The sequence below is a fragment of the Budorcas taxicolor genome, chromosome 2 (assembly GCF_023091745.1).
Source record: "Budorcas taxicolor isolate Tak-1 chromosome 2, Takin1.1, whole genome shotgun sequence".
Taxonomy (NCBI): Eukaryota; Metazoa; Chordata; class Mammalia; order Artiodactyla; family Bovidae; genus Budorcas; species Budorcas taxicolor.
Genome location: NC_068911.1, coordinates 139,648,542 through 139,720,630, shown reverse-complemented (window position 1 = coordinate 139,720,630; position 72,089 = coordinate 139,648,542). Strand labels below are relative to the sequence as shown.

At 41.0% G+C, this 72,089-nt stretch overlaps 1 protein-coding gene across 1 annotated transcript; it reads right to left on the bottom strand.

The window, feature by feature from the left end:
* Positions 1 to 11,538: 11,538 nt before the first annotated feature.
* Positions 11,539 to 44,065, bottom strand: CPO (carboxypeptidase O). Its single transcript, XM_052653324.1, has 9 exons — positions 43,998 to 44,065; positions 30,809 to 30,908; positions 28,744 to 28,845; positions 25,086 to 25,190; positions 23,866 to 23,976; positions 22,360 to 22,450; positions 18,865 to 19,067; positions 12,624 to 12,708; positions 11,539 to 11,801 (listed from the first exon to the last, which is right to left on the bottom strand). The coding sequence occupies exons 1-9, from the start codon at positions 44,063 to 44,065 to the stop codon at positions 11,539 to 11,541; spliced, it is 1,128 nt and encodes a 375-aa protein (XP_052509284.1).
* Positions 44,066 to 72,089: the final 28,024 nt, after the last annotated feature.

Sequence of the window (72,089 nt, the reverse complement as noted above, 5' to 3'; positions counted from 1 at the left end):
GTCGTGTCCGACTCTTAGTGACCCCATGGACTGCAGCCCACCAGGCTCCTCTGTCCATGGGATTTTCCAGGCAAGAGGACTGGAGTGGGGTGCCATCGCCTTCTCTGGTATATATACACTACCACGTGTAAAATAGACAGCCAGTGGGAAGCTCTACACCACAGGGAGTTCAGCTTGGTGTTTTGTGATGACCTAGACCGGAGGAGAAGGGGATGACAGAGGAGGAGATGGCTGGATAGCATCACTGACTCAATGGACATGAGTTTGAGTAAACTCTGGGAGCTGGTGATGGACAGGGAGGTTTGGTGTACTGCAGTCCACAGGGTCACAAAGAGTCGGACCCGACTGACTGACTGAACTGAACTGAGAGGGGTGGGATGAGAGGCGTGGGAGGGAGGCTCCTGAGGGGAGGGGATATATGCATACATGTAGCTGATTCCCTTTATTGTACAGTAGACACTAATGCAACATTGTAAAGCTATTATATTCCAATAAAGAAAGAAAAAGGTGAAGAACTGGAAACAAAACTAGCTAAGGGACAGGGTTGGAATTTGAACCAAGGCAGCCTGGCTTTAAAATCAAAGTTCATAACTATTGTGTTATATTAGAAAGGCCACTATTGCTTTCTTAAAAACACAGCTTATCCCTCACAGACTAGTGGGATTAATGTAGACAAATGAGAATAAGAGTGGAAAGCTATTAATGAGAAAAAATGGAAGAATGAGAAATAGGACAGAGAGGGAGTTTGTTAACTATGGTGTTAAATCACAATTACCAATATTTACCAGGTACTGAATACTTGCTTACATTTTATATCATCATTTCAGAGTAAACAGACCCCTGGGCATCTATACTGACATGTGTCAAATGTTTTGAGACTCAGAGTCCCTTTTCAGTAATTTGGGAGATGTTTCCCATCGTGGTAGCAGCACTCGTTTGGACAGGTCAGGGACACCGTACTCTTTTGGAAAGGGTGCTGGATCAGAAATATGAGGATCCAAGCTCACAAGGAGCAGCAAGAGAGTAATACCAACTTCAGAAAATCAGATGAAGACAAATCGGAGGGACAATGCCTTAGAATGACCTTTGAGAACCAGCAGGATCAGACACGACTGAAGCAACTTAGCAGCAGCAGCAGCAAGATTGGGATAAAATACAGGTGATGAATACAGGGTAGATGACTGAGCACAGATGAAACCTTTGCCTATCAGGGAAAGACAATCTAGTTTCTCTAAATTTGTACCTCAACTCAGAGCTAGATTTCTGGTTGTTGCTGTTGTGGTTGAGTCTCTCAGTTGTGTCCAACTCTTCGACCTCATAGCTGGCAGCACACCAAGCTTGCTTCCCTGTCTTTCAGAATCTCCCAGAGTTTGCTCAAACTCATATCCATTGAGTCGATGATGCTATCCAACCATCTCATTCTCATTATTCACAGATTGCTGGTGGCCACTGCAAATAATCTGACAAGGGAGAGAAATCTATGTCAAGGCCAGGTATCCAAATTCCTGGTCATCTTCAAGGGGGCTCATTCAGTCCATATTTGGGAATTTGATTGAAACTTTTGGAAAATAAAAGCACTTTTCCTCCAGTGTTGCAGAGAGGGTGAAATGTAGACCTGGAGCTGTGGGTGGTCACTGGCATCTATGTGGAAAGAACCTGCTTCAGTCAAACCAACAAATGCTGATACAAAAGTAATAAATGAAAAATTACTAATTCTGATAACACTTGGAATTGCCAGATCCTTTTCTTCCTGAACTCCCTCTGTACATTTCTATGATCCAAACCAGTAAATCCCCTTTTATTGGTTTAAAGCCAGACCGTTTGGGGTTCAGTCCCTTGTAGCTGAAAAAAATCTCCCTAAGACACCTGTGGTTCCTTAGAAGAAGGCATGCCCCTCAGTCCTAGGGTTTAAGAACTCCATTCCTGCAAAGGCCGGATCCTGAGGATTTCCTCCTGTGACCGGGGGAGAGCAGCCAACATCAGATGCTTGGCTTTTTATTTTAAGAAGCAAACATCCAGAGACAACCAGGTGTTTCTTCACTCTTCTTCCTGACTCTGAGAGAGGGTTTGTGCAGGCTTGTCCCAGCCCCCACCACTCTCCTCCTAGCCCCTGACTTCCAACCATACTCCCCCTCCCCATCCCACCCTGCCTCATTCTGCTTCATAAAAGACTGAGAATACTTTCATTACAAAAGCATAACTGAATGGAAAATCCATGGCTATTCACAAGCTCTCAAATGAAAGAATGTGTCTTGCATAGAGCACATATCATTTAAGCAATCAGACCCTTTCCAAGTATTGCTCCAGCTTTAAGGCAAGTAGGGGACACCTCCCCTACTTTAGATACTGTCATGGAGCCTGAGGTAATGGCTCGTCTACTCTTAGCTCTGTGCACGTGGCCCAGGTGAGATGTTTGCTTGTTTTTCTGTATTTTGAACTGGACTCTAAAATCCTTGAGGGAAGAAATTTCTTCTTTTCACGCTTTATCCCCTTTTACTTAAGAAAATAAATCAAGGTACCCTCGATTACCCAGTGGCATCTATATCCCAATGATGAGCCAAGTGCTCTTGATTAGAGTTCTGCAAAGTGTGTTTTCTAGAGCAGTAGCAGCAGCATCACCTGGGAACTTGTTAGAAATGCAAGGTCTCAGGCCCCACTTGCTGAATCAGAAACTTAGCTGAGCCTAGCAAGCCATGATTAACAACCCTTCCAGATGATTCCACTGCCCTAATCTCTTGCTATTCAGTGTGTCATAGTCCAAGGACCAATAGTAGCAGCCTCATCTGGGAGCTTGTTAAACATGCAAAATTTCATGCTCTACCACAGACATGTTGCTATGCCTGGGAATCTGTGTTTGAACATGCTTCCCAGGAAATCTGTAGCTTCAGTCATGTCCAACTCTTTGTGACCCAATAGACTGTAGCCCACCAGGCTCCTCTGTCCATGGGATTCTCCAGGTGAGAATACTGAGTGGCTTGCCATACCCTCCTCCAGGAGATCTGACCAACACGGGGACTGAACCCACATCTCTTATGTCTTCAGCATTGGCAGGCGACTTCTTTACAACTAGCACTACCTGGGAAGCCCCATACTCTAAAGCAGCATTTCCTATATATTTAAGAACATCACTTTACTTAAGGAAAACTCAAGTTCTGATGCCTGAGAACTGGAATTTTTAACAAGCTGCCAGATGAGACTGATGCTGCTGGTCCATGGACCACACTTCGAGTAGTAAGTGCCTAGAGAGAAAACAGCAAGTTCTTCAAGACTCAGGGAAACTGGGGGCAGGGAGAGCAGGGAAATATCTCCAGACCTACTCACTAACCATCCTCCTCCCAAGATCAGGCAGAGCAAATGTTTTTATCTGATTTTAATATCACACTTCCAGAAAATTTTTTATTTCAAATAATAATTCTGCTGCAAAACAAATCTTCTAGGCAACTGCATTACAGAAAATAGTCAGCCTTTAAAGTGATAGACTTGCAAACCTAATTTTAAATTAAATGTCATAGGGCAAATTAGTGTATGTGCACGAAGAAACTGGTGGATTGAAATGAAGTTTGCTTGTTCCTGGAGACTTGGTTTAAAGTTGCAAAGCAAACCTTAAGTTTTAACTGATACTTCAGTGAGACAATTTTGCATTTCCTATTTCCTGTCTGAAAAGAAATGGCTCATCATTTTTTCATACTGCTTCCCTTGGGCTCCATGGATCTGTAAATCTGTATTAAGCATTGGTCTGTTACACCTTTCTTGGTAGTGGTGAGGTAAAGATGAATTAAGACAAAGTCTCATGATCTCCTAATACCACTGTTTTTCTGTTTGGCCATGCCGAACAATTCTTTTTTTTTTTTTGCTGAACAATTCTAACCCTCCTTTTTCCACACCCCCATAATCAAAAAGACCCCACACTGAATCTTTCTGAACAACATCTCTGATGTCTGTTTGATTCCATTTTTATGGCCACCAACTCAACTGAAGTCTTATTCAATTATGTATGTGCACCATACACTATTTTCTTAACTGTTTGCCTAATATGTCTCTTCTCCAACTGTCTCATTCTAATCTATCCTTTGAGACTGATCTTCATGTTAGGAAAAACACACTGACTGAAACCGCCCACCCTGGCCAGGCACCATGGTAACCATTTGCATGAGTTATTTTACGAAAGGAGGTCCTAGTAAGGAACACGAAACTAACAAGCCACCCACAAGCCTAAGAATTTGGGAAAGGTCAAAAGGAGACGCCATGTGTCCTACCATCTCCCAAAATCCTTCTCTCTGGCAACCATTTTGGCTGAGCAGTGTGTAGGCCGCACCAGTAAGGACCCTGAGTTAGAGTGATTGGCCAAAGACAACCCAGAAACTAATCCCATCACCATAAAACCTGAGACTGTGAGCCACTCAGCAGAGCAGTTCTCCTGTGTTCCTTTCCCTTACTGCTCTCCACCTGGGCTGCGGCTGCGGCTAAGTCACTTCAGTCATGTCCCGACTTTGTGCGACCCCATAGACGGCAGCCCACCAGGCTCCCCCGTCCCTGGGATTCTCCAGGCAAGAACACTGGAGTGGGCTGCCATTTCCTTCTCCAATGCGTGAAAGTGAAAAGTGAAAGTGAAGTCGCTCAGTCGTGTCCAACTCTTAGCGACCCCATGGACGGCAGCCTACCAGGCTCCTCCGTCCATGGGACTTGCCAGGCAAGAGGACTGGAGTGGGGTGCCATCGCCTTCTCCGTGCCACCTGGGCACCTTCCCCAAAAAGTCTCTTGCTTTGTTGGCTCGTGTATCTCATTGGACAATTCATTTCTGAGTGTTAGACAAGAGCCCACTCTCAGGTCCTGGAAGGGGTTCCGCTTTCTGTAACATTTACACATGTGTTTAATTACTCTCTTTGTGCAAAAATATGGGGACTACCTGCAGTCTATAGGGATAATGGCTAAACTCCTATCCAGTGCTCAGGGCCTTCAACAAATTGATTCCAACTTGACTTTCCACCTCACTTTCTCAGGATCTTCCACCTAATCAACCAGATTTTGCTGGTGGCAGTGGGTGGGGTGCGGAGGGGGTGGGATTCAACCTCATGAATACACATTCTTCTTTGCCTCCTCTGTGTTTCTGTGGTTGCTTTTGTACCATTTATGTAAAGAGGGAGGGAGACTTTTTTTTTTTTTAATTGGCACCATTTTTAGAGCTGACTTGCACAAATGTATTTTTTTTTAAAGAACAAATTCTCAGAAAAAAACATAAGAGCTCCAGAGGAAAGGAACATGCAGGTAGGAAAGGAGTTAATACATTCAGCATTTAAGCTCTTCAGAGCTTTATTTTTTATTAGTATTATTTTAAATGAATGACTCCTTGGAAAGAAATAAAATTCTTTTTTCAGGGGAGCTAAGAAAAGACTATGCAGTCTTGATTATGGCAGAGTGGAAAACTGTTATGAGTGGCTATTATTTTCACATGAAGTCTTATCATAATACCAGATATTTCAAAATTTACAAGTCCATAAAGGCTAATCTTTTTTTACTGTGCCTTCAATAGAGACCAGACTGGAAATGCATATGTTTTCCTGAAGTGAAAGTCTTTTCTGGAACAAGATTCCTCATGATCCAGAATGGTTACATCTTCAAAATAGGAAATATTTCTGTCCATATGATATTGTAATCCCCAGGCATATTCTGAATATTAAATATAGTAATAAAAAATTATCTCTAGGTTTTTTAAATTGAAGTATAGTTGATTAACATTTGTTTTCATTTCAGGTATATAACACAGTGATTCAGTTATATATTTTCAATATATTATATATATAACACATATGTAATATACATGGGGTTTCCCAGGTGGTGCTAGAGGTAAAGAACCCATATGGTGCAAGAGACCTGGGTTTAATCCCTGGGTCGAGAAGATCCCCTGGAGGAGGACATGGTAATCCACTCCAGTGTTCTTGCCTGAAGAATCCCATGGACAAAGAAGTGTGGAAGGCTGCAGTCCATAGGGTCACACAGAGTCGGACACGACTGAAGTGACTTAGCACATCAGTTCAGTTCAGTTCAGTTCAGTCATTCAGTTGTGTCCGACTCTTCGCGACCCCATGAATCGTAGCACGCCAGGCCTCCCTGTCCATCACCATCTCCCGGAGTTCACTCAGACTCACGTCCATCGAGTCCGTGATGCCATCCAACCATCTCATCCTCTGTCGTCCCCTTCTTCTCCTGCCCCCAATCCCTCCCAGCATCAGAGTCTTTTCCAATGTGTCAAATCTTCGCATGAGGTGGCCAAAGTACTGGAGCTTCAGCTTTAGCATCATTCCTTCCAAAGAAATCCCAGGGCTGATCTCCTTCAGAATGGACTGGTTGGATCTCCTTGCAGTCTAAGGGATTCTCAAGAGTCTTCTCCAACACCACAGTTCAAAAGCATCAATTCTTTGGCACTCAGCCTTCTTCACAGTCCAACTCTCACATCCATACATGACCACAGGAAAAACCATAGCCTTGACTAGACGGACCTTAGTCGGCAAAGTAATGTCTCTGCTTTTGAATATGCTATCTAGGTTGGTCATAACTTTTCTTCCAAGGAGTAAGCGTCATAGGCACACATATAATATACATAATGAGTGAAGTCGCTCAGTCGTGTCCGACTCTTTGCAACCCCGTGGACTATAGCCTACCAGGCTCCTCTGTCCATGGCATTTTCTAGGCAAGAGTACTGGAATGGGTTGCCATTTCCTTCTCCTGGGGATCTTCCCAACACAGGGATCAAACCTGAGTCTCCTGTATTGTAGGCAGACGCTTTACCATCTGAGCCACCAGGGAAGTCTTCTTATATACATAATACGTATATGTATATATTATATATATATATGCTTTTATGAAAAGCCATTTTAGGAAATTAATAAAGTATTATGTTTTGGTAATAATTCCCAAGGAGACTGTCTTATGTTGGGTTCCCTAGAGGTAGATCCAGAAGTGAGGATTCATGTACAAATGGCTTGTTTAGGAGTTACCACCAAGAGGAAGTGACACAGGACAAGGAGAGGTGGAAGCCAAGCAGGGCTGTAACCTCAGAGAAAGGCTTTGGAGGGTCACGTCACCTGTATCCCACAGGCACGCTGGGACGCAAGTGATACTTTGACATTTTTCCCAACCCACTACAAGGGGCTGGGTTTCATATTATTGGACCCATGTGTTTCTATCCAGGCAGAAGCTGGGAGTTTCTGGTGGTGGGTAGAACTCACAAATGCATCTAAGTTCTCTGTAGCTGCAGGCAAATCACATGCGGTAGCCCAAGGGCAGACATTGGATAAAGAGTCACAGAGACACATCAAGGACAGAGACAGATGCAGAAGAAGGGACCTGACAGGATCTGGAGGAAGCACTGGCCGGGGCCACTAGACAGTACTTTTAACATGGTAGAACCTGGAAGTTTCTATCCCCAGAAATTATTTGATCAATCAAGAATGATTAAGAACAGTGTGACCACATGAAGGATGCAGATATGTTTTCTTGGACCTGTGTGGCCTTGTAAAAATAAAGACATTTGGGCACTTCCCTGGTGGTCCAGTGGCTAAGACTTTGCACTCCCAATGCAGGGGTCTGGGGTTCAATTCTTGATCAGGGAACTAGGTCCCACATATTGCAACAAAGAGTTCACACGCCCAACCAAAAGACTGCTGCATGCTGTAATGAAGATCAAAGATTCTGCATGCCTCAATTAAGATCTGGAACAGCCACATAAATAAATAAATGTAAAAAATTTTTTAAATAAAAGCAAGGACATTTGATAGGAAAAAAAAAGAACAATGTGACCATAGGTATGCTACTTACATTCTCTTCATCTCAGGCTCTTCGTGAAATTAATGAAAGTGCCCAACTCAGGATTCTTGTGAGTATTATGCAAAGGAATACACACAAAGGATTCTAATCACTACCTATAGTATCAAATTAATAATTATTAATTTAATTTTTAAAAACTCCTTCATATTTAATATTGTAATTTTATATTCTTGGGCAGTGGGCCTCTCAGTGACATAATAGTATTATACCAGATTCAAATTATATGCAGAAGATAAGAATGTTACTAGGCAATATGAAGAATGTATTTTCAGTAACATATCAGAAGATTGCTGAACTGCATAAGAAAAGGAAGGGAAACAGAGCTTGGCTTTACCTAATGTAAGCAAAAATATAACTCATTTTGACACTGAGGTAGAAAAAAGAGCTAGAAGCTTGAATACCATCTGAGTTTATCATTTTGCATCATTTTAAACTCTAAATTCACCTATGAGTCAAGAAGATCTCAATCCTTTCTAGGAATTGCTATGAGAAAAAAAGCATCAACCAAGTGTAATGGAAAGAAAGAAACAGTAAACAAAAAAGCAAAATATTTACACTTAAGAGTTAGATGTGTGTGCACACTCAGTCCTGTCTCTTTGTGACCCCATGGACTGTAACCTGCCAGTTTCTCTGGTCCATGGAATTTTCTAGGCAATAATACTGGAGTAGACTATCATTTCCTTCTCCAGGGGATCTTTCCAACCCAGGGATCAAACCCATGTCTCCTGCATCTTCTGCACTGGCAGGCAGATTCTTTACCACTCTGCCACCCAGGAAGCCCTGGAAACAAAGGAAACAAACGTAAATATGCTGATGTTCATGCTGTTTCTTATGCTGCATGTGATAACTTCCTGTCTCTGATCAGGGGGTTCATGTTTTCTCACAATCATGAAGCTGAAACCAGCTAACTTCCAAGCTTTAGAATGCGTCTTGTGCACTCAGTTCCATCAGTCGTGTCCGACTCCTTGTGACTCTGTTGCAGGAAGGCTTGCAGTTGTGGGTTTTATGGTGATGGGATTAGTTTCTGCGTTGTCTTTAGCCAATCATTCTGACTCAGAGTCCTTCCTGGTGGTGCACGCCTTGTTCAGCCAAGATGGATGCCAGAGAGAAGGATTCTGGGAGGTGGTCGGACATGTGGTATCTCCTTTTGACCTTTCCAGAACTCTTCCGGTTGGTGGTGGCTTATTAGTTCCGTGTTCCTTAGCAGGATCTCCTGTCATAAAACAACTCATGCAAATGGTTACTATGGTGCTTGGCCAGGGTGGGCAGTTTCAGTCAGTGTGCTTCCCCTAACAACCCTAAGGACTGTAGTCCACCAAGCTCTTCTGTCTGTGGGATTCTCCAGGTAAGAATACTGGAGTGAGTTGCCTTGCCTTCCTCCAGGAGATCTTCCTGATCCAGGTATTGAACCAGTGACTTTCCTGCATCTCCTGCATTGAAGGTGGATTCTTTACCCACTGAGCCACCTGGGAAGCCCTAGCTTTTAAAGTAGGTTAAAATAAAATTTCAGACCCAACAAAACCTCAGTACAGGCTGCTGCTGCTGCTGCTAAGTCACTTCAGTCGTGTCTGACTCTGTGTGACCCCATAGACGGCAGCCCTCCAGGCTCCTCTGTTCCTAGGATTCTCCAGGCAAGAATACTAGAGTGGGTTGCCATCTCCTTCTCCAATGCATGCATGCATGCATGCTAATTCGCTTCAGTCGTGTCCAACTCTGTGCGACCCTATGGACAGCAGCCCACCAAGCTCCTCCGTCCACAGGATTCTCTAGGCAAGAATACTGGAGTGGGTTGCCATTTCCTTCTCCAGTACAGGATACTTTCAAAATTGCGTTAGTTGCATCAGTTGTGAAGTTTTCCCAAACTACTACCATTTAAGGCCAGAAAGTTGAAAACATCCTTGAGAAAGATGAGTGTAGCCATTCATCACTGTTCTAGTCTTGCTTTTAGTATCCTTTCATACAGAGTAAAATGCTTTCAGAAGACGTGAAAAACATGTCCTGGCCCTCGGTCTCCCATACCCTCAGAGAGACGTGAATCCCCTGAGAAAGCTACAATTGCATCTGAAACTTTTGGAAAGATCCCTGTGGGAGGTTTCAGGCAACCTGATGGCTTGCATTTTCATCCATTCCCTACCAGCTTTATTTGGCCATGGACTCAATCTTTAGACATGAATTGAGCTTTGTAGCTCCTAAAGTACTCAGAGGTCCAACTTGTTAACAGACAGCCTTAGAAACTAAAACACAGGCTGTATGAAAGCTAATAAACTGAGTCTCAGGCCTCAGGTCTTTTCTAGGATATGGCATTGGTGACCATACTAGTTTTCTTCCTTCACATGCTGACCATTGACGAAACCCAACCATTTGCTCCCCGACAATGCCACAATTGTGAAGCGGGCATTTTTATGTAAATAGCTGTTCTCTGATTCATTAAGCCCCACTGCCCCTGACATTTTCCTTTCTGACCCTTATAAGCCACACACTGGCAAAACACAAAAAAATAGGAAGGACAAAGAAAGGCAATAAAAGGGTTACAACCAAGAAGTGTATTGTGACTGTGATCAACAAGGAAATTCAGAAATGGGTGACTGAACACCCAAGGATGCCTTGTCAGTTGGTCAGAGCGACAACATTTGTTCAAAGCCTGACAAGTGCTTAGCATCATTTCAAGGGGTCACATAGAGATACATAGGAAATGACAGTCATAGGTGCTACCTGAAGAGCATGTAAAGTGTCATGGACAAGATGGCACCATTAAATGGCTGTGTACCTGGAAACATACAATCTGGCCCTTACTTACCTCTCTACTTACTCTATTTCTTTCCTAGCCCCTGCTACAAGCTGCTATGGTTAGTTTATATATTTGTGTTCTTGATTATAATGGCTCTCCAGAAAGGAGATTTGCCTGGTAAGCAATGCTGTCCATTCCACTCAATCTCACCCACTGGAACAGAAATTCTGCAAGAACAGGGACCATATCCACTTTATTCACCATTGTAAACCCAGAGCCTAGCAAAATGTACCTTGTAGATTCTCAAAAAAATTTTTTTAAATAAGTAAAATATTAAATAAATAAGTAAAACGAGCAACAGCTATAGAGAAATTATATAACTTTATCTTCTGACTGCTGCTACTAACACAGTTACATAAAATTAAGAGTAAACTTGGGTCAAAGACACAAGCAAAATTTTCAAAGAATTTAGATGGGAAAAAGCTTTCCAGACCTTGAGGCAGCTGCCTTGAAACTGACCAGAGATCAGTTTCTGTGAGCACAGGCAAGATCAGAGCTTCCTAGATGACCTAGAGATGTGTGAACCACTGAATTGTAGAGTGGTACCTGGTAAAGAATCTGCCTGCAATACAGGAGACCTGGGTTTGATCCCTGGGTTGGGAAGATCCCCTGGAGAAGGGAAAGGCTGCCCACTCCAGTATTCTGGCCTGGAGAATTCCACAGACTATATAGTCCATGGGGTTGCAAAGGGTTTTACCCGACTGAGTGACTTTCAGTTGTAGCATTACTGTACCAATAACTAAAATTATACTCTTTTAGAGTAATAAAAATTAATTACAGCAGAACAAACATGAAAATACAAAGATGATTCATCTTTATTGAAAGTATTTCTAGTTGAATTATTTGATTTCTCCATAGTTGCAAAAGCACCTTTTGGGCAGCCATTTCCATGTCACTGGGGCTGAGCAGGCCTGGGTAGGATACACTTAGCGAAGAGACATGACGGACATCAGCAAGCTCAGCACCAGAGCAGTAGATTTTGCCTTTATGGCACTGTTTGTGTACCAGTATTTCTCATATACATCATCCAGGACTGAAAGCACAGCCTCCATGGTTTCCTCACAAGTGGCCTGAATCTGAGTTTCTGGCAGGACAAATCCATAGGTACCATTGTCCCTCAGTTCAAATGTGTATGAAAAGGGGATCCCAATGTCCCGAGCCCAGTCTCTCGAGGATCCTGATGTAGCATCTACAAATAAAACATGGAGGCAGAGTTAGAAGTTACCCTGGGAAAAGATAGATTTCTATAGCCATTTAAGGGACTAAAGGTTTAGCCTAGCAAAATCAACTCTTTCATATTAGGATCTATGGACAGCTGCCTTCTTCCTCTCTGTGGTATTTTCGGCTTCTGTCTCCACTTACCATCCCCACAATACCTGGCATTATGCCTAGCACCTAACAGAGGTTTGGTTAAAATTTCTCAGCTGAATCAAAGACAAGACAATCTCATATTAGACAGTAAGAGTCAACTGACATATCAAGGACAGAAACAAAATGACCTATAGGACAAATATTAGGAGAATATCATCTTGTTGGTTCTTCAGTGCTTGGAGGAGGTGGTAGCTGGGGATTGGGAAAACAATGCACGGTTCTTTCAACTAAATTGTTTTTTTTTTTTTTTTTTAATCTCCAGGCCCCACCTCTTTTGCTTTCTTAGCCTGATGGTCCTCTGGGAACTAAATCAACTGATAAGGGTCATTGGAAATGGTCTTTCCTGTTAACTCCTATACCTTCTCATGGCTAGCTTTTTATAACTGAAGCCAGAGGGAGTACTGATCTGAGCCAGTGTATTAATTTTTACTCTTAGTTAGCTTGCACCTTATCCCTAGAGAGCACAATTCTGGATTTGTACAGACTGCCTTTTATCCTTGATCATTTTGATTAGTACAACTTCCTGTTGATCCATGGAACGCTTTTATCCTGTCCACTCCACCCCACTCCAAAGTCCACTGATTTCTTTTGTGCCTTAGAGACTATTGAAGAAGCAAAAAAAAAAAAAAAAAAAACTTACATAAAATATCTGCACTCGATCCAACTCTATAATTGGTTCCATGCTTTGCTTTCAATGCATTTGCTGCCTTCTGTCCAACTTGGATCTGTAGGTGGGAAATGCAGACAGATATCTGGTGTTAAAAATAAATCTAACAATCCAGAGGGTTTGCTATTTTGTCCAAATCCATCCTCTGAGTTCCAGACCATCTTTCTAACTTCCCACTGAACACCTATACCTGGGTCATCTGCTGATACTTCAGACTCAATATACTCAAATCCAGTTTCATCATCTCCTCCACTAATAAGGCTGTTTTGATTTTCATCATTCTGTCTTATCACGAGCCCCATATGTAAATTCCAACAAGCATCTTTGACTCTTCTCTCAAATAATGACCAAGTTGCACTTCTAACATCATCACTCTATTTCAGTTTTATTAACTCTGAAATGGACTATTGTCATCTTCTAATGAATTTTCCTTCCTCTCACTAATCCTTAATCCCAGCTGATCTCCCTGACTTCAGGGTGAAATTTTGTAAAGCAGGACCATGATCATGATCCTGCTGAAAACCGTCACTGACTCTTGGTTGCCCACTGCATTAGGGTACACTGCTCAGTGTAGTTTTCAGATTCTCTACAATAAGGACCTAACCCCACCTTTCCAGCATCATATTTTCTTGATCCCACCCTAGATTATAGTCAAACTCCAGTTCTCCCACAGTTCCCCAGATGTGCCCCATGTCCCTCAGCCTCTCTGCATTTTCTCAAGATACGCCCTGTACCTGGGATGTCTCATTTCTTATCGCTGTTGAAATTCTGCACCACCTCAAAACCTCAAGTGCCAAGTTCTCTGTAGGTCTTTCTTGAGCATCATGACTAGATTATCTCTCCCCCCCTTTTTTTTTCTTACATAGCCCTTTCTTCATACTCCTCTTATTGCTTCCCTCTTATTTATCTTTAAATGTATTTATCTTTCACAAGCTCATAGATTTTCAGAACAGGAAAAGACACCCTTCTCCGTACCTATCACCATGTCCCCTGACTGCATTGGAAACCCTTCAGAACTAGATGATGTCTAAGGTCTCAGCCTTGCTCTCTGAAGATCCTTCCCTGAGATCAGAAACACTAACTGAAGTCTAACTGTATTGGCTGTGTTTATTGACCATGTAATAAATCTCCTTTCATACCCTACTGACAGTCTAAGTATTCCCCACCCTAGATTCCCTAGTGCTATATTCTAGCCACCTGATGACTTACCCCACTACTTCCCCTTGGGTTCTACACGAGACATCGTGAAAATCCCCTTAGCCACCACCTACCTGGATCCACCATTCCTTCATCCCTTAGGGCAGCCAGACTACATTTTCAGGAGCATCAGTTCCCGTACTTCTTCCCTTGACCAGTGACAGATCTTGTTTTAGATTCTGCTTTTGTTTTTTTCCTGCTCCTGTACTGTCCCACTGAATCCTAATGTGTGACCGTGTGGTGTTCGGGTAAAGTGGATTTAGGCACAGTGACATTCAAAATGAAAAGCACAAGAGGTAATAAGTGGTGGTAGGGTTCCATGCAGCAATGGTAGGACTTAGAACTTAAAATTGAACATATTTGCAAGCTTTTTGCCTCCTCTCCTCTCACTACTGAGTTTTACATTCTCTCTCTCTTCCTGAAAGATTCTACATATGCCCTAGTTCCTGGTTCCTAGTTCCTGTTTCTGTCTCCAGAACAGATTTGATGGGTAGGAAGGGTTAAATAATTGCAAGGAATAAATCTGGTTTTAATCACTTACCCTGGAAAGAAGTTGTTGTTTTTGTTGTTCAATCACTAAATCATGTGTGACTCTTTGTGACCCACCAGGCTCCTCTGTCCATGGGATTTCCCAGGCAAGAATAACTGGAGTGGATTGCCATTTCCTTCTCCAGGGGATCTTCCTGACCCAGGAATTGGACACTTGTCTCCTTCATTGGGCAGGCAGGTTCTTTACCCCTGAGCCACCAGAGAAGCCTCTGGAAAGGGGTACAAGAGCTGTCTGCAGAAAGAAGAGGAAAATATAAGAAGGAGAAGAGAGTCAGGGAGGCAATTTTTGGGGAGAAAAATTCCATTAAGGAAATCAGAAAGAAGAGTAGAGAGAAAGGAAGAACTCAGGGTAGTTGCCGTGAGTGAGTGAAATAAAAACACGCACCCTGGAGAAAGAGTTGCTAAAATTTAGCAGCTCACTCCTTTTTGTAGTTCTTTGGGAGTCTTTGGTAGAGATATGAATTGCTTTTAATTATTCTTAATTCCCATGTGTATCTGTGTTTCTCTGAAAGAAACTCTGCTAACTTGTCCATGTGGGGTCTTAACCGTTATTTGGTTTGCATGAAGGAGCTCCAGGCTACATTTTCTATTCAGATGGGTTCTTGCACTCATTTTTTATTTCTTGAAACTCACTCCAGACCAAGATTCTTTCTCCTCATGGCCAAACTTAATTTTATATAGTTCTGTCTCCTTAAATCCTGCCTATTGGGTGGGAAAGAGTCTTTTCCAGTTTCCTTTTCTTCATTGACAAAAGAACTTGTGATTTTTTAAATGATTACACCAGGAATTACAATGGATAAATAGATAGGAATAGGAAATATAACATTTATGAGAAGCACACAGCTGTGATACTTAGCTTATGAGTTTGGTCCTTTCTGAAAAGATGAAATGATTTCCCTAAATGTCCCTATCTCTAGCGGTCGACCTCCTGATTATTCTTCTGCCTCCTTTCAACACTATACTGCAAGGCCATAGAGAGCCAATTCCTCTGCTGTCCTTCTTCTCAGCCTAAAGTTTCCTTCTAGTCAAAATACTAAAAAATCTCTTTGCTAGTAGTGTGTAATTTACATTGTTAAAGACCTCATGCATGCTTAATAACTTCTTTCCTGGGCCCAGAAAGTTTCCTATAGGCATATATTCACAGGCAAGCACTCAACAAGATTGATTAAGGCCCTGGCATCTGTGTGGGAGGATAGAGCTTGGAATGGGATACAGGGGTTGATATGGAAAGAGTTCAAATGGAAAGAATGTCAGCATTTGAAACATTAGACTTCTTATAGCTATTCTAATTTCCAGAGAAGTTTCAAATGAGGCTATATATAGTTCTATTTCCCCTACTTAGTGATTGCCAAGTTGTCTATCATGCAGTATAATATTTATCGTGATTTATACAAATTTTTCATTTTGTAAATACATAGAGATTAATTACTAGTCTCTGGTGGTTGTAAATATACCAGAAATGGAACACTCCTGGAACAGTTGGTGTGATTCTGTCTTTGTGTGCTCTCTCAAAGCTTACCACTGAGAACCTAAAAACACTGCTAACTAGCTTCAATGAGCTTGACACATGGTGGCAACATTTTCAGTCTTTTTATGGAGAAGTCTTAGTGATGAATGTTATGCTAACTTTTCAACACCTGATACTGTAAGAGACACACAAGTGAAGCAATCTTTGTCAATTCAATTTTCCAGTCTCTACATAGAGTATTAAGGATTGCCAGTAATTCTCATCTTAGAGTTCCACCTTCCATTAGTGGTGAAGTCAGTACCCACACTGTGGTCAGAGGGTTCTAAGGAGACAGCCCTCAGTAGCCCAAGACCCTGTGAACTTTGAATGCAAACCTTGCAACATGGAGATGTAGTATCTGTTTTCCTGGACCAAAAAAGGGAATGAAATTACCTAGAAAAATACTGGGATATATGACCCTCTTTTTTTTTAATTTGCTCGTAGAAGACCTGTCCCATCAAAGATCTATAATGGCCTATCTGTGGTGGTTCATTCGTATTTGTCATAGAATCCTTTAAGAAGAAATCAAATACCCACGGCGAGATGGTTGGATCGAATCATTGACTCAATGGACATGAGTTTGAGCAAACTCTGGGAGACAGTGAAGGACAGGGAAGCCTGGCGTCTCCATGTTTCTGACAAAGAGTCAGAAACCACTGAGCGACTAAACAACAACAACAGCAAATATCACAGGAACTGGGAGATAAGGAGGGGTCTGGGCTTCTTGACTGAAATCCCTGTTTCACTGCCTTACTGAAGAAATAGAATTTCTGGGGCACAGAAATAAGGAGAATATATAGAATACGGTGGCCCAGGCATCAAAGTCAATGACAGCTTCCAGAAGTTGCAAACCCTTCTTAAGTGGAGAGGCAGTGTCTGGTGGCCTGATGAATGTAACGCTTAGAATCTGAAGACATGAGCTCCGACCCAGACTCCACCATTTACCATCTACAGGGATTTTAGAAATACTACTAACTCAAGGTCTTAACTTTTGCATCTCCAAAGTGAGCTTACTATATTGTCATGAGGATCAGATAAGGGCCATAAAATCTCCTTGTTATTTTTAAAGTTCTAGGTAAATGTTATTTCTACCTCATACAAAATAATCAGGTAGTACCAATGCCCAAAAACAATTGTGGAAAGACACTGGGGTACTGTTGGATATTTCTGACTACTTGAGGAGGTATTCCCCTCAGCAAAGATCTACAGTGGGTTTTTATTAGTGCCCAGACATGTGTTTTATAAGTGATGTTACAGGGGGAGACAGACAAGAGGAATGACAGTCAGTGGGCCACCAGCCTTCTAAGATCTTAAGAACAGAGCGAGCCAGGCCCCCATCCAGCCCAGCATTTGTTGATAATGAGAAGCTTGTTTAAAAAATATTTTTTAAGGGTATACAGAAAATAACAAGTGTTGGTGAGAATGTGGTGAAATTGGAACTCTTATTCACTATTGGAGGGAATGGAAAATGCTGTACTTGCTCTGGAAATGATGGTTCCTCAAAAAGTTGAAGCTAGAATTACAACACGATTCAGCAGTTCTACTCCTGGATGTGCCATATGCTCAGTCGTGTCTGACTCTTTGCGACCCCATGGATTGTAGCTTGCCAGGCTCCTCTGTCCATGGAGTTTTCCAGGCAAGAATACGAGAGCAGGTTGCCATTTTCTCCTCCAGGGGATCTTCCTGATCCAGGGATCGAAACTGCATCTCCTGTGTCTCCTGCATTGCAGGCAGATTCTGAATTGAAAGCAGGATCTCAAGGAGATATTTGTACTCTTGTGTTCATAGCTGCATTATTTGCAATAGGTAACAGATGGAAACAATTCAATCGCCCATTGATTGATGAATGGGTAAAGAAAATGTGGTACATACATACAATGGAATATTAGTCAGCCTTGAAAAAAGAACTTCTGACACATGGTACAACATGTATGAAGCGTGAAGATATTATGCTAAGTGAAATAATCCAGTCACCAAAAGGACAGATGCTGTAAGATTCCACTTATATGAGCTACCTAGAGTAGTCAAACTCAGGAGGCAGAGAGTAGAATGCTGGTTGTCAGAGACAAGGTGGATCCAGAGTTGTTGTTTGACAGGTAGAGATATTTGATGATGCAAGGCGAAAGTTTTGAAGATTGGTTGCACCAAATGTGAATATATGTAACTACTGACCTGTCCACCTAAAAATGGTTAAGGTAGTAAATTTTACGTTGTATCGATTCTACCACAATTAAAAATTGAAAAAATAAATTTTAGGAAAAGATAACAAATAGTACAGCAATTCTAAATTGACCTTTTCTTTGACTTATGTCTATTGTTCTCAGGTTCACAAAAGGGCGAGAGAGCCCAGTACTTTCCAGCAATTCTGCGCACCAGGGCTTGGGTAAACAGAGCTTCAGAAAAGGACCTCAGATAAGACAAAGCAGAATTTCCCTGCCCCGGCTTGAATTCCACTGGCACTTCCCCTTACAAATATTCCTAGGCAAAAACTAGAGGCAGAATTCAGGAAGAAATAAAGCATTGTGTTGAGCAGAGAAGAGAGCAGATATTATTTAGCCATGTTATTTTAGATATGCCATATTCCACTAACAGCTGGCAAGTTCTTTAAAGCACGGTTCAGAAGCTATAATTGCTGAACTGAGCTTCAAGAGAATTTCCAGAAATGAAAGCACATTCCTACAGATTATTAACATAATCATCTCATTTATATTATACACGAATACCTAAGATGTCTCCCAACTTGACACTTTTCGAAACAGGTAGTTAATTAACGTGGGTAAAGCAGCATTTAACCTGAAGTCTTCCCAGCAGGCGTCTGGCAAGGTGAGAAAAGCGGGAGAAAGAAAATAAGGAAAAGCAGAGGGGACAAAAGCAGGGCTGGAGCCAAAATCCTACTAAAGGAAACGAGGGGGAAAGGAAGGCAGAGGATTCTCAGGGCTCCGGCACCGTGTATGGGCTTACCAGTTCTTCATGGTTATTTGATTTATTTGTGGTGTAGCCATAAGGCACGAGAATGAGCTGCCCATACGAGTGCATAGTCAGGAAGCAGGCAATGTTCTCCTTCTTGCTCTCGATAAAGCTGGAAACAGCTTTCGTCTCTGGTTCAGACATGGGCCCCGTTCCACAAAACGTTAAACTTTCACAGTTGTGAGATGCACCGATACCTGAAATATACAGGAAACCCCAAGGAAGGCATCATGGTCTCCGTTTAGCGCTGACCTGCGTGGAGGTTGAGATCGACGGCGGGCGACGGCGGGCGGCGGCGGGGGGAGGAGGGGCGGGGGTTGCGAGGAATCACTCTTACTCAGGGCATCTGTGGGTGGAATCAAGGCTTGCCTTTGCTTGTCTAAGTTTGTCCTGGTTAAATAAGTCATTTAAGGAGGAGCACAGAAAGGCAGGAGGGCTGATGTTCAGATTTAGAAGCAAACTCCCTGCTTATGTGGCTGGGGAAGGAAGATGCAAAAAGGAAAAGCATTTTCAGCAGTCTTTCACTTAAATTTTTGGTGAACCCTGAAACAAATGCTTGGGAACCAGTTCTTGGGTTCCAGGGTCAGCCTCTGTCATAGTCTTATTGTCCTAGGTGTCTCTCTTGCTGTTTCACTGGCATGAGTCTCTCTAGAGCTATTTTGCAAGGATAGAAAAGCAGTTATTTTCAGTCAGTTGTCCTCACCAGTAATAATAAGGACCATAAACAGAGCACCTTTTCCATGCTGGGCACTGTGCTCAGCCCCTCCTGTAAGACATCTGAGAAATGGGATCAGTTCAGTTCAGTTCAGTCGCTCAGTCGTGTCCGACTCTGCGACCCCATGAATCGCAGCACGCCAGGCCTCCCTGTCCATCACCATCTCCTGGAGTTCACTCAGACTTGCGTCCATCAAGTCCGTGATACCATCTAGCCATCTCATCCTCTGTCGTCCCCTTCTCCTCCTGCCCCCAATCCCTCCCAGCATCAGAGTCTTTTCCAATGAGTCAACTCTTTGCATGAGGTGGCCAAAGTACTGGAGTTTCAGCTTTAGCATCATTCCTTCCAAAGAAATCCCAGGGCTGATCTCCTTCAGAATGGACTGGTTGGATCTCCTTGCAGTCCAAGGGACTCTCAAGAGTCTTCTCCAACACCACACTTCAAAAGCATCAATTCTTCAGTGCTCAGCCTTCTTCACAGTCCAACTCTCACATCCATACATGACTACTGGAAAAACCATAGCGTTGACTAGACGGACCTTAGTCGGCAAAGTAATGTCTCTGCTTTACAATATGCTATGTAGGTTGGTCATAACTTTTCTTCCAAGGAGTAAGCGTCTTTTCATTTCATGGCTGCAGTCACCATCTGCAGTGATTTTGGAGCCCCCCAAAATAAAGTCTGACACTGTTTCCACTGTTTCCCCATCTATTTGCCATGAAGTGATGGGACCGGATGCCATGATCTTCGTTTTCTGAATGTCGAGCTTTAAGCCATCCTTTTCACTCTCCACTTTCACTTTCATCAAGAGGCTTTTTAGTTCCTCTTCACTTTCTGCCATAACGGTGATGTCATCTGCATATCTGAGGTTATTGATATTGAGAAATGGGATATTTCCTGCCATATCAGTAAACAAGGATATCATAGTCATCACCAATTGCAGCCCTCCAATGTGAGCTGAGCCCTAAGGGAACTCGGGAAGGAGAAGAATACTTGCCATCTAGCAGCCATCAAAATGCAGCCACTCTCTGCAGTGAGCCCCAAGGAAGTTCAGGAGGTGAAAAACAGACAATACTGGCCCCAGAGAGCTGAGGTGCATATCAAAGGAATGGTTTCAGTCCAGACTCTTGCATCTTCCCATACACAGAAAGGGTTAAATTCCTTATCTCGGTATATCTGGTTTTCTCTCATTAATAATGATATTTTGACCTTCAGACCACCTGCTCTTTATTGTGAAACTCTACATAAACCTGACTTTCTCCTCACCTGCTCAGAGTAGTTCTCTCAAGGTCACTTCATACACTGTCTCCCAAGCTTGAAGTCCTAAAAATTCTCACCGAATAAAACATAATTCTCAACTTTTAGGTTGTGAATATTTTTCAGGTTGATACATCTTATTGAATCCCCATGACAACCTCCTGATAAGATGGTATTATGTTGAGCCACATTTTTAAAAAAGAGAAAACTAAAGCTGAGAGAGCAATTTTTCCAAGATCACACACACAGCCACTGAATCTGAACCTTTGTCATCTGGTTTTTAACCAGACTGCTCTTATCCGTCTTTGTTTCTATTTGCTTCCAATCTATTGAGTCTGTTCAGATTCAGAAACATGAAAATGCCTTGATGAGAAGAAAATGTTTGTCTTGTTCTGCCCTCATGCTGTAAAAAATATCTGCAAGGACAATTCTCTGACTTTTCTTTATAACAGTTCATAAAGAGGTCCTTGATGAAAGTGAAAAAGGAAAGTGAAGAAGCTGGCTTAAAACTCAACATTCAAAAAACCAAGATCATGGCATCCGGCCCCATCACTTCATGGCAAATAGATGGGGAAACAATGGGAACAGGGACAGACTATTTTCTTGGGCTTCAAAATCACTGTGGATGCTGACTGCAGCCAAGAAATTAAAAGATACTTGCTCCTGGGAAGAAAAGGTATAACAAACCTAGACAGTGTATTAAAAAGCAGAGACATCACTTTGTCAACAAAGGTCCATATAGTCAAAGCTGTGGTTTTTCCAATAGTCATGTACAGATGTGAGAGTTGGACAATAAAGAAGGCTGAGCACCAAAGAACTGATGCATTCAAATTGTGGTGCTGGAGAAGACTCTTGAGAGTTCCTTGGACAGCAAGGAGATCAAACCAGTCAATTCTAAAGGAAACAAATCCTGAATTTTCATTGGAAGGACTGATGCTGAAGCTGAAGCTCAATACTTTGGCCACCTCATGTGAAGACCTGACTCATTGGAAAAGACTCTGATGCTAGGAAAAACTGAGGGCAGGAGGGGAAGGGTGCAACAGAGGATGAGATGGTTGGATGGCATCATTGACTCAATGGACATGTGTTTGAACAAACTCTGGGAGATAGTGAAGGTCATGGAAGCCTGGCATGCTGCAGTCCACGGGGTCACAAAGAGTCAGACATGATTTAGTGACTGAACAATATATTTTAAAACAAAGTGATGCGTTTCAAACATATTCACACTGATCAAAGTAATCATTGCCCTTTTTTAGGCAATCTCACTTGAAATGAGTCCTGCAAATGAGTGTTGCTGTTCTTACTGCATAGATAATATCATCTCTTTAGACAGAGTAACACTGATCAGGAAGTCCAGAAAGCTATACAAAATTAGATGTTTATTTCAAAAGTTGCATATATAAATAGTACTAACTCCAGTAATGCACCTTTTTCCTGGCTTCTCTGCTCCATTTTTTTGTTTTTTTCTTTTTTGTTATTCATCTACTTACTAATGATGTACTCAGTAAGCATGTACTTACTACACCAGGATGCATCAAAGTTTCTATTGAGATCTGTTCCAAAACACGTGCCATTATTATGGGATGAACGGGATTTCCTCCAAAGCCGATCCTGTAACAGGGAAACAAACAGGGATGTTGTCATTCTAAGGTCTCATAAATCATAGTGTTAGTGATGATGGGTGGTCCTTGAACACGAAAAATAGTTCCTAGGATTGTTTGGAAGAACCTGCCTCAATATTATGAAGCTAGTGAATTTAATTTTTAGTCCCCCAGATGGGATAGTAACCCCCAATAACAGGAACATCTGTACAACCCTAAGTGCACATGTGTGTAAACCATCACTTTGCAGGGGTAATTTGGCCTCTCCCTCATGGGCAGATTAATAGTGCCTGGTGGATGTGATCTGCTTAATCAGGAAAAGCTTCAGAGAGTCATTTTGTTTAAGGTCCAAGTGATAAAGAATGAAAGAGAAATGGCTTGGCAGATGGAAAAAGGCTCTTCCAGGTGCATCAGAGATGGCCTGTGCACATTTCTAGAAGCAGACAACTGATGAGTAGAGATAGGGATAAAGACATGTTTCACCAGATAAGCCAGGAGGGAAGGGCTTGATTCATACTGGGCCAGAGAGGCCGTTACAGAGAAAGGGGTCCCTTGAAAGTCTGGGGGAGCCGGAAGAAGTGGGAGGAATGAATACTCCCTAGAAACAGGGGCTCTGACTTCTGGAGCGGTATGCTTTAGAAACATTTTAAAAGAGAAAGTTGTCTATTAAATAAAAATCTTGGATTTCCCTGGTGGTGTAGTGAATATGAATCCACTTGTCGATGCAGGGTTCAATCCCTGGTCAGGAAGACCCCCACGTGCCACAGAGCAACTAAGCCTGCGTTCCACAGCTACTGAGCCTGTGCACCCTCGAGTCTGTGCTCAGCAACAGAAGAAGCCACCACAATGAGAAGTCCACACACAGCAACGAAAAGTACCCCAAGCTTACTGCAAATAGAGAAAGCCTGCACAAAGCAACGAAGACCCAACGCAGCCAAAAAAAAAAAAAAAAAAAGATAATTTTATGAGATGTTCCCTTGCCCCCAACTCCATATGCATGACCACCACGGAAAAATAAAGGTTGGGTTAGAATTTGTAGATTATTTGTGCCACTCATGTTTCAAGAACTGATTTAAGGATACATGGTAGTGTAGGAATTTTATACCAACATAATCCTTATCAGGTGACAGGCAATCCACAAATGTCAAAGAGATGGAGTTGAAGAAACATTAAGTCTGGCTGAAAAACTGGGAATATGTCAAAAAACAAACAAACAAAAATGTTCAAAAAAGGCCTTCAGCCTCCTCAATCCTAAACTTAACTTAGATTGTTGACTTAAAAATGTGGATTTTAATCCCAAATGAGGTTTCTTCCTTTAAATGACCACAAAACATTTTTACAGTTGCAGTGACTGAAGTCAGAAAATGAACCCGAATCAAGATCTAGTTCATGAACCCATCCCAGGACCAAACTCAATGTACTCACAGTCGTCCAAGTGTAGATATAACCATCTATGTTAAGAACCGGAAGTACATAGAAGTCCAGGTTTTTAAGGAGCCTTCTTATCCTTGAGTTGTCTTTATAGTTCTGTAGAATCTGGACATTTAATAGAAAAATGTTTGGAATGATCCTGGGAAGAGATCTTTTCTCTCAATTTTCTGACAATTTCAGCTTAATTGTGAGTGTGGCCTTTGACCATCGATCCGCCTCAATTGTCCTGTTCAATGCTGTGGTCTTTCTGAAACCTCTGCATGCATCAGAATCACCTGGAGTCTGGCTTGTTAACATACTGCCCACCTGGCTATACACCCCCCATCTCCACCCCTAGCCCCAATTCACTAGGTATGAGGTAGTGAGGTGGAAACCCAGAATTTGCATTTTAACAAGTTCCCAGTTATGTTGATGCTATGGGTCTAGGAACTACACTTTGAGAACTACTCCTTGTGGATGTCATCCTGTTTGGGCTTCTGAAAAGGCTTGACACAAAAGTATCTTATATTAATTATAAAGTCTTATTCCCTAAGGAGGGGTATAGGTAATATGTGAGAATTCATGGTGCAAGGTATTGATAGTTTCTATGTGTTAATCTCTTAATCCACACAACAGGCACCGAAGTAGTCATTTCATGCACTTTTTGCAGGTGGAAAACTAGGGGTCCTGGTGTTAGAAATTGTGCACCAGATTATCAGAAAGAGATGGCTCTGGGATTCAAACTCATCTCTGACTCCCAAGATGTATTTTCTTCTCCATTTAGATTTGTTTACCTTCCAAGAAAAATGATTTGGGGTGCACTATAAAGACAAGAGAACATCTAACTCAGTTTTCAGTGAACCTACTTATGAATTCCATTCACTTTGAGGTGAAGGAGCAGCTCAGTGGAGAGCTGCCTTGCCAACATGTGAAAAGAAACGTGCTCTCCAAATAGCCGAGACATGACAGGTGTTTTGTAGGGTCGTTAACCACCTGGTGTCTCAGACAGTAAAGAATTCGCCTGCCATGTGGGAGATGTGGGAGACCTGGGTTCAGTCCCTAGGTCGGGAAGATCCCCTAGAGGAGTGCATAGCAACCCACTCCAGTATTCTTGCCTGGAGAATCCCCATGGACAGAGGAGCCTTGCAGGCTATAGTCCATGGGGTTGCAAAGAGTCAGACACAACTGAGCGCCTAAGCACAGCTAGCCATTGTGAGAAAGTTAAAAACACTTACTTCTTTCACAAACCACTGGCAGAAAGCAGGGGCAATCCATTCCCTGGCATGAATTCCACAGTCCATCCAGATAATCTTCTTGGGGTTATTGGATGGTTGGCTGATCTGGAGGGGACATTTGTGTTCCATTATCAAACAATTGCTTATGATTGCAAGCCACTGTGACAAATTATTAGATTTTTTCCCCCCCTAGGGGCACCTGTCTCCCTCCATTCTGTGGTTTCAAGGATGAGGCAAGGCTGCTGGCAAAGACACCCACCAATATGACCCTCCTATGGTTACACTTGCTTTCTTATTGTTCTTAGGACAACTTACTGACTCCCCTGTGTCTCCCACACAAAGCCTGGTCTTCCCTGGTCTTACCTTTTACCTTAAATTATTCCCCAACTTTAAATAAAGGCAAAAACTTCCAAGCCACAAACAGTGATGCTAAATCTCTATAAATCTTAGAAAACCTTCCCACATAGAGTTCACTCAGAGTCAAAAAGTACACAAGTAGTAACATTCAAGAATCAAAAGAAGTAAAATTGAATCCCAGTCTACATTTAAGGGCTTCCCCAATAGCTCAGCAGTAAAAAATCCCGCACCCCTCCCCCCCCCCCCCCCCCCCCCCCCGCCACCCCGCCACCAATGCAGGAGACATAAGAAATGCCGGGTCAATCTCTGGGTTGGGAAGATACCCTGGAGAAGAAAATGGCAGCCCGCTCCAGTATTTCTGCCTAGAAAATCACATGGACAGAGGAGCCTGGCAGGCTACAGTTCACAGAGCTGTAAAGAGTCAGACACAACTAAAGTGACTTCACATGCACACAAGCACTACATTTAAACTTCTTGAAAACTGTGAAAGGATCCAAATACACAATGTCCTGCAATACTTATTAAATTCATTAATTTCCTCTTTCTTTAGAGACTCCTCCAGTCCCAGCTGACCCAGTCTTCTTTCTCCTCTTCCCACTTGTCATTCTTGTCTATCAGGTCAGCCTCACTGAAACAACAGAGATCCCCTCCTCTTTCGGGGCAATTGTGGATTAACCTAGCAATTACAGATTCTCTTTGGTGGAGAAGCTGTGAACATGTCCATGTTTGTAACAGTCACATCTGGTTCTGTTCTGTAAATGTCCTGGACTCTTGTTCATTGAAAGCTCTTGGGAGTTGGACTGATGAAGGTTCTCCCTCTGTATCTATGAGAAAGTTACAAATTTTGAAATATATGGCTTGAACTCATCATATTCAAGGAATTTTTCCTTTTAGCCTCACCCATTTTCAAAGCTCCTAATCTACCTTTTACTTTAAATTCTGTCTTATAATTCCCTCTTTTATGAATATATATATGACCATAAGTTTTTCTTTATTATCTCCTTATTACATGCCAATTCTCTTTTTTAAAAGATGTCCTGGGCAAAGGATGTTTAGATGTCTTCTTGGCTAGCTCAGCTCAGCTTGACAGCCTATAGAAAGTCACATAGGTAGGTGGCCCATGTTTAACATGGCAGTCAACTCCTGGGTAAATTCTGTTTTGAAGTCAATAGACTTTTTTGTAACTGTGAGTAACTAAAATTTGAGGATGTGCTTCGCAAAATAACATGTCTATAGTACATAGTAAGAGGACAGCAAACAAATAATGCTAGTTTTTAATGCCAAACTGCTTTGGTGGTGGTTCTTGAAGAGCAGTCCTGGGCAAGTAATATCAGCACCAGCTGAGAACTTGTTAGAAATGCACTGTGGTCCTGAAACTTGTGCGTGTGTGTGCTTAGTTGCACAATCATGGCCAACTCTTTGTGACCTCATGGACTGTAGCCTACCAGGTTCCTCTGTCCATGAGGATTCTCCAGGCAAGAATACTGGAATGGGTTGCTATGCCTTCTCCAGGGGATCTTCCCAACTCAGGGATTGAACCCAGGTCTCCAACATTGCAGGTGGATTCTTTACCATCTGAGCAGGGAAGCCCTCTGAAACTTGAGTGAGCATCAAAATGACCTGGGGGAGGGCTTTTTAAAGCAGAGATTGCTGAGCCCAACCCCAGAGTTTCTGATTCAGTAGATCGGCAGTTAGGCCCAAGCATGTGCATTTCTAACAAGTTCCCAGGTAATGTTGATGCTGCTGGTCCAGGGCCACCCTTTGAAAACCCACTGATTAGGTGCAGCAGTTGTCAACCCTGCCTGTACCTTAGGATCATCTAGGGAGCTTTCAAGGGGTGCCTGGGACCCATCCTGGAGCAATTAGCTCAGAATCTCTGTGAATGGGACCCAGGCATCAGTATTCAGCAATCAGGATTGAAAAATCACTGGTCCAAACCTGTGAGTCTATGGAAAAGTGGTTAATCAGTCTCAAACACTTTTCATTATGTCATATGCAGAAGGGGCAGAGAACTTTGGGAATGGCTTATTCCTCTGGCTATGCTATGGTCTGACTTTGTGACTTTGCACAAGTCACTTTACTTCTCTGGGTCTTTGTTCCCTTAGAAAATGAGGGAACCAAACATAAAGGTTGCCCATAATATTCAAATATTTTAATGGAAAATAATATGTTAAAGAAAGCTGAGCACTGAAGAATTGATGTTTTTGAACTGTAGTGTTGGAGAAGACTCTTGAGAGTCCCTTGGACTGCAAGGAGATCCAACCAGTCCATTCTGAAGATCAGCCCTGGGATTACTTTGGAGGGAATGATGCTGAAGCTGAAACTCCAGTACTTTGGCCACCTCATGCGAAGAGTTGACTCATTGGAAAAGACTCTGATACTGGGAGGGATTGGGGGCAGGAGGAGAAGGGGACAACCCAGGATGAGATGGCTGGATGGCATCACTGACTTGATGGACATGAATCTGAGTGAACTCCAGGAGTTGGTGATGGACAGGGAGGCCTGGCATGACAGGGAGGCATGACATCCATGACATCCATCCAGGCAAAGAGTCAGATACGACTGAGCGACTGAACTGAACTGAATGTGTTAAAAAAAACAATTTTGTAAAAATTCAAAAGCGTGAAAAGTGAACTGGGGATTTCACCCTTATGCAGACCATCCTTCCTGCCCCTACCCCACCAACTGTGGGCGCTCTGGAGGCATCCAGGCCTTCACAGAACACAGTCTGGAAACCTCTCAGCCAGAACGTCTTAAGTCCTTTTCAACCACCATCCGCAATTCTAATTTCCTCAGTTTTAGCAGGGACAAGTGAGGCCCAGCAGGAAGAAAACTAAGGAGTAAGTTCTTACTTCTGGGCCTTAGGTAGGACAGTGGTAAAGAATCCTAGTGCCAATGAAGGAGTCTGAAGAAACGCAGGTTCGATTGCTAGGTCAGGAGCATTCCCTAGAAAAGGAAATGGCAACCCACTCCAGTATTCTTGCCTGAAATCCCATGGACGGAGGACCCCAATGGGCTACAGTCTATGAGGCTGCAAAGAGTTGGACATGACTGAGCGACTGAGCAGGCAGGCCTGAGGCGTCACCCAACCATTCCAAGTTCCCTTTACTTCCGAATATGATTCCACCCAGATGATTAATATGTAAGCATTTACAAGTTGTTAAGTTTAAAAGTCCAGTTTAGGGTGGAAAAGTCAGCATCTCTGGGTCCTGTCTCTTTAACCTTGTCCATGCTTCTGACTAGCCCCTGAATAGTAAGCAAATATCCTTGGATAAGGCTGTAACTCAGCCTTCTCACTCACCTTCAAATAATACATGGGCCGGCTCTCATAAGTCATTCCTAGGAAATGCTGCGTCACCACTTCCGTGTACTTCTCCCTTATCTCACTCATCCACTGGTAGATCTGAAACAGCCAGGGAGGACTGAGGTTATCAATTAGAAGATCCTTTGCTTGCCTCTAATTAAGATAATTGTTTCTTTCATCAAGATACTGAACTCTCAACTCTTGGCTGTTTATTAGCACACAAATGAAAGACTAAACCAATGGATTATAACTGTCCCTTCTCCCATATTCTTTAAAGATCTACTCTACCACCCAGGCTAGGACACCCTGTTGAACTTCACAAATAAATGATTAAGAATGATCAAGTTCAACAATGCAGAATAACACTTCCGAAACATTGTCCAATCACACAATTTTCAAATAGCCACCAGACTTCTGGACTTTGCTGTGGCACTCAATCATGCCAGAAATTTCAGGATAAGCTTATTTTGTGGGATCTTCTTTGAATCCCCAAAATATCCTTTGTTAATGTCCATGGATCCAAAATTGGAGAAGAGTCTGGTTATGCCCCTTCACAGAACAGTGAAATTTCTAAATCAAGACCAAGTTAATAACTTTAAGGAGAGAATGAAATAAAGTCCTTTAAGGGTCCTTTAAGGGAGAATGAAATAAGCAATGAACCTAATAAGACATATTAGGACAGTCCTCAGCATATGATACCCTCCACATTCAATTTCTGTATAGCAGAATTATCTGAATGATAAGAATTATGGTAAATGATAATAATTAATTTGGCATAACAAATTCTATTTAAGTTTCTGTGTCTTAACTGATTTTGTCTCAATTTTGTCTCAATTCTGAGACAAATTTCTGTGTCTCAATTGACTTTCATCTTAGCATGGAATATCTATGGATAAAATGCATTATTATAACAGTAATAATAAGTGAGGGAAGAGATGAACAACTCATCACATGGGTACTATGTGCTTTTCTGTGATGAGACTGGATCAGATGCAGTGCCCTGAGTCCTGGGAGAGATATAAATAGCATATAACAGTTGCAGCTATCATTTTATTTATTGCTTCATCAGTAAAAGTGTAGCCTATTTCATTTACTCTCACAGCCAAACAACTGCAGGAGAAGTACTGCTATTCCTTTTTCATGTATAAGGAAACTGAGGAAAAAAGAGATTAAATGTGTTGGACAAGGTCACAGAGTAAGCAGCCAAGCCATGCATATCTCATCTCTGATACTAGCACATACACTTCTCATGGATCTTACTGGATCTTGTTTTTAAAAAAAAAAATCTAAGGGACTTTAGTATTTTGGGGTGAATGTTACAGAAGAAAGTGTAAATTCTTTCTTGTACTCTTTGAAAACAACCTGGAAAATATTAATATATTCCCCAAGACTGAGGAAATAAGTGGCAAAGCCTGGCTGGAGGGAAATTTGGGCATTTATATAAAATATGTAAATGATTGTTTAGCCCAGTAATTCTATTTTAGAAATTTATACTTCAAAAGAAGTGTTACATAATATCACATACACACACCACATATATGCATATATACTTTTTACTGTATCCAGTTTCAGAAACCACTAAACATATCTTCATATCAATACAAATATTTCTTTTGAGAGCTGTTGCCTGTGTTTCTTGTATCCTACCAGAAATACCACCCTTTCAGCTAAACAGGATTCAATCAGAAGGCTTCTCTACCGTGTTTTGCATCCATATACACACTGATCCTGCCCTACTTAAAGCAGTTAAAAGACTTGATGAACAAGAGTAACATTTAATTTTGATCCATGTTTACACTAGAAAAACTGATTGGGCATTCTTTTCCTTTTTTTTTTCTTTTGGTTGTTGATTTGCCTTTTTATTTCTATCACTAGATTTGTATCTGTAATGGTGACGGTCACAGGATGATGTTCGTGAATCCCTTGACCTCAGTGCACAGACAAATCTCAGCTTCTCATTCTGAGGCCCTCTGGTCTGTAGATATTAACAGTGAACTATCCCTTGCCCACCGTAAAGCAGTTGTAACCACCACCAACCCCCCGCCCATGTGTCCGTGCTTACCTCCCCCATGGGGTGGTATCTGTTATAAGGATATGTCTCCAGGATCCTCCATGGACTCACTACTTTACCCACAACTTCTTGTCTCTGTTGTGTGAGGGATCTGCAAAGACAAAGAGCAGCCGTGAAGCCAGATATCATGAGGGTTGGAAGGTTGATGATAAAAGTAGGGAAAACCAACATGCACAGCACCTTGAGGACAGAAGTTAGTCCTCAAGTCTCGTCTCTGCAGCTTACAAACTGTGAGACTGTGGGTACCACTGAGCCCCTCTGAGCTGCCGTTTCTTCATCTGCAGTTGGGGACTTTGCAGGGAGGCTGGGATAATTCAGCAAGATGTTGTAGATAAGAATACTTTTTAAATTTGTAAAAGAAAGAATAAGATTTATTGAACTAAATTGAACTAAAACTTACTGTGAGACATTCATTAGATTAACCACTTTAAATCCCTCACTTTTCTGGAAAACTCTAAGATGAGGTATTCTTTTTCTTTTTTTTGCCACACCCTGAGGCATATGGAACCTTTGTTCCCAGACCAGGGATCAAACCCATGTTTCCTGAACTGGAAGGTGAAGTCTTAGCCACTGGACCACTGGTTAAGTCCTAAGATAAGGTATTCTCTTTAAAAAAAATAAGTTTATTTATTTAGTTTTGGCTGCACTGGGTCTTTATGTTGCTACAAGTGGGCTTTCTCTAGTTGCTGTGAGCAGGGGCTACATTCTAGCTGCAGTGCTGGTGTTTCTCATTGCAGCGGCTTCTCTTGTTGCAGCTCCCAGGTTCTAAAGCATAGGCTCAATAGTTGTGGCACACGGGCTTCGTTGCTCCACAGCACACAGAATCTTCCCAGACCAGGGATCAAAATGCATCTCTTGCATTTGCAGGTAGATTCTTTATCACTGAGCCACCAGGGAAGCCCCAAAGTATTCTTATTACCCTCATTTCAGAAATGAAGAAATTGAGTCACAGGGAAAGTGTTATTAGGACTTAAACTCCAAAAGCCTGAGTGAAAAGCCTGAAGTATTAACCACAATACTGTATACAGTTGTAAGAATCTTAATGTAGTGGTTTATATTTTTTAAAAACAAGCTTTGTTTTTTAGAGGAGTTTTAGGTTCACAGCAAAACTGGATGAAAAATACTGAGAGTTCCTATACACTTACTGTTTCCTGCCCCCTCCGACACACACAACCTCCCCCATTACCAACATCCCACATCAGAGCAGTCTATTTATTATAATAAACCTATATAGACACATCATTATTTCCCAAAGTCCATAGGTTACATGAGGGTTCACTCTTGCTATTGTACATTCTATGGATTTGGACAAATGTATAATGACGTGTATCCACCATTATATTAATAGTATCATACAGAAGAGCTTCACTGCCCTAGAAATCTTCTCTGATCTGCCTATGCATCTTTCCCTCCCACCTAACCCCTGGCAACCACTGATCTTTTCGGTTTTAGTTTTGCCTTTTATAGAATGTCATGTCGTTGGAATCATGCAGCATGTGGCCTTTTCAGATTGGTTTCCTTCACTTAGTAATATGTATTTAACTTTCTTCTATGTCTTTTTAGGGCTTGATAGTTCATTTCTTTTTGTGCATGCTAAGTCGCTTCAGTCGTGTCCAACTCGGAGCAACCCTATGGACTGTAGCCTCCAGGCTCCTCTGTCCATGGGGATTCTCTAGGCAAGAATACTGGAGTGGGTTGCTGTGCCCTCCTCCGTGGGATTGTCCCAACCCAGGATGGAACCCAGGTCTCCTATGTCTCCTGCCTTGGCAGGCAGGTTTTTAGTGCTGTCTGACATTCTACTGTCTATATTACCACAGTTTATTTGTCCATTCACCCACTGAAGGATATCTTGGTGGCTTCCAAGTTTTGGAAGTTATGAGTAAAGCTGCCATATACAGCTGTGTGCAGTGTTTTGTGGACGTAAGTTTTCAATTCATTTGGATCATACCATGGAGCATGTTTGCTAGATCACATGGCAAGAGTGTGTTTAATTTTGTAACAAACTACCAAATGGTCTTCCGGAGTGACTGAAGTGACTGTGCCATTTCGCGTCTCTCCAGCAATGTTTCCTATGTTTATTTGCCACCTGTGTATCTTCTTTGGTGAGGTGTGTCCATTCAGGTCCTTTGTCCATTTTTAAAATCAGGTTGTCTCTTTGTTATTGTTAACAAAGAGTTCTTTGTGTGTTTTAGATACCTGTGCTTTATCAGATATGTCTTTTGCAAATATCTTCTCTCACTTTCTGCCTTGTCTTCTCCTTCTCTTGACATTATCTTTTGAAGAAGTTTTTAATTTTAATAAAGTATCAGTTCAGTTCAGTTGCTCAGTTGCGTCCGACTCTTTGCGACCCCATGAATCGCAGCACACGAGGCCTCCCTGTCCATCACCAGCTCCTGGAGTTCACTCAGACTCACATCCATTGAGTCCGTGATGCCATCCAGCCATCTCATCCTGTTGTGCCCTTCTCCTCCTGCCCTCAATCCCTACCAGCATTAGAGTCTTTTCCAATGAGTCAACTCTTCGCATGAGGTGGCCAAAGTACTGGAGTTTCAGCTTTAGCATCATTCCTTCCAAAGAAATCCCAGGACTGATCTCCTTCAGAATGGACTGGTTGGATCTCCTTGCAGTCCAAGGGACTCTCAAGAGTCTTCTCCAACACCACAGTTCAAAAGCATCAATTCTTCGGGTTATCAATTATTTACATCATGGTTCATGTCTTTGGTGATGTATTTAAAAAATCATCACTATTCCCAAATTTATCTAGGCTTTCTCCTACATTATCTTCTAGGAGTTTTATGGTTTTATATTTTATATTTTTAGGTCTATAATCCATTTTGAGTTAATTTTTATAAAGAATGTAGGTCTGTGTCTAGATTCACTTTGTGTGTGTGTGTATGTCCAATTGTTCCAGCACCATTTATTGGATTTTTTCAAATTTTTTTCCCTGCATCTACTGACACGGTCATGTGATTTTTTAATTTTTAGCCTACTGATATAATGGATTACATTATTTGGTAATCAAATGTTAAACTAGCCTTGCATATCTGGGATAAATTCAATCAGTGGGCTGGTGTATAATTCATTTCATACATTTTTGGATTTAATTTGCTAGTGTTTTGTGGTGGATTTTTACATCTATGTTCATGAGAGATATTGATCTATAGTGTTTTTTCCCTCATGATGTCTTTGACTGGTTTTGATATTTGGTTGGCCTCAAAGAATGAACTAAAAAGTATTCCCTCTGCTTATATTTTTTAGATGAAATTGTAGAGATATAACCTTTTCCTTAAATATTTCATAGAATTCACCAGTGAACCCATCTGGGCTTGGTGCTTTCTGTTTGGTAAGGTTATTAATTATTGATTCAATTTCTATAATATATATTCTTTGTTGCTTAGTTGCTAAGTCATGTCTGACTCTTTTGTGATCCTATGGACTGTTTAGCCCACCAGGTTCCTCTGTCCTTGGGATTTCCCAGGCAAGAATAATGGAGTGGATTGGGTTGCCATTTCCTTCTCCAGTGGATCTTCCCAACTCAGGGATAGAACCCAGGTCTCCTGCATTGGCAGGTGGATTCTTTACCACTGAGCCACCTGGGAAGCCCATAATAGATATAGGCCTATGTAATAGATGCCATGTATGGCTTATATTTTAACAAACAGTCTGATAAAAGTATTCAATGCCTCTCCTTTGTGCCAGATATTGTGCCAGAACAATAATGCATACTATATGATTTATTCTCACTACAACTCTGTGAAATGTCATCATCCATGTTTTACAAATAACGAAATTTGGCCAAGTGAAATCAGGTAACTTGCAGACAGTCACAGAGTTAGTAAGTCATAGAGCTAATTCTCTGTCTCCAAACCACACAAATGTTTGAGGAATGTTTTGGTTCCCTAACTAAAAGTCTTTACCTAAGTTAAAAGTAGGGTTATATTTTCATTATGAAAGCATAGTAATTGATCATTCATTTACCCAATAACTATATTTGGAGTGATTTCTTTCTATGTTAAAAGCACTAGGAAGTGAGTTTTTGGTGATACTAGGGTATGAACTTTTGGATAGAGAGAGAGAAATGTGTCAGTGATCTAATTAGCTAATGTTTCAATGATTTTATCTATTTTCTCATGTTTTTTTTCTCTGAACATTCTGGCATTATATTTAGTCTCATTTTATAATCTGTAAAATGGGAATAATACCTTTCCAAGGGATTCCTATGAGGATTAAATTAGTTAGTCCATGTTTTAAAATAAACTAATCTCTGGAACTTAGTTAATGCTTAATGTATGTTAAAACACAGTAGCAATTCAAAACAATGCTAAGTAAAAACCCTATTTTGCTACAATAACATTGAAAATAATAATTATATGGAGAATGATTTAGCCATCTAACTGATATTATCTTTAAACAATATCAAACTACAAAATATTTTGATAGAATAATTAAAACTCAAGTTCCATTCACAGCTATATAACTCCAATGTAGAAATGACTACATTTAATTTTTTAATCTGTTCAATTAACACCATGTACCATAATAATCACCCACTGTAGTAGAAATCAATTTCTCTACACAATTTCATGCTTTTAATTGTTAATCATATTAATAATAATAATCTGAACTTAGCAGAAGCTCTTTATCTTCAAAACTGTAAATGTTTTATTGTTAAAAGAGTAGTACTTCATTTAGCTTGTCCAAGAAAAGCTCACAAGATATGATTGTCTAGATAATTAGTTAAAACAATGAAGTGAATTTTGAAAGGAGATTACAAGAAACAACTGCTATTAAAATTGTAAGTGTTGTACAGCAATACACTTTTTCACTCAAGGATGCATTTCTAATGCTTATCATTTATTCGATTTTTTAAGAAAACCAGAGTGCTTCAGAATGAACAATTTCAGTTTAAAAATACTATAAGTGTAATATGTTGAGGCTGATTATTTACAAAACGTATTAACATTTTATAGAGAAAACACATGCATCCCTTGGTGTGTTTAAAATTTAAAAAAATTCAACTTACCCATAAATTTTTAGAAGCTCATTTGATCTGCTATTATCAAATAATCATCTAGTATATATATGTTATATTAACATTTGTTAACCCTTATTGGGCACTATATTCTAGGCACCAGTCTAAACATTTACATAATTATCTTATCTAATTCATTCAACAACCCAATAGGTAGGCACCCTTGGGACTCTATGCAAAAGTGATAACATAGTAATAGTAATAGAATACAGATTTCTTCCTTATAGAGCTTAAAATCTACTTAAGGAAGTGAGATATAAATACATGAAAAGCAAAATAACTTAGCTATTAAAAAATATAAAGTGAAGTATGATAAGCTAGAGCCTAACTACCAATTAAATAGTGCACTAAGCGTATTGAGGACAGGAGAGGGAGAATTCCAAACTAAAGAGTAGCTGGTAATAATAACAACCAATATTTTACAAGCAATTATGCATGTCAGCACTGTTCTAACTCTATATATAATTCTAACAACAATCCTTAAGGTAAATACTAGTATCCTAGGTTGTTGGATTTTTTTTTTCTCCTCTGAAGATTTTGTTACAGAGGCTAAATTAGACATTTGCGTGCATGCTAAATCGCTTGTCATGTCCAACTCTTTGCTACCCCATGGGCTGCCAGCCTCCTCTGTCCATAGGATTCTCCAGGCAAGAATACTGGAGGGGGTTGCCATGCCCTCTTCCCAGGATCTTCCTGACTTTGGGATCCAACCCACAAATCTCACATCTACCTGCATTGGCAGGAGGGTTCTTCACCACTAGCGCCACCTGGGAAGTCAAATTATACATTTATTATACTCTAGAAAATATGCATAAAAATGTTTATTAGCCTATTTTTTTTAAAATTATCGATCTCTAATTTGGACTACAAAGAAAGCTAAATAAGTATTAGTACTGTAAGTGCATTGGGACCTAGTTTCAGCGCTTTTGCAGAATGGGGAGAGGAGAGGAAATGAAGCTAATAAGAGTCCTTTCAGCCCTTCATTCTCACTGCTCACAATGACTGTCCAAATGGGAAAGCGGATCACTGCAGATGCTTTCTGGGACCAGGGATGGTGGTTGTTCAAGGCAACACAGTTCTTTCCATCACACAGTTCAGCAAAGGTCTGTTTCGATCACAGTCATCTACTTGGTGACATAGGAAAGTGAATACACTAAAAAGCAGTCCTGGCAGCTGGTGAATTCCTGTTTCAACTGAGCTGGTATTCCCAGGCAATTTTACAATATGAGAGGGAATAAATGAAAGGTCACTGGACACTATCAAGCACCAACCTTCAAATATGCCCCAGTTAAATGTCTGGAAAATGTGTGAGTATGATGCCTCCAGCATTGAATGACTGGGTGCATACAATATGCAAAAAAAGTAAACCATATGAGATTTGAATGAAAACCCCTAATATTAGAAGTGCTAATCATTTTACATGAAATTAAACACAATACTTATATCTCAAAACCCCAAATGTTACTTAGTTCAAACAACATATAAACCATATACTTAGAAAAGGCAGCTTCCTGTTTCCAGGCAATTTCTTGGGTGATGCATAATACATGTAGAGAGGGAAGGAACAAGCTGGCTAATCCCCTGAATTATCACCAGTCTCATCTCACGATCAAATGAAAAGATTATTGTACGTTGTGTATTCTTTTTTAATAGGAATTCATAAAATGTTTAACAGAGAAAATGATCTCTTGGGGTACATTATTAATAAATACTGCAGATCAAAGATTGTCTGATGAAATTTTTTTTGGAATGTTGAAAGAGGCAAAAAATCCTAATGTATATTGAGGCAAATTTTGTATTTAAATACTTAGGAAACAGTTACATGAATATTTCATGACAGTAATGTATTTTCAATTTTTTTCCTTTCTTACAAAATTAACATTTGCTTATAAGTGGAAAATTTAGGAAGTAGAAAGAAAAGAAAAATAGAAAAGAGAAGGAAGGAATAATCCTCCCATCGTCTTGAGTTAACCACTGCAGATATTCTGACATATTTCCCTTCAGGCTTTTATCAGTGCATATTTTTTTATAAACACAGTGCAAATTGTATCTATATATAATTTTGTATTTGCTTCTTTCTATTATATATTCTACCAGAGACATTTTCTCAAACTAATAGAAACTCATTATAAATATTTTTACTGACTGCATAGTATTTGACAGTAATTTCTGGAGCTTCCCAGGTGGTGTTAGTGGTAAAGAACTGCCTGCCAATGCAGGACATATAAGAGATAGGGGTTCAGTCCCCAGGTTGGGAAGACCCCTTGGAGGAGGGCATGGAAACCCACTCCAGTATTCTTGCCTGGAAAATTCCATGGACAGAGGAGCCTGGTGGGCTACAGTCCAAAGGCTCACAAAGAGTTGGACATGACCGAGCATGCAGAAGCATCCATCCTTGATTCATAGTGCTAGATTCAAATGATTCTACATATTGGGAGTATGTAATATATATAATAGACCACCTCCCGAAATAATCAAGGGAAAGATTACAAAGCTTGTCATCCTTGTTAATTGTAGATTTTCTGGACTACTATTATATCAGATGTTCAAGCTGGTTTTAGAAAAGGCAGAGGAACCAGAGATCAAATTGCCAACATCCGCTGGATTGTCGAAAAAGAAAGAGAGTTCCAGAAAAACACCTATTTTTGCTTTATTGACTATGCCAAAGCCTTTGACTGTGTGGAACACAATAAACTGTGGAAAATTCTGAAAGAGATGGAAACATCAGACCACCTGACCTGCCTCTTGAGAAATCTGTATGCAGGTCAGGAAGCAACAGTTAGAACTGGACATGGAACAACATACTGGTTCCAAATAGGAAAAGGAATATGTCAAAGCTGTATATTGTCACCCTGCTTATTTAACTTCTATGCAGAGTACATCATGAGAAATGCTGGGCTAGAGGAAGCACAAGCTGGAATCAAGATTGCTGGGAGAAAAATCAATAACCTCAGATATGCAGATGACACCACCCTCATGGCAGAAAGTGAAGAACTAAAGAGCCTCTTGATGAAAGTGAAAGAGGAGAGTGAAAGAGTTGGCTTAAAGCTCAACATTCAGAAAACAAAGATCATGGCATCCAGTCCCATCACTTCAATTAGATGGGGAAACAGTGGAAACAGTGGCTGACTTTATTTTTTGGGGCTCCAAAATCACTGCAGATGGTGACTGCAGCCATGAAATTAAAAGACGCTTACTCCTTGGAAAGAACGTTATGACCAACCTAGACAGCATATTCAAAAGCAGAGACATTACTTTGCCAGCAAAGGTCCATCTAGTCAAGGCTATAGTTTTTCCAGTGGTCATGTATGGATGTGAGAGTTGGACTGTGAAGAAGGCTGAGCACCGAAGAATTGATGCTTTTGAAGTGTGGTATTGGAGAAGACTCTTGAGAGTGCCTTGGACTGCAAGGAGATCCAACCAGTCCATCCTAAAGGAGATCAGTCCTGGGTGTTCATTAGAAGGACTGATGCTGAAGCTGAAACTCCAATACTTTGGGCACCTGATGCGAAGAGCTGACTCATTTGAAAAGATCCTGATGCTGGGAGGGATAGGGGGCAGAAGGAGAAAGGGACGACAGAGGATGAGATGGCTGGATGGCATCACTGACTCGATGCACATGAGTCTGAGTGAACTCCGGGAGTTGGTGATGGACAGGGAGGCCTGGCGTGCTGTGGTTCATGGGGTCGCAAAGAGTCTGACACAACTAAGTGACTGAACTAAACTGAACTGATTACATCATACAAAGTATGTAAGGAGGATCAAAAATGGCAGCTAATCTATGTTTTGCGTTGGTCAGAGCCATATGAAAGTGGACATTATTTTATGTCAGTAAATAATAATGAAAATGAAAACCATCAGCAAGGACCAGGACTGGCAGATTTGAAATGTTTTGCTCAAGTGCTGGGATGAGGGAGAAGCTGTGCACTGGAAGCCATCTTGTCTGATTCCCCATATCTGAGCCAAATCATTTCCATAATTTAACTTGGGCTTGTCAATCATTTTTAAAATAAAAATTTTGTGTATCTCCTTTGTAGATATTTGCAAAATGAAGAATAATTGAGGGAAAAGGGAAAGAATTACCAGCCAAAGATAACAGTGTCCATTTTGGTAAAGACCAGGTTTCTTTTATTTTTTCAAGCATTTTTATTACATCTTGTATTCTGCATCTTTCTTTTAGCATAACACATGTCTTTTCCCATGCTATTAATTTTTTCATAGTTATTATTCTAATGGATAAATAATATCCTACTGTCATATGTCATGTATCAATATTTACATACCTTAATATGGGGCCCATAGGTTGTTTCCAAATGTCACAATATTTAATATCATGTTCATCTTATAAATAAAGCTATATCTCAGTGCATATGATTCTTTGCATAGCTTGTTTTCTCAATATAAATTTACAGAAGAAGGAATACCGGTTCAAAGAATACGTAAGTTTGAAGGTTTGTGATATTTTAAACAAGTTTTTTCTTCCAATCAAAGTCCTGTGACATATGTAAGTCTTTGTCTCTGATTTATGAATGAAGAATCTCAGAAGAAAAGATAAATGCAGTATCTATATGAAACCCAAGTAAAGGAATGAAAACATGAGATGGTGATGTAAACAGCTTTAGGTATCACATAGATCCTGGACTTCCTTTATGTATCTGAAATCAGACTGTCTATGAAGCTGAGGGACAGGCTGAGGTCATACAGTTAATCTAGGGCAAAAATTGGACTGGATTTCTCTGTTCAGTGAGAGTGTGTTTGCTGTAGGATTACATTAAACATGAAACTAAAGGGGAAACACTGTTTATAACCACACATGCATGATGAGATATATTAAATGTGCAGAATATAAACTATGTATAATATTCAGTTCAGTTCAGTCACTCAGTCATGTCTGACTCTTTGCAACCCCATGAACTGCAGCACGCCAGGCCTCCATGTCCATCACCATCTCCCGGAGTTCACTCAGACTCACATCCATCGAGTTCGTGATACCATCCAGCCATCTCATCCTCAGTCGTCCCCATCTCCTCCTGCCCCCAATCCTTTCCAGCATCAGAGTCTTTTCCAATGAGTCAGCTCTTCACATGAGGTGGCCAAAGTACTGGAGCTTCAGCTTTAGCATCATTCCTTCCAAAGAAATCCCAGGGCTGATCTCCTTCAGAATGGACTGGTTGGATCTCCTTGCAGTCCAAGGGACTCTCAAGAGTCTTCTCCAACACCACAGTTCAAAAGCATCAATTCTTCGGTGCTCAGCCTTCTTCACAGTCCAACTCTCACATCCATACATGACCACTGGAAAAACCGTAGCCTTGACTAAACGGACCTTAGTCGGCAAAGTAATGTCTCTGCTTTTCAATATGCTATCTAGGTTGGTCATAACTTTTCTTCCAAGGAGTAAGCGTCTTTTAATTTCATGGCTGCAGTCACCATCTGCAGTGATTTTGGAGCCCCAAAAAATAAAGTCTGACACTGTTTTTACTGTTTCCCCATCTATTTCCCATGAAGTGATGGGACCAGATGCCATGATCTTTGTTTTCTGAATGTTGAGCTTTAAGCCAACTTTTTCGCTCTCCTCTTTCACTTTCATCAAAAGGCTTTTTAGCTTCTCTTCACTTTCTGCCATAAGAGTGGTGTCATCTGCATATCTGAGGTTATTGATATTTCTCCCAGCAATCTTGATTCCAGCTTGTGTTTCTTCCAGTCCAGCGTTTCTCATGATGTACTCTGCATAGAAGTTAAATAAGCAGGGTGACAATATACAGCCTTGACGTACTCCTTTTCCTATTTGGAACCAGCATGTTGTTCCATGTCCAGTTCTAACTGTTGCTTCCTGACCTGCATACAGATTTCTCAAGAGGCAGGTTAGGTGGTCTGGTATTCCCATCTCTTTGAGAATTTTCCACAGTTTATTGTGATCCACACAGTCAAAGGCTTTGGCATAGTCAATAAAGCAGAAATAGATGTTTTTCTGGAACTCTCTTGCTTTTTCCATGATCCAGCAGATGTTGGCAATTTGATCTCTGATTCCTCTGCCTTTTTTAAAACCAGATTGAACATCAGGGAGTTCACGGTTCATGTATTGCTGAAGCCTGGCTTGGAGAATTTTGAACATTACTTTACTAGCATGTGAGATGAGTGCAATTGTGTGGTAGTTTGAGCATTCTTTTGCATTGCCTTTCTTTGGGATTGGAATGAAAACAGACCTTTTCCAGTCCTGTGGCCACTGCTGAGTTTTCCAAATTTGCTGACATGTTGAGTGCAGCACTTTCACAGCATCATCTTTCAGGATTTGAAACAGCTCCACTGGAATTCCATCTCCTCCACTAGCTTTGTTTGTAGTGATGCTTTCTAACGCCCATTTGACTTCACATTCCAAGATGTCTGGCTCTAGATTAGTGATCACATCCTCATGATTATCTGGGTTGTGAAGCTCTTTTTTGTACAGTTCTTCTGTGTATTCTTGCCACCTCTTCTTAATATCTACTGCTTCTGTTAGGTCCATACCATTTCTGTCCTTTATTGAGCCCATCTTTGCATGAAATATTCCCTTGGTATCTCTAATTTTCTTGAAGAGATCTCTAGTCTTTCCCATTCTGTTGTTTTCCTCTATTTCTTTGCATTGATCGCTGAAGAAGGCTTTCTTATCTCTTCTTGCTATTCTTCGGAACTCTGCATTCAGATGCTTATATCTTTCCTTTTCTCCTTTGCTTTTCTCCTCTCTTCTTTTCATAGCTATTTGTAAGGCCTCCCCAGACAGCCATTTTGCTTTTTTGCATTTCTTTTCCATGGGGATGGTCTTGATCCCTGTCTCCTGTACAATGTCATGAATATATTTCATGTTGAAACTACACATACACACAATGTTTAATATATATTATATATTCAAAAAAGTTATCATTATGAGTGGAGAAAGAACACAAAATGGGTAAATGACATGAATGAGCAGTTTATAAACTGATAAAATGGGTAATAAATAAGACAAAATACTTAACCTTATAAGAAATCAACAAAATGAAGTATAAGTAACTGTGGGTATTTTTCACTTGTCAAATTGGAAAATGCTTAAAAAGTGCTTTCATACACTGTAGTTGGAAGTGTAAACTGATGCAGTTTTTCTAGAGCACTTTGGCAATGTGTAGCAAGATTCTTGAGTTTTTTACAGCCTCTCATCCAGTGATTCCACTTCTTATGTTAGGGAAATTATTTTTAAAATTGCAACAATAACAACAAAAATTATCATATGGCTGGATGTGCACCACAGCATTATGTATAAAACAACAGTAGAAATCACTCTGCCTTATAGGGTAGCAATGATGGAATATTATTAGTGATTGCATTATGTTTTCAATAAGTTATGAATGCCATAAGAGATTTTGTATAAGACAACTCAACTGAAAAATGTTTGCAGTAGTACTATATGCTTAATTAACTATTCACTATCTATTCAAAAACATCAACAGTAATTATGTCTTAGTGAAATTGTTTGGTAGTTTTAAACACTTAAAACATTTTCTGAATAATTAGAATAATGTGATTTATCAATGGAGAAATTATGTAAATGAAGGATATAGAATTTTCATTACAGTTTTCTTTTTTCAATTACAAAATATGACATATCTATTGGTATTTATCATACACTGTGCTAGGAAATCTTTGTTGAAGATCTATATTTTTATTTAAAGATTATTAGAGTAATGCTCTGGAGAAGGGAGTGGCTCACTCCAGTTTTCTTGCCTGGAGAATCCCACGGACAGAGGAGCCTGGTGGGCTACGATGCATGGGGTTGTAAAGGGTTGGACACGACTGAAGTAACTTAGCAGCAGCAGCAGCAGAGTAACGCTCAGTTTGATTCCTGGGTTGGGAAGAGCCCCTGGAAAAGTATTCTTGCCTGAAGAATCCCATGGACAGAGGAGCTTGGCAAGCTACCGTCCACGGGGTTGCAAAGAGGCAGACATGACTGAGCAACTAACACACACACACAGAGTAATACTCAGTGACAAAATTTCAGTCACTATTATCCTCATTACATGGTGGTGTGTGTAATGGGTAGGAAGAGTGCAGAACCCAACTGCACTGACATTAAAAAGAAGCTTTGCATTTAGACAATCCAAATCATACCAGTCACCCCTCTTTCCACCTCATACTCACCTATCGTATCCCAACCAACCAGGAACCAGCATACCCAACAGATAAAAGGTTCCAAGCAGAGGTTTCATTGTTCTGTAAAGAAAGCTAGAAAACCCTGTGCTTCTCGTACAGTGGATCCTGTGTCTCTGAGAATGCATAAGGGCATAGGTTCCCACAATCAAGATAAGATAAGTCAGTTACTGGATGTCTCAGTAGAAGTTAATATGTGAGCAGTTGCTTCGTTAAATCCATCATGTCTTCAAACAGCTTTTTTTAAATAGTGGAAAATTATTTGACTTTTTTCTCCTTTAAAACCAACTTTATCAAAGTTCTTGGCTCCCCCAGATGCAGAAAGGAGTTTCTTCCCTGTGTAAAGTCCTCAGTTCTAGGAATTCCCATCACCCATATTCAAGAGCAGACTACTCCTGTTCTTTCTCCACACAGGTCACTAAGTATTGTTAGGCAGGGTGGTCGGCTCAATGAGGTGCATAACAGCGCCGGGGACCTGAGTCATGTTTCCTGTTTTCTTGAAGAACATTCCTTAACCAAATAAGGAAAGATTTCTATATGCGATAGCATAAGGAAGGCGTTGCATGAGCTCATTCTGCCTGTCCAATCAGGTATCGCCAAGTACCCTGTAACTGAGACAAAGAGCTGACTGTATATAAACTGCCATACTGCTTTGTTCGGGGCTCTCGTCTGATTCCGCTGCGTCGGATGAGGCTTGAGCCCTAGCGCGCTAGAAATAAAAATTCCCTTCTTGCCTTTGCATTACCACGGTGGACTTGTTCACTCTCTCGGTTGGTTTGGAGATACGGGCTCGGTGCACAACAGTATAATAGGGGGTGTGTCTTCTGCTCTTGAAGAATCTAAGCTACTCCATTTTGTTAACAGAAAAACATTTTGTAAGGTTCCAGGAAAAGAGCCTTTGGAAATCCCCTGACCTCACCCCACCACCCACGAGCCAATCGGACCCCAGACCAGAATCTCCTGACTTACGTTCAGGAACTTGTGGTCTACCTAGGTGTGGAGGAGCTGGAAAGCTTTGAGCAAATACTGAAAATGTATTTGCTCCACTCTTGACGAAGGTTGGAAGGTGGAATGAGCATAACAAAGGGTTATGAGCGTTCACTGAGTGCCTGAGGCTGGGAACGGATAACGAAGGGTTATACGCCCGGCCTTGAGGCGTTCGAAGGCTTCCTTCTGACCACCTGTTTCTGAGAGCAAGGACTGTTGTTTCATGATAAGACTCCCTTTAGAGTTTCGCCAAAGCTATGCTACGGCTTGGGCGGTGGGAACTATATTTTATGCTTAAATGCTTTGATGTTCATCTGAAATGGCTACGTGCAAGTCTGTCTTATGCTCTATTCCCTGAAAATTATAAAACTACACAATTGGATAATAAACTTTGTCAGTCCACTAGAGGCTGTCCCTGAATGTCCTTTTCAGAGTGCGGTTCTCTGAGCCTCACACTATGTAATAGGGACCAATCAAAAACCAACACACAAGCCTTTGAAAGAAAGTGACCAATCAGACGTCCCCCTACCTAGAAATTCTTGTCTTTTCATGAACACTCGCTAGATAAGCAATGTAATCCAAAACCCAGGGCTCCTCCCTATAGCCGCTGTGTCGATAACGGTGGGAGCCCCAGCTCGAGCTTGATAATAAAAACTCTTGCTTTTGCATCGGATATCGGCTCCCTGGTGATCATTGGGAGATTTCGCGACTTGGGCATAACACTTTGGTCATGGTGGGCCTGATTATTATTTGGGATCTTCACTTCACTCTGCAATCTAAGGCTTTATCTGGGGTCAAATGTCTTCTCTTGTTCTGATGGACCACATCATCAGCTTCTTAAACAAACCCAGGCCTCTCCATATCTGAGCGATGAAAATGTGTTAAATCCTTTCCCAAGTGGATTTCCTCATACATTCTTCTTACATCAAGGACTCTTGTCAGACACTGCCTCCCACCCCCATGTTTTTAGACAAACCCAGGATATGCCTCAAATCTCAAACAGCGACCAGTAAAACAAAGGTTCAAGTTGAGATTAATGATAAAAATCTAACTGAGCTAGGCAAATTTTAGTGCAGAGATGTAAAGGGTTTAAACAGAGTTCTTAGCATTTGAGCTGTGTGTGTGTTCGTTGTTCAGACGTGTCCAATGCTTTGCAGTCCCAACGGGCTCCTCTGCCAATGGAATTCTCCAGGAGATCTTCCTGACTCAGAAATTCAACCCGGGTCTCCTGCATTGCAGGCAGATTCTTTACCATCTGAGTCACCAGGGAAGCTCTGCAGTAAAGAATCTGCCTGCAATGCAGGAGACATGGGTTCAATCCCTGAAACAGGAAGATCCCCTAGAGGAGGAAGTGGCAATCTACTTCCTGAAAAACCTTGCCTGAAAAATCACATGGACAGAGGACAGTAGCTGGCTATAGTCCAAATGGTCACAAAGAGTCAGACACAACTGAGCCACTAAGCATCTCCCCTCATGGTGGGGGTTAGGGTTCTAGCATTTGGGGATCCATCTAAATCCTTTGCCTTGTATGATCATTCATCCATTCATTTATTCTACAAAAATGTAATGAGTACTTACCAGGTACCAAGCACTATTACAAAGATCAATACACACAAGATGAATGAGGTTCTTTAAATGGAATTCACAGTAGAATTGAGAAGAGAATAAGCAAGTTCACAAACAAATAATACAGTTTTGAGTAAAGGAAATGAAAGTAAGGAAAGATATGGGCCAAGAATATATTGAGATAGAGAGCCATTCCTGACTGATGTAAGACAGTTCCGAATGACGTGGTTCTTCAAAGGTCAGTAGAAAAGGTATTTTAAGTAAAGGGACCAAACGTGTAGGGAGGAAATGAGTTTGGCGTGATAGAGGAACTGGAAGAAAATCAGTGTTTAAGTGAAGTGGGAGCAAGAGAGAGTGATGGAAAATGAAGTCAGAGAGATAGGCAAGAGCCAGATCTTGTAGAAACCATGGGCCACAGTATGGACTTTGGATTTTATTCTAAGAAATCACTGAACAAGTTGCGTTTTGATATTTTTATTTTTAATTAATCTTATTGATGTAAAGTTGCTTTACAATGTTGTGTTGGGCTACCCAGGTGCCACTAGTGGTAAAGACCTGCTTGCCAATGTGGGAGACATAACAGACATGGGTTCCATCCCTGCGTCAGTAAGGTCCTCTGGAGGAGGGAATGGGAACCCACTCCAGTAATCTTGTCTGGAGAATCTCCAAGGACAGAGGAAAATGGCCAGCTAGAGTTCATAGTGTTACAGAGTTGGGCATGACTGAAGGGACCACACAGTATGCTGTGTTAGTTTCTACTGTATAGCAAAATCAATCAATCGTATTTATACATACATACCATCCCTTTTGGCTTTCCGTCCCATTCAGGTCACCACTATGGATGGAGGTTCATAACACTGTACAGGAGGTGGTGATCAAAACGATCCCCAAGAAAAAGAAATGCAAAAGGAAAATGGTTGTCTGAGGAGGCCTTACAAATAACTGAGAAAAGAAGAAAAGCAAAAGGCAAAGGAGAAAAGGGAAGATATACCCATCTGAATGCAGAGTTCCAGAGAATAGCAAGGAGAGATAAGAAAGCCTTTTTAAGTAAACAATGCAAAGAAATAGAGTAAAACAACAGAATGGTAAACACTAGTGAGCTCTTCCAGAAAATTAGAGATACCAAGGGATCATTTCATGCAAAGATGGGCACAATAAAGGACAGAAATGGTATGGAAATAACAGAAGCAGAAGATATTAAGAAAAGATGGCAAGAATACACAGAAGAACTACACAAAAAGATCTTCATGACCCAGATAACCAAGATGGTGTGACCACTCACCTAGAGCCAGACATCCTGGAATGTGAAGTTAAGTGGGCCTTAGAAAGCATCACTACGAACAAAGCTAGTGGAGGTGATGGAATTCCAGCTGAGCTATTTCAAATTCTAAAAGATGATGCTGTGAAAGTGCTGCACTCAATATGCCAACAAATTTGGAAAACTCAGCAGTGGCCACAGGACTGGAAAAGGTCAGTTTTCATTCCAATCCCAAAGAAAGGCAATGCCAAAGTATGTTGAAACTGCTACACAATTGCACTCATCTCACATGCTAGCAAAGTAATGTTCAAAATTCTCCAAGCTAGGCTTCAACAGTATGTGAACTGAGAACTTCCAAATGTTCAACCTGGATTTAGAAGAGGCAGAGGAACCAGAGATCAAATCGCCAACATTAGTTGGATCATAGAAAAAATAAGAGAATTCCAGGAAAACATCTACTTCTGCTTTATTGACTTCACCAAAGCCTTTGACTGTGTGGATCACAACAAACTGTGGAAAATTCTGAAAGAGACGGAAATACGAGACCACCTTACCTACCTCATGAGGAATCTGTATGCAGGTCAAGAAGCAACAGTTACAACTGGACATGGAATAGCAGACTGGTTTCAAATTGGGAAAGGAGGACCTCAAGGCTGTATACTGTCATCCTGCTTATTTAACTTATATGCAGAGTACATCATCAGAAATGTTGGACTGTATGAGGCACAGCTGGAATCAAGATTACTGGAAGAAATATCAATAACCTCAGGTATGCAGATGACACCACCCTTATGGCAGAAAGCAAAGAGGAACTAAAGCGCCTTCTTGATGAAACTGAAAGAGTTAAAAAGCTGACTTAAAACACAACATTTTAAAAGTGAAGATCATGGCATCCAGTCCCATCACTTCATGGCAAATAGATGGGGAAACAATGGAAACAGTGACAGACTTTATATTTTTGGTCTCCAAAAGCACTGCAGATGGTGACTGCAGCCATGAAATTAAAAGACGCTTGCTCCTTGGAAGAAAAGTTATGACCAACCTAGATAGCATATCAAAAAGCAGAGACATTACTTTGCCAACCAAGTGCCATCTAGTCAAAGCTATTGTTTTTCCAATAGTTATGTATGGATGTGAGTGTTAGGTTATAAAGAAAGCTGAGCACCAAAGAACTGATGCTTTTGAACTGCAGTGTTGGAGAAGACTCTTGGGAATCCCTTGGACTGCAAGGAGATCAAATCAGTCAATCATAAAGGAAATCAGTCCGAATATTCATTGGAAGCTGAATCTGAAACTCCAATACTTTGGCCACCTGATGTGAAGAACTGACTCATTGGGAAAGACCCTGATGCTGGGAAAGATTGATGGCAAGGGGAGAAGGGGATGACAGAGGATGAGATGGTTGGATGGCATCACCAACTTGATGGACATGAGTTTGAGCAAGCTCTGGGAGTTGGTGATGGAAAGGGCAGCCTGGGGTGCTGCAGTCCATGGGGTCACAAAGAGTTGGACATGACTGAATAACTGAACTGAACTGAACTTGCACTTTGGAAGAAAAGCAATGACAAACCTAGACAGCATGTTAAAAAGCAGAGACATTAATTTGCCGACACAGGTCAATACAGTCAAAGCAATGGTTTTTCCAGTAGCCATGTACAGATGTGAGAGTGCCAAAGAATTGATGGTTTTGAACTCTGGTGCTGGAGAAGACTCTTGAGGGTCCTTTGGATGGCAAAGAGATCAAACCAGTCAATCCTGAAAGAAATCAACCCTAAATGTTCATTTGAAGGACTGATAATGAAGCTGAAGCTCCAATACTTTGGGCCACCTGATGCAAAGAACTAATTCATTGGAAAAGACCTGGACGCTGGGAGAGATTGAAGGTAGGAGAAGGGGACAACAGATAATGAGATGGTTGGATGGCATCACCAACTCAATGGATGTGAATTTGGACAAGCTCTGGGAGATGGTGAAGGACAGGGAAGACTGGCATGCTGCAGTCCATGAGGTCTCAAAGAGTCAGACAAGACTGAGTGATTGAATAGCCTCAACAGGTCACCACAACTGAACAGCCTCAACAGGTCACAATAGACACTGAGTAGAGTTCCTTGTGCTATACAATATGTTCACATTAGTTATCTATTTTATACAAGTAGCTCAATATTTAAAAAAGCAACCAAATCAAAACGTGGGCAGAAGACCTAAACAGACATTTCTCAAAGAAGATATAGAGATGGCTAATAAACACATGAAAAGATGCTCAACATCACTCATTATTCAGTTCAGTTCATTTCAGTTCAGTTGCTCAGTCGTGTCCGACTCTTTGCGACCCCATGAAATTGCAGCACTCCAGGCCTCCCTGTCCAACACCAACTCCCGGAGTTCACTCAAACTCACGTCCAGCGAGTCGGTGATGCCATCCAGCTATCTCATCCTCGGTCGTCCCCTTCTCCTCCTGCCCCCAATCCCTCCCAGCATCAGAGGCTTTTCCAATGAGTCAACTCTTTGCAACAGGTGGCCAAAGTACTGGAGTTTCAGCTTTAGCATCATTCCTTCCAAAGAAATCCCAGGGCTGATCTCCTTCAGAACGGACTGATTTGATTTCCTTGCAGTCCAAGGGACTCTCAAGAGTCTTCTCCAACACCACAGTTCAAAAGCATCAATTCTTCGCAGCTCAGCTTTCTTCACAGTCCAACTCTCACATCCATACATGACCACAGGAAAAACCATAGCCTTAACTAGACGGACCTTTGTTGGCAAAGTAATGTCTCTGCTTTTCAATATGCTATCTAGGTTGGTCATAAATTTCCTTCCAAGGAGTAAGTGTCTTTTAATTTCATGGCTGCAGTCACTCATTATTAGAGAAATGTAAATCAAAAGTACAATGAGATATTACCTCACACCAGTCAAAATGGCCACCATCAAAAAATCCTAAATCCTGGAGAAGCTGTGCAGAGAAAGGAACCCTCTTACACTTTTGTGGGAATGTAAAATGATATGGCCACCATGGAAGTCAGTATGGAGATTCCTCAAAAAGTTAGGGATAAAACAACTATATGATGCAGAGGGGGCAGGAGGAGAAGGGGACGACCCAGGATGAGACGGCTGGATGGCATCACAGACTCAATGGACGTGAGTCTGAGTGAACTCCAGGAGATGGTGATGGACAGGGAGGCCTGGCGGGCTGCAATTCATGGGGTCGCAAAGAGTCAGACATGACTGAGCGACTGAACTGAACTGACACAGAAGAAACCAAAATTGAAAAAGACACATGTACTCCAATGTTCATTGCAGCACTATTTACAATAGCTAGGACATGGAAGCAACCTAGATATCCATCAACAGTGAATGATTAAAGAATGTGGTACATATATACAATGGAATATTACTCAGCAATGAAAAGGAATGCATTTGAGTCAGTTCTAATGAGGTAGATGAACCTAGAGCCTATTATACAGAGTGAAGTGAGTCAGAAAGAGAAAACTAATATCATATATATGCAATCTAGAAAGATAGTACTGATTAACCTATTTCCAGGGTATAATGGAGATACAGACATAGAGAACAGACTTATAGACATAGGTTGGAGGGAGGAGGGAGACCTGGGGACGAATGGAGAAACTAACATGATAGCATATACCCTACCATACGTAAAATAGATAACCAATAGGAATTTGTTGCTTGACTCAGGGAACTAGAACAGGGGCTCTGTAACAACCTAGAGGACTGGGAAGGGGTGGGAGGTAGGAGGGAGGTTCAAGAGAGAGGAGACATATGTATGCCTATGGCTGACTCATGTTGATGTATGGCAGAAACCAACATGATATTGTAAAGCAATTATCCTTCAGTGATAAATAATTAAATTTATAATAAAAAATGAAGACAGAAAGAGCAGTGGGGAAGGTTACCACAGCATTCCAGGGGAGAGATGATGGGGCTCAGGGCTGAATGTCATGGACTACATGGTAAGCCATGGTCGCACTGGGAATTTATTTTAACAGCAGACTAACACATATGCTTATGGAATAAATACAAAGTATGAGGAAATTAGGAACCTCAAGACAACTCCTAGATTGAGGGGCCACGAAATGGACTGAATAGTAGTGACTGTTTATGATATGGGGGAAATCAAAGGAAGAGGGACTCTGAGGGGATGGAAAGTCAAGATTCGATCTAGGGTTGATAATTTTGAGATGTTTCTTAGACACCCCAAGGACTTAGAAATGGGCAGCAGCTATAGCAGGCTGGATCGTGAAGGAAAGCTGGAGTGAAGTGCGTACATTTGTGGCTATCTGGGATGAAAGAGCTGGTGTTTGAAGCCACACAGAGGAGCCCTTCCAGGGGCCAAGCATAGACTGAGAAGGGAAGAACAAGGACTGAGGTGCAGGTCAGTATAACATTTAGAGATTGTGGTATGGAAGAGGAGAAATCCAGCAATGGAAATTAAGAAAAAACAGCCAGTGAGGCATACAGAAAACTGAGACTGTTGTGTCCCAGAAGTCAAGTGAGAAGAGCATTTTAAGAAAGTGAGAGTTACCCACTGCGCCAAATCCTGCAAAGAGGTTAAGTCTGATGAGGGCTGAGAGCTAGCAGGATAGAGATTCCTGGAGACCTTGAAAAGAGCAATTTCAGTCAGTATATGGCATGTGAAAAGACAAAAGTCAACTAGAGTTGGTTCAAAAAGGACCAAGAAGAGAGAGGAGGTGGGAAGTACAGAAAATTTCGCAGCGCGCCTCTGTGGCCTAATAGAGACTTCATTGTTAATAATCTTCCTTCATCCCCCTGGGGAAATTGCCAGTTTGGAAATCTTGAATTTGAATTTTGATGGTGTTCAGAACGAGAAGTAAAATGCAACCCCTGCGATATTCTTCCTCTCACCTAAATGCAGAGACAGGTCAGCCACCTGGGTGGTCCTAACTCTGAAGCAAATGTTTTCATGGAGCTGAGAGCTCCACAGAGGGAGAGAGGAACATAGGAGATAAGGGTGTTTTCTTTCTGTGCTTCTGCTAATTGGAAGGGGACCCAGATGGACTCAGGGATGCATGGGTAGTTTAAATAAAAAGCAAGATTAAATAGGCTTTTCCTCTCAATAGATATGCAATCCCACGCAATCATTCTGAAGAAAAAGAACATAAATAAAAATAAGAAGTATGTGAAATGCATGGTCAAATTATGCATACAAATTGTTATTGGAAACCTGCAAATAATTTTTAAGAATACATTGTGAGGATGTTTGGCAGTACTACACAGGGTTTTCACTGATAATTGGATTTTCTTCAATCCCCATGTCCAATTTCTCTGTAATATGTAGTCTCCTGCCAATCCAATGGTCAAAGATTATCTTTCTGCAACCTTATGGAATGCAGGCAAGTAACCTAGAGCACCCGGGGCCAATGAGCTGAAACCACGGACTCCTCACTAACAAGCGTGAATTATTATCATATCTTTTCTGGTGATTAGATTATTCCTTATCATTGTGTTTTATAGCTTTCTAGTTAGTCATCTCAACACAATTTATTCACAATAATAGTGTTTTTTATTATTGCTGTTTTATAGTTCTTTTAGCAGTAAAATTTATTCTCAACTCTATTATTACAATATTCAACTACTAATGGAATTCTTGTTTTTATTTGATTGTGTTTTAAAGCCATAACAATAAAATTTACTCCCCAAAATTATTACTGCAAGTTTTATGTTCTCTAAACTACTTGATAGAATGCCTGCAAACACATGTGTTTCTTTAAACCATGTGAGAGAAGGCCTGCCAAAATGTAAACATTGTTTTAGAAAGAAAAAGGGAATTAGTTCCTATTATGGTGAGATCCATGTCCTTTGATAGAATAAGTAATAGGGTGAAAGAAATGCAAAGGACCTTAGAGACTGCTGATATAGTGGAAGATATATTTCTAATTGGCAGGAATATCTCTTTGAAAAATCAACCTCTTTTTATTATCTGCCAAGCCCTAGACAATTCCACCATCTTTATCCTCCAAGATAATATGCTCTCAAAATCAAGTCCATGATTTCTCATGGCTGGTGGCCGTATTAGTTGGAAAGAGGATGCTATGAAATATTATAACCAAAGGCCAGGGTTATCTTGAAGGTAAACAGTTTCTGTGACTTCAGAACTGGAAGGCACACAGCCAAGCTGTCTCACTACCTCTGCTATCCTTTAGCTGTTCTTATTGACCCTGAACCCAAGGACATCACAGTGAACCTCATCACTTGCCATGCACCTTTTATGCCCACAACACTGAGTCAAAGGTCCATAACATAATTATGAGTCAAAGGTCCATAACATAATTATGAGTCAAAGGTCCATAACATAATTATGGTCTATCCAGTGGAGCAAAGTATCATTAAGACTCAAGAAAGAGGTGTCTCAGACTGGTAAAAACTGGGGTTTATTAAGGGACCTCATCTCAGAAGTGTATGTTAAATTAGGAACAGAAGTAAATTGGGTAAAGATACAGGCTAGTTGTCACTCACTGACTGTGGCTGTGGTAGCAAAGAGGCAAAATCTAGATTTGGTTTCTGAGGTAGCACCACGGATAAGATTCGTGTTTTGAGAGAACCTTCAGAGATTGCTGCTGTCATCTAAGGCGATACACGAGTGTATGGGTGGATAGTTAAGTGGGTGGGTCCATGGATTCATGGATGGATGCATGATGTCCTTGTCAAATGACACAAATCTTGGCTATGTCTACCATCTCATGTATACAGCTAGGCACTTAACTTTCTGTTTCTATCTGCTTCCCTTTTACCAGCTATAGCAGCTGTGGGAGCACCCCCATTGAGATTCACTTTCAAAAAGGAAACTTCTGCCAATCTCTGGCTATGGATGCCTTCAGAATCTTACTCAGTATTCAAGCTAAAACTCTGCGCTACCTGGACATCCCCCAATCAATGACAGAATACAGGGATGGCATAAGAGCTCTCCCTTGTATATATGCAGGGTTATTCTACGAGCAATATCCTTGGAACTGCACCATGGTCTATTCAATCCTCCTTTCCTCCCTCTCTCTTTAATGAGTGTCGGAACTGCATCAAGTTCCGAAGGTTCTCCTGCTTCCTACGCCTGTTTTCTTTCACAAGGACTACTCCCCTATACATCTTTTCCACTTCCAAGTCCATCTTGGCATCTGCTTCTCAGATGATCCAGCCAACACACCAACCAGATTCCAGGACCAATGAAAAAAAGTAAATACAATTGGTCTTTGTCTTTTTGGACTTAGTGAATAATTAAATGCAGAAACAAGACTGAGGTTTGGAAGAACAGGAGCAATCCTCCACGGCCAGATCTTATCAGGCTTCCAAAACACAGCCAGCAAACTACAGAAAATTATGCACTAGCTAAATAGCGTCACATACTAGTTGGCTCTAAAATATATATATATATTTTATCTCATTGCTTGCTTGCCCTGTCTACTTTGTTCCCAATACTGTATGGCAGGTCCTCTATCTTTTTGTGGAGATAACAAACTGTTCTTTGTTTCTTTTTTGTGCTAAAGTATCTTCTGTCTAGGTCATTAGGGGAAGAAAGAGGAACAGGAAGGAAATACAGGCTCTCAAGTGCCAGGAGTGTAGATGGGAGGGTAAGGAGGCTGAAGAGCTACCAGTGAGGAGCTTGGATTTCCTCCAGAAACCCCAGCAACCTGCCTGGAGGTGAGATGGACATAGAACCAAGGTATGGTAAGGGCAATTAGCTTAGGAATTAGCCCTTTGGATACTTTTTCATCTCTTTCACAGCTGGATAGTAGTACCTCATTCCATATCAGCTACCAATTGGTTTTCAAAAACTGATTTTGTTTCTTATGAGTTTAAACAAATCAAATTAAAAAGAAAAACATAACACTTCTGATTTGTCACCATTGGGGCTTTGTCAATGGTGATATTTAAATGGAAGGCATTCAAAAGGGAGGCAAAAGATATGGAGACAACCTAAGTGTCTATCAACAGATGAATCAATAAAGAAAATTTTATGTAGATAGAGAAATATATAATAGAGTAACATTCAGCCATGGAGAAAGAAAGAAATCCTGCCACTTGCTGTAACTTGGATGGAACTTGAGGGCATTAGACTAAGAGAAATAAGTCAGAGAAAGACAGACAAATATGCCCTTACTATCTGTGGAATCTAAAATAGCCAAACTCATAGAAACAGAGAGTAGGATGCTGGTCACCAGGGAAAGAAGGTTGGGAAAAAAGAGGAGATTTTGGTCAAAGTATTCAAAATTTCAGTTAGAAGATGAATAACTTCTACAGGATGGTCATTATAGTTAATAATATTGTGTTATATGCTTGATAGCTTCTAAGAGAGTAGATTTTAAATGTTATACCACAAAAAGAAAATGGTAATTATGTGACGTGATGGAGATGGTAGCTAACATTGTTTGCCTTAAACTTACATGGGTCAAGTATATCTCAACAAAGTTGAATATATATATATATATATATATATATATATATATAACAATATATTTAGAACAATCTTCCTCTCCTTCTCTGGATTTTGCCTCAAGGTCATTTCCCTGCATCTTTCAGTTTCTAATTACTATATTTAGCATGATCATTATAGATCATTATGGATTGCTATGTTCATTGTCAGAATCTCAGTGCAGTGGGCCAGATGCAGAGCACTGAGTTAGAAATCAGAAGCCTTGGATTCTAATTTTGATTCCAGTATTTATCAGCCGTGTAATTTGGGGCAAACTTCACCTGTCTTCCTTCATAAACAATTATCCTTATCTGGCCTGTCACTCAGGGTTGTGGAACATATTAAAAGAAATAATGTATGTAAAAGCAGTCTGAAGATTGTAAAAGCCATCAAAAATGTATAGTGTAATTATTACTGACACTAATAAAAAGGATATGTAACTAGATTATAGTTCTACACAAGATTATTCCAATATGATCACCACATTATAGAGAAGAGAAAAACTAAATTCCTCCAAAAAAATGTGCAACTATTTTCTCTTTTACCACAAAGTTTCTGAATGTAAAGCTCACTGAAGTATTTTCATGGGATGGAAGTTGGAGGGGTTTCTCAGTTTTATATATATTAGAAAACCAGATTTTTAAAATGTATCATCTGTTGAAAAAGAACTTTATCTTAGCTGCTAAAATCAACTGTATATAATTTGTATGATCCTTGCTTCCTGTTTATAAAATAAAATTCTTTCAGCATAATTACTCCTTATATAAAAATATTCCCAACTTAATGTCATTCCCATATTCCTATGTATTTCCCTATTTCTCTAAAACAGTTTCTATAAAAGGATAGAAGTGAGACTCATACCTTATTTCATAAACTGAGAGGCATTTTATACACAGAAAAATAGTTGTTAGTAAAATTGTGATGGGGTTTAATAAACCCAAATACATTCAGCAAGTTCAATTTCACGCTTGCACACTAAAACCATCAAACGCCACAAGACTCCTACTAGTTCTTTGCATACACAGAAATAATATTGTCAGTAAAGGTGGAGTGCTTTATGCTAACTTTCCTATGTCCCCCTTGCTCCTATTAGCACTTCCTTAATTCCCTAGACAGACAACATGTTACTCTGATGAGAAATATCTTAAAATTTTTTTAAATTAAAGAGTTACAAAGACATTTTATAAAGTAATTACTATGTTCCAGACATTGTGCTTTAATGCACAAACTACGTGGTAGGATCCATTACTGACCTCAATTACCGAAAAGGAAGGTAGCTCAGCTGGAAAAGAATCTGCTTGCAAGGCAGGATTCCAGTTGGATTCCTGGGTCAGGAAGATCTCCTGGAGAAGGGATAGGCTACCCACTCCAGTATTCATGCTTCCTTGGTGGCTCAGACCATAAAGAATCCACTTGTAATGTGGGAGACCTGGGTTGAATCCCTGGGTTGGGAAGATCCCCTGGAGAAGGGCATGGCAACCCACTCTAGTATTCTTGCCTAGAGAATCACCATGGACAGAGGAACACAGGTTCCATAGAATCCATAGGATCACAGTCATACATGACTGAGAAACTAAGCACCCAGAAAAGGAGACTAAGTCACAGAGATCTTTGTTGACCATTTTATCTGAAACATAAAATCAAAAAAACTGTGGGCTAGAGACCAGCAGAATTAGCACTGTCTGGCCCAAGCACTATTAGAAAGGCAGAGCCTTAGACCCTCATCCCAGATTCTCAATTTTAACAAGATCCCTAGATGAGTGCTTTATCGAGCCCATCTTTGCATGAAATGTTCCCTTGGTATCTCTAATTTTCTTGAAGAGATGTCTAGTCTTTCGCATTCTATGGTTTTCCTCTATTTCTTTGCATTGATTGCTGAGGAAGGCTTTCTTATCTCTCCATGCTTCAGAGTTCTCTGGAACTCTGCATTCAAATGGGTATATCTTTTCTTTTCTCCTTTGCTTTTCGCTTCCCTTCTTTTCATAGGTATTTGTAAGGCCTCCTCAGACAGCCAGTTTGCTTTTTTGCATTTCTTTTTCTTGGGGATGGTCTTGATTCCTGTTTCCTGTATAATGTCACAAACCGCCATCCATAGTTCATCAAGCACTCTGTCTATCAGATCTAGTCCTTTAAATCTATTGCTCACTTCCACTGTATAATCATAAGGGATTTGATTTAGGTCATACCTGAATGTTCTAGTAGTTTTCTCCACTTTCTTCAATTTCAGTCTGAATTTTGCAATAAGGAGTTCATGATCTGAGCCACAGTCAGCTCCCAGTCTTGTTTTTGCTGACTGCAAGGACAGAAATGGTAGGGACCTAACAGAAGCAGAAGATATTAAGAAGAGGTGGCAAGAATACACAGAAGAACTATACAAATAAGGTCTTTATGACCCAGATAATCATGGTGGTATGATCACTTACCTAGAGCCAGACCTCCAGGAATGTGAAGTCAAATGGGCCTTAGGAAGCATCACTACAAACAAAGCTAGTGGAGGTGATGGAATTCCAGTTGAGCTTTTTCAAATCCTGAAAGATGATGCTGTGAAAGTGCTGCACTCAACATGTCAGCAAATTTGGAAAACTCAGCAGTGGCCACAGGACTGGAAAAGGTCAGTTTTCATTCCAATCCCAAAGGAAGGCAATGCCAAAGAATGCTCAAACTACTGCACAATTGCACTCATCTCACACTCTAGTAAATTAATGCTCAAAATTCTCCAGGCCAGGCTTCAGCATACATGAACCATGAACTTCCAGATATTCAAGCTGGTTTTAGAAAAGGCAGAGGAACCAGAGATCAAATCGCCAATATCCTCTGGATCGTCAGAAAAGCAAGAGAGTTCCAGAGAAACATCTATTTCTGCTTTATTGACTATGCCAAAGCCTTTGACTGTGTGGATCACAATAAACTGTGGAAAATTCTGAAAGAGATGGGAATACCAGACCACCTGACCTGCCTCTTAAGAAACCTTTATGCAGGTTAGGAAGCAACAGTTAGAACTGGACATGGAACAACAGACTGGTTCCAAATAGGAAAAGGAGTGAGTCAAGGCTGTATATTGTCACCCTGCTTATTTAACTTATATGCAGAGTGCATCATGAGAAATGCTGGGCTGGAGGAAGCACAAGCTGGAATCAAGATTGCTGGGAGAAATATCAATAACCTCAGATATGCAGATGACATCACCCTTCTGGCAGAAAGTGAAGAAGAACTCAAGAGCCTCTTGATGAAAGTGAAAGAGGAGAGTGAAAAAGTTGGCTTAAAGCTCAACATTCAGACTAAGATCATGGCATCCAGTCCCATCACTTCATGGCAAATACACGAGGAAACAGTGAGGTTTTTTCATCCTTCATTTCTCTGAGCCTTTTATTTCTTCATCTATAAAACAAGGATGGAAAAACCTCTCTTAAGGGATCACTATGAGGCTAAATTAAACCACAGAGCACAAATAAATTGTGTAGCCCAGGGATTCAGTAGCTTGGTTTCATTTGAAAATCATCTGGGAAGTTTTCCCTTGCACCTCCTTCTCCAGACCAATTACATTAGAATTTCTGATAATGGGGCTCAGGCATCAGCTCTTTACATATCCATCAGTGATTCTAAGGGTTGCTCAGGTCTGAGAACCTCTGGCACACATTACCTTCTATGTTGTGAATGCCAAATAAAATTTAACCTTGATTATTAATTTTCCTATCCAGACCTTGTCAAGGGACAAAATCTCTCTGAACAGGCCAAGCTGACTTCCATCACTTGTTGTTAATCACAAAGTTGTGTCCAACTCTTCTGCAACCCCATGGACTGTAGCCCTGCCAGGCTCCTCTGTCCATGGGATTTCCCAGGCGAGAATAGTACAGTGAGTTCTCATGCCCTCCTCTAGGGCATCTCCTGACCCAGAGATTGAACCCATGTCTCCTGCACTGGCAGGCAGATTCTTTATCCCTGAGCCACCAGGGAAGCTCGATTTCTATCATATATTACCTCATCTGTGTCTTCCCTTCTCAAAGCAAGTTCTGGTTTCATCTCTTCTGGGCTTTCTGAGATCCTAGCTCAGAAACATACATTTTATCTGAAGCCTTTCTAGTTACTCCAAACCTGATCTCTTTCTCCTCTAAATGGCAATCTCTATTATAAAATCTACTGACTTGCCCCATTCTTTCATGTGTAGGTTGCAATTGTTCTATATGTATTAAATTGGCATACCTCCTGTGCCTCGAGCCCAGTGCTAGGGACACCTGAAAAAGGATTGATAAGATACTGAGAAAAGATAATTGATTTTCAAATGTAAAAATCAAGACTTTCATATAGTATGGACATGTGTCAAAGATTTTATTTAATAAAATTTATCTTATTTATGAGTGAGTCAATAAGATGTTACAACCAGTCCAAAGAAGAATTTAAAGAACCACAGATATGTGAGCAATAAGGGACTCTGAAACGAATTTACAGACAGATGCAAAATTAGTCACTTCCACTCCACCAAATGCTATTCATTTCTTTTTTATGGACAACAACCATTTGGATTGTTATTCATTTTCTATGATGTACAGAGTTATAAAGCAGATTAAAAACAATGAAAGTCAGAGACAACCACAACAGTGCTCTAGACAGTGTCTCATTTTTCCACTGTGGGTGCCTCATGACTTTTGTGGTTCATTTCATAGCTTTTCACAATTTTTCCTTATAACACTCAGTGTTTTTATGGTCTGTTGAATGTTGGGACAGATAGAAAGGTTAGATGGAAATGAACTAAAAAGCCTCACTTCATTAGGAATTTGATTGAGATTAATTTAGCTACAGGGATCTTCAAGTAACTACAGGCAAGGTGAAGCTCAAATCTAAGTTTTAACTGGAGTAGCCCCGACTTTTGTGATGCCTGTTCAAATTTTATTAGTAAAGAGATGAAACTTCTGATGTTGGAAAGGAGTTATCATCAAGCTGGCTATCCTGGGAAAGAAAGAGAATATGCACCAAGAAGCTCATTCAAGTCTGCAAATGAGAAGAAACATTTGGGAAGGAATTGGAATGTCTAAATTTATAGCTCAGTTGGTAAAGAATCTGTCTGCGATGCAGGAGACCCGTATTCGACTCCTCGGTCAGGAAGATCCACTGGAAAACAGATAGGCTACCCACTCCAGCACTCTTGGGTTTCCCTTGCGGCTCAACTGGTAAAGAATCTGCCTGCAGTGTGGGAGACTGGGTTCAATCTCTGGGTTGGGAAGATCCCCTGGAGAAGGGAAAGGCTACCCACTCCAGTATTCTGGCCTAGAGAATGCCTTGGACTGTATAGTCCATGGGGACATCAAGAGTTGGACAGGATTGAGCGACTTTCACTGGTTTGTGTAATACCTCATTTCAACTTCCTAACAACCCTAAAAGACAATCACTTTTATCCCTGTTTTCCCACGAAGAAATGAAAGGTCAGAAGTACAAAGGGATTTGCCCAACTAAGGGCAGGGATTTGAACCAAACTCATCTTTGCCAAGATCCACACTTTCTCCTATAGTTTAAGGTTGCAGATTAACTTTGCTCTTTTATTGTCACTTCCAGAAAGCTTCAAAACTTTATTTTTTTTAAATGAAGCTATAGTTTTACCCTGAAAAGGAAAATTTGATTATTACTCAATGTGGTCTAAATTTATTCTAGAGGATTTAGCAGCAACTTGAAATTTCGGTCACCAAATTTCACTAATATTTTACAAATTGCTTTCCAAATAACTGATTTTTTTTCCAGATCTACCTCTGACTTCCATTTTTTATTAAGCTGAAATATTTGAGGTGCAATCACTTTCCACAAGCATTTTGCAATTATAGGACAGAGATGCTATAAAGTACCAGAAACTTGGAACATACAGTTATTACCATGATGATGCTAAAGTTGAGCATTTGGATTGAGGATTTATGTATTACAGCCTTACTTCTGGGAATGTGTGACTAGCAGATCAAGTACAAAGATATGGTACAGGAAGTGCAGTCTCTCAGCCTTCTTTGGAGAGCATGTTTTTTCCCAATCCTACTGCTAAACTCAAGAGTTACTCTTAAAACTTTCAAGTACCCAGTCCAGAAGAACAATTTCAATGTCTCTTCTGAACTTTGTTCATGAGTTTTCTGTAGCAATACATGTGCTGCCAGTAATTTGGATTCAAGTTGTCTTGTACTTTACATCTTCACATCCCCTACACTTTCCTGCTGTACGTAGTAGCTGTGCAGGTTCTCTTCGTATTGAAATGGCACAGCCCAGTTAGTTCGTCTCCCTACAGTGTAACATGAGGTCAGGGGCAACCTGGCTGCAGTACACGGATTTCTAAAATTAATCATGATTAAGTAAGTATAGCTCCTTGGTTGTTGGAACTATATATGAGGTGCACCGAGAGATTTTTATGCTTAAACTAAGTCAGAAAAAGGAAGAGAAACACCATGTTGTTGTTCAGTTGCCAAGTTGTATCTCACTCCTTGCGACCCCATGGACGGCAACACATCAGGCCTCCCTGTCCTTCACCATCTCCGTCTCCCGGAGTTTGCCCAAGTTCATGTCCATTGAATCAGTGATGACATCCAACCATCTCATACTCTGTTGCCCTCCACAAATACAATAGATATCACTTAAAAGTGGAATCTAAAATAAGAAACAAAAACTGACTTAACAGACAGAGAACAGACTTGTGGTTGCCAAAGGGAAGGCGGGGTGGAAGTGGGAAGGACCAGGAGTTTGGGATTAGCAGATGCAAACTACCATACATAGGATGGATAAACAACAAGACCCTACTACAGAGCAGAAGGAACTATATTCAAAATCCTGTGATAAACCATAATGGAAAAGAATATAAAAAGAATATATGTATATAAATACAAATAAAAAATATATATGTATAACTGAGTCTCTTTGCTGTATGTAGAAATTAAACACACATATCAACTATAGTTTAATAAAAAAATTTTAAACTTTATATATGAATTTTAATACTGACTCAGCTTTCTAAAACTCATTTAATCAACTTTATTCATTCTGAAATGTATTATTATCAGTACAATGTTAGTCATTGATCACTTTTGATCAGTGTACTCTCATTTGGGGTATATGTCCTTAGGACTTGCCAAGATAGAATTAGTAAGTCTATTGTTGACCTGCCTCTTGAGAAATCTATATGCAGGTCAGGAAGCTACAGTTAGAACTGGACATGGAACAACAGACTGGTTCCAAATAGGAAAAGGAGTACATCAAGCCTGTATATTGTCACCCTGCTTATTTAACTTCTATGCAGAGTACATCATGAGAAACCCTGGGCTGGAGGAAGCACAGGCTGGAATCAAGACTGCCGGGAGAAATATCAGTAACCTCAGATATGCAGATGACACCACCCTTATGGCAGAAAGTGAAGAGGAACTCAAAAGCCTCTTGATGAAAGTGAGAGAGGAGAGTGAAAAAGTTAGCTTAAAGCTCAACATTCAGAAAACGAAGATCATGGCATCTGGTCCCATCACTTCATGGGAAATAGATGGGGAAACAGTGGAAACAGTGTCAGACTTTATTTGGGGGGGGGCTCCCAAATCACTGCAGATGGTGACTGCAGCCATGAAATTAAAAGACGCTTACTCCTTGGAAGGAAAGTTATGACCAACCTAGATAGCATATTCAAAAGCAGAGACATTACTTTTCAACAAAGATCCGTCTAGTCAAGGCTATGGTTTTTCCAGTGGTCATGTATGGATGTGAGAGTTGGACTGTGAAGAAAGCTGAGCACCGAAGAATTGATGCTTTTGAACTGTGGTGTTGGAGAAGACTCTTGAGAGTCCCTTGGACTGCAAGGAGATCCAACCAGTCTATCCTAAAAGAGATCAGTCCTGGGTGTTCATTGGAAGGACTGATGCTGAAGCTGAAACTCCAGTACTTTGGCCACCTCATGCGAAGAGTTGACTCTTTGGAAAAGACTCTGATGCTGGGAGGGATTGGGGGGCAGGAGGAGAAGGGAACGACAGAGGATGAGATGGCTGGATGGCATTACCAACTTGATGGACGTGCATTTGGGTGAACTCTGGGAGTTGGTGATGGACAGGGAGGCCTGGCATGCTGTGACTCATGGGGTTGCAAAGAGTCAGACACGACTGAGCGACTGAACTGAACTGAACAGTTACTTTATGGAGAATTGAGCTACTTTGCAGACTATAGATTGCTGCAACAGTCTCCTGCTTTATATCTGTCTGCAGCCATTCCCTCTCCATGCCAGTCTGTTCTCTACCCTAACCCCAGAGAAACCTTTTGAAATCCCAACTTTGGCCATACTTTTCCATGACTTCCCATTGCTTTAAGGGTTAAGATAACCTCCTTGTCAATTCCTGCAGGGAAAGTGTCTTTTGATACTTTCTTATAACCCTACCCTGGTCTAGACAGTGATCAGTTCAGTTCAGTTCACTTACACACAGATGTAGCAATTGCTTCTTGGCAATTGCTTTAATAAATTGTTTTATCTATTTCTTTGCTGATTGCTTTTGTTTGGGCTTTTTGTTTTACTTTGCTTTTCTGCTGCTTTAACAAGACTGCATCAGAGACATCGGAAGGAAGAAGTGTGAACTGAGCCAATGCAGAGTATTTTCACATAATCTCATTTAATCTTCATAATCTGTGAGGTAGCTGTTTTTCAGTTTTATGGAAATAAACTGAGGCTTAGAGGTACTATACAAAATTACACCATTGGACATGGCAGAATAAGGGCGAGCCCAAGTTTCCCTTTTACTGCTGGGCTTGACATCAGAGACCCTGCTTTGTCTGCAGGCTGGGAAGTCACCCATGGCACCATCTTACCAAGGCTTTGGGCCTCAGTTTCCTTCTCTACAAAATGAAGACTAAAGGCCTTTAGTTTTTACTCGTTTTTAAAGAATGTATGCTTCTTTGATCACCAGTAACAAGGTAAAGTTTCCACATGATGACCTGCTGTTCTCCGTAGCTGAGCAGTCTCCTTTACCAATCATCGATGTGTGGTAAAAATGGTCACAAATCTGCCCCTTCCCCACTTCCATACTTCAGTAGTTTCCCCGGGTCACTGACGCTGAGACTGACCGTGGGACTCTTTTGGTTCACATGGTAGTCGATGTAATGTAAGCAAGAAACACGCCAAGTGCGTGTGCTTTGGAGTTTGCCCTCTGGCTGCACTTGGAAACTTTCTGCCATATGTGAACAAAGCTTGACTAGACTCTCAGATGATGAGAGCCTGGGACCCCAGGGCTCCAGCTGACAGCTCGCCATCCCTTAGAGGCAAGACCATCGATGCCAGAGTAAGTTGGCAGAGACAGGCAGAAGGATTGCTGAGCCAGTCCAAACCCATGGACTCAAGTGTCAAATAACCGGTTATCATTTGAAGCCACTACATTTCAAATACTGACTTTGTATGGGGCTTCCCAGGTGGCTCTAGTGGTAAAGAACCCACCTGCCAATGCAGGAGACACGAGAGACATGGGTTTGATCCCTGGGTTGGGAAGTTCCCCTGGAGAAGGAAATGGTGACCTACTCCAGTATTCTTGCCTGGAGAATCGCATGAACAGAGGAACCTGGCAGGCTACAGTCCATAGGGTCACACAGAGTTGGACAGGACTGAAGTGTCTTAGCAAGCATGGAATATATATAAAATTTCTCTATTTTTAACAGGAAGTTTCTATCATATATTAATCCTACAGTTTTTTCATTCTGAGAGAAATGTGTTGTATTTCCTAGATTTATTCTATTAAATGAGGTAAAATGTGTAATTTAATAGACACATATTTCTTCTTTGTAGGTGGGAGAAATACACTTTTATTTTCTTCTAATTTTGCCACCACTTAACTCATTAATTCATTTGGAAATTAATGAGATTTTAGAGATTAGGCTTCTTCCCAGGTGGTGCTAGTAGAAGAGACACAGGTTTGATCCCTGTGTTGGGAAGATCTCCTGGAGGAGGAAGTGGAAACCTGCTCCAGTAATCTTGCCTGGAGAATCCCATGGACAGAGGAGCCTGGTGGGCTATGTTCCATGGGGCCGCGCAGTTGGACATGACTGAGTGACTAGGCACATACATAGGAAAGAGGCATGAATTTAAATGATTTTTCTCCACATTAATATCCAATTGTGACATTCTTTTATCATTTCATAACTCCTTTCTCAATTATTATACTGCTTCTTGATTTCCAAGCATTAATTTCATATAACATGTTAGTTATATTCTTTGTAATTGGTATGGCATCCTATGAACTGACTTCTCTTTTTATAATTTAATACCATATTTTTATTACAAATGTACAATTCAGAAATATAAAATATGTTACTAATATACAGTTGTTTATAATAGTATAATTAGTGAAAGCTCTTTATGTATCACAGACAGTAGTTTCTCTTTGCTAAATTTCCTCTGCCTTTCCATCTTTCTTCTGATTCCTTCACAATCCTGTTTTCTCTTATAGGTCTTTGATTCATTTTTATCATTCTCCGACTGTAAACTTTTTTCAGAGCAGGAATAGTATCTGTTTTCCCTTGCTCATTGTCTTCCACAGAGTATTCAGTTACTGTTAGAGTGATGTGAAATTTAATTATCCCAGCAGTCCTTTGTTTCGGTTATTTATTTATCTATTTATTTAGCTGTGTTGGGTCTTAGTTCAGCACGAGGGCTCTCTAGCTGAAGTTCACAGGCTCAGAAGTTGCAGCAGGGGCTTAGTTCCCACACAGCCTGTGGGAAATTAGTTCCCAAACTAGAGATCCAACCCATGTTCCCTGCATTGCAAGGCAGATTCTTAACCACTTTACCACCAGGGAGGTCCCTCAGTCCTTAGTCTTAATGCAGTCTTCCTGAACCTATGAGTTTTCCTTCCTTATAAAGTTCCCAGATCTTCTCTGGGTTATCTAAATGGCATGGTGGTAGTTTAGTCGCTAAGTCATGTCTGATTCTTACAATCCCATGGATAGTAGCTTGCCAGGCTTCTCTGTCCATGGGTTTATCCAGGCAAGAATACTGGAATGAATTGCCATTTTCCTTCTCCAGGAGATCTTCCCGACCCAGGAATCGAACCTGGGTCTCCTGCATTGCAGGCAGATTCTTTACTGATTGAGCTACTAGGGAAGCCCAGTCTCTCAATGCCAGAGGCAAAAAGAATAGGAAACTCTTGAGTAGCTCAAAAAAGACTTAAAACAGGCATGTAACTTGAACTGATTGGGATGTCCTTGGAAGTAGGTTCTAATTACTAGTAAAATAAATGAATGAAAGACCTCGAGACTTCATGGCAATGTCAGCCTTCTGGACAATATCCTATTTGCCAGGACTTGGGTGTGGCCTCTGCTTTCCAAACCAGGATAACAGTGACCAAAAGCTACGAGTTTCAACCTTTAACCACATGACAGTGCAAATCTTATTTTAACTACCTTAAAAAAGTATCTGTAAGAATTTAATGTCAATGTTGTCATTTAAAAACCAAGTTCTAATGTCTGTTCCCTTCTCCCACTCACAAATCTACTTCCCAAGTAGAATCTATTTATTGTTTAGATTTTTCTTTTTTTTTCTTTTTCTTTTTTTTTTAATTTTAAAATCTTTAATTCTTACAAGTGTTCCCAAACATGAACCCCCCTCCCACCTCCCTCCCCATAACATCTCTGTGGGTCATCCCCATGCACTAGCCCCAAGCATGCTGTATCCTGCGTCAGACATAGACTGGCGATTCAATTCTTACATGATAGTATACATGATAGAATGCCATTCTCCCAAATCATCCCACCCTATCCCTCTCCCTCTTTTCTCCCCTCCTTATCCTTCATGGATGGGAGGTTCCCAATGGATTGTGAGGAATGCTCCGAGAAGTAGAACTGAAAGGCCAGACCTGCCAAGGTCACATCCCAGCCCTGCCTCAACCTTAATGCTTCCCATAAGCCCTCCACTCCCTTGGCCTCACCCCAGACCTTTCCCCCATCTTGACAGGCACCACCTCTCACATCCTACCCAACCCAGCCCTTCTGGAGCATTGTGTCAACAAGGCTCCTGCCAGCATCCTTAACATCTTCACCTTGGGTGACACCACCCTGCAAACCTCTTGATCATGCTAGATCATTTATTTCATTCCTTTGCTTTTCTACTCTTGTCTTCTGAGAGCTATGGGTGAAGTCTCACAACTACCATCTTGCTGATGCTTATTCAATTAGTATTTATTGAGCATCTCTGCCAAAGAATGCTCAAACTACCACACAATTGCACTCATCTCACATGCTAGTAAAGTAATGCTCAAAATTCTCCAAGCCAGGCTTCAACAATACGTGAACTGTGAACTCCCTGATGTTCAAGCTGGTTTTAGAAAAGGCAGGGGAACCAGAGATCAAATTGCCAACATCCACTGGATCATGGAAAAAGCAAGAGAGTTCCAGAAAAACATCTATTTCTGCTTTATTGACTATGCCAAAGCCTTTGACTGTGTGGATCACAATAAACTGTGGAAAATTCTGAAAGAGATGGGAATACCATACCACCTAACCTGCCTCTTGAGAAATCTGTATGCAGGTCAGGAAGCAACAGTTAGAACTGGACATGGAACAACAGACTGGTTCCAAATAGGAAAAGGAGTATGTCAAGGCTGTATATTGTCACCCTGCTTATTTAACTTCTATGCAGAGTACATCATGAGAAACACTGGACTGGAAGAAACACAAGCTGGAATCAAGATTGCCGTGAGAAATATCAATAACCTCAGATATGCAGATGACACCACCCTTATGGCAGAAAGTGAAGAGGAACTAAAAAGCCTCTTGATGAAAGTGAAAGAGGAGAGCAAAAAAGTTGGCTTAAAGCTCAACATTCAGAAAACAAAGATCATGGCATCTGGTCCCATCACTTCATGGGAAATAGATGGGGAAACAGTAGAAACAGTGTCAGACTTTATTTTTTGGGGCTCCAAAATCACTGCAGATGGTGACTGCAACCATGAAATTAAAAGACGTTTACTCCTTGGAAGAAAAGTTATGACCAACCTAGATAGTATATTCAAAAGCAGAGACATTACTTTGGGCCGACTAAGGTCCATCTAGTTAAGGCTATGGTTTTTCCTGTGGTCATGTATGAATGTGAGAGTTGGACTGTGAAGAAGGCTGAGCACCGAAGAATTGATGCTTTTGAACTGTGGTGTTGGAGAAGACTCTTGAGAGTCCCTTGGACTGCAAGGAGATCCAACCAGTCCATTCTGAAGGAGATCAGCCCTGGGATTTCTTTGGAAGGAATGATGCTAAAGCTGAAACTGCAGTACTTGGCCACCTCATGCGAAGAGTTGACTCATTGGAAAAGACTCTGATGCTGGGAGGGATTGGGGGCAGGAGGAGAAGGGGACAACAGAGGATGAGATGGTTGGATGGCATCACGGACTCGATGGACGTGAGTCTGAGTGAACTCCGGGAGATGGTGATGGACAGGGAGGCCTGGCGTGCTGCGATTCATGGGGTCGCAAAGAGTCAGACACGACTGAGCGACTGAACTGAACTGAACTGAGTATGCACTAAAAACACTAGAAGAATCTATAGTAGGCTCAGAAGAATGTAATAGTAAATGAAGCTAGATCTACTCCCTCTTAGAGAATAATGTCTGATGGGGCAGGAAAGCTCAACATTCACACCATCATGTGATAAGTATCTTCAGGATGGGATTACAGAGAAAGCCCACAGGAGGGCACCTAACCCAGAGATAGTTCTCTATCATTATCACCCAATTAATCAGGGACCAAAACCTGAAAAAAATGGCTTATTTCCGCCCCCACTTTTATCTTCTTAAGTTCAAGCTCTTCCTCTTAATTACTCAATAGTAAACATATACATCTCTGTTACACACACACACAAATATACTCACACGCACATACACACTAAATTATAAATAAATTTTAAAAAAAAGCAAACTAAATGCTCTTCAGTTCAGTTCAGTTCAGCCGCTCAGTCATGTCCGACTCTTTGTGACCCCATGAATTGCAGAACGCCAGGCCTCCCTGTCCATCACCAACTCCCGGAGTTCACCCAACCTCATGTGCATTGAGTTGGTGATACCATCCAGCCATCTCATCCTCTGTCGTCCCCTTCTCCTCCTGCCCCCAATCCCTTCCAGCATCAGGGTCTTTTCCAAACAGTCAACTCTTCGCATGAGGTGGCCAAAGGATTGGAGTTTGAGCCTCAGCATCAATCCTTCCAATGAACATCCAGGACTGGTGTCCTTAAGGATGGAATGGTTGGCTCTCCTTGCAGTCCAAGGGACTCTCAAGAGTCTTCTCCAACACCACAGTTCAAAAGCATCAATTCTTCAGTGCTCAGCTATTTTCACAGTCCAACTCTCACATCTATACATGACCACTGGAAAAACCATAGCTTTGACTAGACGGACCTTTGTGGGCTTCATCAAATTCCAGATTAAACCCAGACTGTACAAGGTAAAAAATAACCCACTAGTTACAAACATTTGCCTGCACCTTAACAAGTTTCCTAACCCCAACCTCCACCCACTACTGCCTCTAGGTATATCTGAGATTCCCAAATGGGAGGAAGAGGGTCTTAGTTGTATTCTTGAAAAATGTGTGTTTGTTCCTTGTTGCCACCTTGCTGGAGAACTGCCTCTGCCAAACCACTGCCAGACCCCGTGTTGAGGTTCTATCAGCCACCACTGGCGAGATCCTAGCATGGCTGCCCTGGGTCCAGTAGCCCCTCAAGACCCCTGTTGAATCTTCAGTATGACTTATTGCCATCCTCCCCTCAGCTGAGCTAGGGCTTCGTGTGGGGATGCAGAGTTCCCCTGAGGGTTCTGCCCACCAATTCTCAAAGTGGACTCTAGCCCCATCACACTGCATGATGTCTGGACAGCTGTGATGTGCAAACAGAAGGGAAGGTCATTGCTTCCACTCCTCTGCCTCTGCTTGCCCACCTCCAGTCAAAACCCATCTGCTAGGCATGTCTATATGTGTCTGAATTCCCATTGTGGTTACAGCTCAGCTTTCCAGGAGGGTCCTCGGCTTCCTGTAAACCAGTGGGTGTCAACAGATACCTGGATAGTTATGAATGTCACAGCTCAATACGGTAGCTGTAGGGGAGAAAAGTGTTCCTCCACCCTCTTAAGGGCCTTGGATGTGTACTGTCCAAGACAGAGTAACAAGAGAAAAGTATACACGTTTATTTAATGGAAGTTTTATGTGACACAGGAAGCTTCATAGGAAAATGAGGACCTGAAGAAATAGTTAAATCTGAGTATTTTTGTGCTAGGATTGGTGAAGAGTGGGCAGTCATGTAGAAAGGTGACAGGTCAGAGTATGAGGTATGCATAATAAACTGGAGGAAATATAGCAAGCCCTCTTTGTTAGGATTCTTCTCAGCATCCACTTTGTCTTCACTGATAAAGATGTACCTTTCCTCTGGGTCTAGGGAGGGTACCTCTCGCCTGAGGGTTTTATGACCTATCTCAGAGGGGAAAGTCAAAGTAAAATTCCTATTTCTTCTGTTCTCTTAAACTCTCTTAGTTTAAAATATTGAACGTGCCAAAGTGCCATATTTTGGAGCACTGTGTCCTCAACCTCACCACCACCTTACACAAATTATGGACTAGTCATGACTCTGCTACAAAAAAATAAAGCATCACTTCCCAATCCTGCATCCAGTTCTAGCTCCTGCCTTTTTCTCTTCTCTTTACATCCAAGCTCTTTGAAAGAATAAGCTATATTGTTTACTTCCTTATTGCACATGCATTTGCTGGGAGAAATATCAATAACCTCAGATAGGCAGATGATACCACCCTTATGGCAGAAATCGAAGAAGAACTAAAGAGCCTCTTGATGAAAGTGAAAGAGGAGAGTGAAAAAGTTGGTTTAAAGCTGAACAT

What these genes read in the sequence shown, in the direction of transcription:
- CPO (XM_052653324.1), bottom strand. Translation starts at nt 44,065, where the DNA reads ATGAAACCTCTGCTTGGAACCTTTTATCTGTTGGGTATGCTGGTTCCT. An exon ending in GGCCCATGTATTATTTGAAG is followed by an intron (nt 25,191 to 28,743) that starts GTGAGTGAGAAG and finishes TGTCCCCTCCAG; the next exon opens with ATCAGCCAACCATCCAATAA. An exon ending in ATCGAGTGCAGATATTTTAT is followed by an intron (nt 11,802 to 12,623) that starts GTAAGTTTTTTT and finishes TTTTATTTGTAG; the next exon opens with ATGCTACATCAGGATCCTCG.